This window comes from Crotalus tigris, unplaced genomic scaffold, assembly GCF_016545835.1.
Source record: "Crotalus tigris isolate CLP2741 ecotype Arizona unplaced genomic scaffold, ASM1654583v1 scf7180000017771.5222438, whole genome shotgun sequence".
Taxonomy (NCBI): domain Eukaryota; kingdom Metazoa; phylum Chordata; class Lepidosauria; order Squamata; family Viperidae; genus Crotalus; species Crotalus tigris.
The window spans coordinates 2,086,152-2,158,240 of record NW_024096622.1 but is presented as its reverse complement, the minus strand read 5'-3'; the positions used below and the strand labels follow the sequence as shown (position 1 = coordinate 2,158,240).

Here is a 72,089-nt window from a genome sequence, read left to right as displayed (position 1 = left end):
CAAGAGAAAACAAGGGAAAGGGACAAAGAAAGAGTGGTTAAGATAAAGAAATATTAAAAGCAGCCAGCTGGTTTTCATGGCAAAGGTGAGTCTTGAACTCATGGCCTCTTGTTTTAACAGTTTTAATAGTTGACATCCTCTGCCTAACAGTAAGACAAGCTGGGAGATCATAAGAACATCTCCTCCTATACACAACATAACAAGCTGGAGAACTCCAGAGCCTATCTCTCCACTGTCATAACTGTTTGCATCTCACAATCTCAAGATGTTGAGGGTTTCTCTCACTTCCACAGATTGTTACTCCACCATGAAACATTTCAACAGTCTGACAGTTGGTGCTTTTGATTTGACAATTGCAGACAGCAATGGAATAGCAACATTTGAAAAAGTACAATCTATCTTTTCAATTATTTTTGTGAAATCAAGTGACAGAGACTAGTTATGGCAAAAACACTTAAATGAATATGATACCTAACTTTCCTACAAATAATGTTGTATGGGATAAACATGGTCATCTGAGGTGACTTCTAGACTGGTGACTCCATGAGGAGAAATAAACAAAGGCAAGACGGGAGGTTTTTTTAATCACCAGCAAAATGAGGAAACATGCTGAAGGGTGCACAATGGCATCTACTCACTAATATTATGCCTGAGTTCGGTTAGTAAAAGTTTCCTGTTGCAAGCAAGGGGTTGTTTTACCTCAGCACAATGACCAAGATGGTACATCAGCACCTTTTAAAAGTATTACTTTGCTCTGATGGAAAGGCAGCATCCACACAGGTGAATCTGATCCACCTAGGCACAAACAGGCAAAACCAGGTGCTCCTTCATGTTTCTGGATATTATGGCATTAATAAAACATGATCATAAGGCCCAGATTAGCCTTCCATCCCAAGGCCTGCTCCCTTTCAAGTTTCTGTTTTGTTAGTCATGCACGTGGTTGTCTTCAAGATGGAAGCTTTTAGAATTCAGAAATTTTCTCGTTTCTTCTGTACTCCAGTGATGGAGGAAACCTCTGAAATGAGACTATAATGAATAGGAGGAAAAACTTTGGATTCTCAGTATCTCAATGCTCTAAAATTAATTCACACCACCATTAATTGGGGCAGGGGTATATATGTTACAGTATTGTGTCAGCATTGTAATGCAAGACCACAGTTTTAGCCTGAATCTTCCCAATGGACATGTAGAGACTTAACTGCTCTGGTCAGTGTTTCATGCCAAAAAGATGGAAAAGTTTAACTGAGTGTTATCCTTCTATCCTATTCTGTTTTTAAACAGAAATGAATTGCTAGAGAAGCCTAGTAACAACTGGGTTGCTTTAAGCATTCCATCTCTCTTGTCCTATTTTTCACAAAGAGGGTTAGTATGTCCCTTGGCTCCATCTGAAGTGAAGTCAGTCTCAAATGGGCCATAAGGGTTTTCTGTTTACTTTTATGAAAGAAACAGCAGCAGCAGCAAACCAATAGATTCAGGCATGTCAAACTCGCGACGTCCCGTGACGTCATGGGACGTATCGGAGCTTTTTCTCCATTGCCAGCAATGGGGTGGGCGCAGTTTTAGGATGACGCATCCGGCCCACAAGCCAACAGTTTGACATGCCTGCAATAGAATGCCGGGATGTTAAAGCAGCAGTTAGGAGAATGTCAAACATGACTGCTCTCCATTTGACTGACTCATTCTTTAGAGTACACTGTAGCTTGGGGATGACTTATTTGCCCTGGGCAGTAGCTGCCTTAGTCATGTTGTCTGAAAAAGGCACTGGGTGACTTTTGACAAAATGGTATCTTGTAGATTTCCATATTTTAGAGTAGTGATTCTCAGCTTTAGCAACATTAAGACATGTGGACATCAACTCCAAGAATGCTCCAGCCAGCATGCTTTAGAGCAGGGTGTCAAACTGGTGGCAGTCAAACTGCAGAGCCCACCCCGGCTCTGCAAAGGCAAAAAATGTTGCAATACATCATGATATGTCACATGACGCGATTGAGTTTGACACCTGTGCTTTAGAGGATTGTTGAAAGGGTGGGAGGGACTCTATATATGAGTTAGGGCACTATCCAGAAGTGTAGAGATCATATGTTTAAAGATCGCTTAGTCTATGATGATGTGTATCTTCTGCTACTAGTTAGGCTGGATATTTGAGCACTGTAAATCTTACACATCTGGAAGGAACCAGGTTGGAGAAGCCATCTATGTATGATGATCTAAGAATGAATCCCTTGACTTAGTGAGAATTACTGATGAACAGGATTCAACTAGAAAGGTGATTGGGTACGTTTGTTCAAAACTGAGTCCCCCTGAGTTCAGTCTGACTCAGTCCCAAGGAATTGCATATCCTAAGGAAGCAGAAATCTGTAAAATCTGATTAATATCAATTTACCACTAGTGGTAAAATATGAAAGCATTATTCTATCTATAAATGTACTGAACAGATTACAAAATAACACAGATAAGAAATTTCAAATAAGGATTACTAGTGAACTGTCCCATGCACACAAATTATTTTATAGGCAGCAAGGCAATCATCAAAATGTAAACAGTATGAATTAATATACAATAGAAGATATATCTCTCTCTTATAGCTCAATATGGATCCTGCAGTTGAGAATGGCATGAGAAACATTCTGCTCTAATTTCTTCTTAACTGTTCAATAGATGGTAAGTAGTTGCTTTACGTGAGATTAATATCAAGTTTATTAGAATTTGGATTTGTGCAAATCCAAACCATCTGGATTTTTGCACTTTAGGTATGATAACCCTAGGTTTATATCAGACAAGGATTTTATATTAAGGCCATAATGTGAAGTTTTCTGTTTAACAAAATATAATGCAGAATATATTTCAATATTTTCAAGCAATACGAGCAATTCAACTAAATACAGCAGTAAATAATTTCACGGATTCTCTCAGCCCACATATTTAAACAGAAAATTAGAGGGGAGAGAAATAAGCAGGCAAAACTTTTTTTCTAGCATTATTGAATAGTTAATATCCAATTAAATTTTATGACTTTGATCTAGAGATCCCAGAAGTGGAAGCTCATCTTTAAAAAAAAAAAAAAAAGAGTTACTATCATTATAGAACCCTCTCCAATCTACCCCAAAGGGTAAACTAGACCTTCTTCTCATATAAATATTTACCCCTATAAATATGGAACAAAAGGAAACTGCAAAAATATTATTCCACCAGATGTGTTTTTGCTATATTGTCTAGCCTTTCTCTAAAGGTAATACTATTTTAATATAATAAAAGAGGAAATTTCTTTTAAAAAATCAGTAGTGTTCCAAGTGCTATGATTTGTAGAAGATTGTCTTGTTTCAGTATAAGCACAAATAGGATTCAGCTGCAAATAAACAGCAGTGGTCAGATTGCACAGTCGTGTAACTATGCCTCAGAGAGGAGAGAGATCCATTTTAAAGTTTATGTACTGTATATCTAAGTGTCTAGCAGGAAGTCATCAGATCGGGGTACTGCCACATGGGGTCCTCGCTTCACTCAAGTATCAGTAACACTTGTGTGATCTCATACTGTCCATGGTTGTTGAGCTGACTTGATTCTGACTCAGCTATAGTATATTTAAGACACCTCTGATCTTTTGGGGATGCTATTTTTGTTTGTTTGTTTGAATGCTGTGACTTTATAGAGTTTAGTTCTTCATTTGGAAAACTGTTTCTTTCTATGTCTTGGCTCCTATATTTTGTCTAGACTTCTGTGATCTTAGCAGGTCTTTCAAAGAAAGAGGTGGCTTAACTAGTTTATAGTTCTGAATTATAGCTACAGCACACATTTTATTCTTTAATGCACTTAATCATACAAATGCATAGAATCCAAAGTAAGAAACTGAATATAGAAACAGGGTAGCTGCAAACAATTTATTACATTTGAAGTTGGATTGAGAGGATTTCTGACAGTTTGGGCAAGGTCTGTGAATCAATGATGTTCTTTACTTTTTCTCTCTCCCCCCCTCCAGCATTCTGAGAGTAGTAGCATGTGGGTCATCTTATTTTTTTTTCCTACATAGAACACGTTACAAGGAAAACTTACAGATCTCTATGATTTTGCAAACAAGATACTTACGCTAAGCCTGCAATGTAAAGAAAAGAACTGTGTAGCATCTCTTATTTAAAGCAAACTGCTCCTTCTGCCAATGGAGCATCTGCCTGCAACACCTTAAAGTAGCCACCACTCTTCCCACAACTGTGCAGCTGTCTGATGCTGGGAAAAGAATGGTTTGCTTAGAGTAATCACAGCCAGATGCCATCCTAGCAGTTCTGAAGTACTGCAGAGCCTTAATGGAAGTATAGAGCATTGTGCAGAGAATCAGAAAGTCAACACGGTAGTTTTAAGTAACCAATCAAACCAGTGGTGGGATTCAAATATCTGAACAACCGATTCTCTGTGTGGACGCACTTCTGGTGGGCTGTTCTGGGCCTGGGAGGTCTCTCCGGCTCAGAATGGACTTCCAGAAGTGGCATCCATACACTTCCAATGGTCTGTTCTGGGCCTTGCAAAAAAAAAGGCTAGAGGATCAGCTAGTTCGCTGAAGTCAACAAAAAATTAGCTACCGGTTTTACTGAACCGGTGTGAACCAGCTGAATCCCACCACTGAATCAAACCCTTGTTCCCTTTTATTGCCCTGCACATGGCATGCATGTGAAAAAAGGAGAAGGGCTTTGGTCACAGGGCCATGGTTACCATCTTGATTTTTTTGATCCCTGGTGGAGAGAGGAATGCCATCTTGTTTGAACTATCTAATCTTGCCTATGTATGATCTTCATGGAAGCAAATCCATATCTTTTTTAAATCAACTTTTCCAGTGGATACATTTCTAGGAACTGTTTTTTTGAAATTGCTCATACAAAGAATATTTACCCTTTTAGGTAAATGAACTGATTGTGCTAACCAAAGGTCACCTAAATTAATCATTTAAGCATCTGGCAACATTGTTTAGTAAAGTAATCTTTGGGCTAAGGTTTAAGTACTCCTAATCTATCTTCTTACTCTGAATTTCGAACCCTTCTCACGTATTTCCCTTTGCTTCCATTTCCCCATTGCCTCCTATATGTTTACTGAAGGAATTCCTTGCTAAGCCTGCAAGGATTAGATAATTACTGTGGATTAAAAACATGAGCTTCAGCAAGCAAAATCACGTGCAAATTTAATCCTCAGTAGATCAAAAACTTCAAAAATAATTTAAGAAGAAATGAAAGAACGAATGTTGTCATGTCAGGAAAGAAGTCAAAATAACAGTCTTAGAATAAACCTTTTTGGTGAGTCTCATAAACAGTTTCTACTTAATTTCATCTTCTATTACTTTCTCCTTTTTTGCATATATGAATCACAGTAGCATACATATGCAATTCTAAGAAGGGAGATGGCCGAAGAGGAGGTGATGTTAGGGATACTGACATTCTTTTTTCTAAGCAAAACAGAGTATCTTGAAATGGAACTGCTGTTATTAACAGCAGACTGATGCAACCTGATTTGGAGGGGGGGAGGAGAGGGGAAAAATCTTGTTAAGACTTTGTTGCTTTATGTGACATGAAGGACTGATGCCGTGAACATCAGACAATTGTGGGCAATCTTTATGGTCTGTACAATTCATAGCAGGTGGCTTTGTCTAACTTCCTGTGGGAAAAATCTTAGCACACATTTAAGTTCTGTGGCAGTATTTTAAGGCCAAGGTTCTGGTGAAAAACAGAGTTATTAATGGCTAGTCAGAATAGATGGTTCATACCACTATGATGATTAGTATCAGAAGGTATATGCTAAGGGAAGATAAGTAGCAAAAAGTGCTTGTATTTGTGAAGCTGTGTAAGATTGTAGGCTTTTGGGGAAACAGACTAGTTACCTGGAAATAGAAACAATTTTTAAATCTCTTTATGGCCAGATTAAAGAAGAGAAAGGGCTCATACAAGGTAAAGCCTTATGCTTATAATACAAAATCAGAATTTGGTGTTGTGATTGAGCCAGGCCAATGTGTAAATAAGGCTATTTTGTACTGGAAATATTTATCCCTTAGTTTTCCACTAATGTAATGTGGTAATTTTCATATAAAACACTGGCTATTTCATATTAACTTCCTTATAGATGATATAAGTTAACTAAACTGATTTTGAACAACACACTGAAGTTAAAGGGTAACTAAGCACAGCACAGTAGAATAAAATGGACTTAGGCAGTAAAGGGTGTAGTACAATCACAACTCTTGAGTTCTGGATGTCTAATTTTGCAACCACTGGAGAGAGAAATACACTATGCCTTTAGCCCTCTTTTCCTAAAACTGACTCTTCCAGAGGGTAATGGACTTCTCATTACTTAGGGTGAAAACTAAAGGTGAAAATGAAGTGGAAGGGTAGACATTCTGGTGCCCTTCATATATTTGGATTATAGTTCTCACACACTCCAGCTTGCCAAGTTGCCACATTCAGATGTAGCATCTGTCTGTCTGTCTGTCTAGGAAATCCTATGCAGGCTTCTCTAGACTGCAATGATCACACAGTAGTAAAGACAATAAAACTCATCCTGGAACTGCAACAATTGGCTATTTTTATCAGCCTTCTGCAAATATTGCAGTCCCAAAAAAGTCTCCAATGGATTTATAAACAATCCATTTATATGAACTTGGCCTTGGATTCCATTTCTAGATTCACAAAATACTAGTTGGTAGAATGAGATGTAGCATTGCAGCATACTTTAAAAAAAATAAAACAAAAACAACTGTCCCATCCCTTTCTTTCATTCCTCTATCATTATTTAGGGTAACTGAATGAGATATAGGCATAACTACTTCTTTCAGATAGTGTGGTTTAAAAAAATAGCAGCAAAATAACTATGGAAAGAAATGTCCCATCCCATTCTCTGTTTCTTCCATTATTATTTTAGCTAATATTTATTTAAATTTATTATAGCTACCCACTGCCATAAAATGTGTTCATTATCTCCCTATCCCAACAATCCTTCACCATAGAAATACTGAGAATATTTTAACTACGGTAATAAAGATTCTGGTATATTTATATGACAGGAAGAAACAGAATTGGAGAGGGTGGATTAATTCTGAAAACTAAAGTAAATGCTATGAATTTTATAAAGGGAAATCTATGCAGAACACACATTTGTTAGCATTTTCACTTAAGATAACCAGATGTAATTTTTGCCAAGCTTTTCAGTCATGGTTTTCTGACATACATACAAGTCTAAAATATCATGCACATACACAAACATCTTTTCCTCTGGGTTTTGGTGCCAATTTTGAATTGCTCTCCAAATATTCCAGCTTTCTCAGAAGTTTTTTTTTAAGTTTTTTGTTATATTTGTTTTTTATAAACTGAACTGAAATGTTGAGCTGTACAACAACATTTATTTATTTAAAATAACTAAGCATGTAAACTATTTACTATATATTCTTTCTGTAATGGAATCCTCAATCTTATAACAAAGTCCTACACCCTTCTGGCTTTTTTCCTTGCAAATATAAACTCCTCCTTCTATTTAGTTATTACTAGCATGTTTTGTTACGATTAATGTTTGTATATCAACACTGTAGGGCCCAGTCAAAGTGATTGCTATTGGATTAGCTGAAGCCAAAATTTAGGCCCTATTCTACTAACATGTGTGCCCAACTACAGCTGGAGAAAGCTACATGTCTGGGTATCTGTGAGCTGATGGTTTCTCTTGGGCTCAGACAACCATTTGACCAACCTTTCATCTTCCCCGTGGTAAGCAATCACACAACTGGATGCCTGCGCGACTGATTCTAGCATGGAGTCCTCTGCTTCTTTTCATATCTCTTTGCTTTCAGACTCAGAATGCCCAATAAGAATCTGCTGCATGACTCGTGGTGAGCACCGCTCATGGGCAATATGGGTTAAGACTGAACTTTAGATTAAGAGATGCTTTGAAAGGCTTGACAATTTAAGTGTATCATCTTGTGTGTGACTCATTAAAGCACCCCCCTGTGCTTCCAAGGACTGATGGATTCAACATAAGCCTCTCTGCAGCAGCCACACAATTTTAGAAAATGATGAGATTGTTTTAGTGAGTCAAACGGATGCTGTGTTTCCAATCCCATATCTTCTGCACAGTCCTAGCATGATTAGAGAATCTGCTTTTGAGCTTGAGGAGCAATGAGAGATATGTCACTGAGAATATATGACTGCTATAGAAAGAATGGACTATTCATCCCATTCAAGCCCTACCTGGCTGTTGTAAGCATTCACTCCTTCCTGTATCAAATATCTTCTTTCCAGATATTTATTTATTTGCAAATTTTATGTTTTCATTATTTTGCTGGAACTATTCATGAAATGTGCTAGGCAGGATTGTTATTGAATGCTCCCCAGCATCATCAAGGAAAATGACAGATTGGTGCATGGCATGGGGAATGTGTTGTGTGAATCAGACTGTCAGGACATATTAGGATGTTGTTCTGCCTCTAGCAGGGACTTGTGGGTCTTGTCCCTGTCTACAATTGGCTGAAGTAAATCCATAGATTTACTGTAGATTAACATGGCTGTCCTTCTACAGTGTCTACAATGAGAGGCACCAGGTTCATCTGGAAGCAGTAGAAAACTATAAAAACTACCAAGGAACTGACACCGTTACAAATAGGCATTATTTTTATAACCAAACGAAAAAAACCCCGAGTCAATTTGTTCTGGTGGTTAAGTCACTAGGTTAAAAACCAGAAGAGTATGAGTTCTAGTCTTGCCTTATGCAGAAAGCCAGCTGGATGACCTTGGGCAAGTCACTCTCTTGCAACTGTACTCGTCTTACAGGGTTGTGAGGAAAATGAGAGGAAGAAGGAATGCTGGATATGTTCGGCACTTTGAGTTATAAAAAATAATAATAAAAGCAGGATAAAAACAGCTTGAAGGTGAAGAACCCTCTGTAGTGTACATCTCTGTCCTTTCTTTTTTCTTTTTCACATTGTACCACTTTGCAGTTCATCATTTCATGTACTGAATTATTGCAATCAAATGGTCAGAGAGTCAAAGCTTATTTGCTGCAAAGAAAGGCTAATGTGCTGAGGAATTTGTGATTAGGAAAAAAAATAAAGACAAAGATGGAAAGTATAGAGATTCATAAAAGGATTCATGCTGTAGAGAAAAGAGACTGGTGATAAAAATGTCTTCTTTCATTGTACTTCAGTTCAGGGTCATCCAATTAAATTGGGAGAATATTAAAGATCAACTAAAGAAAAGATTCCTCTGAACAGCACAGAATTAATTCATTAATTCAGACATGTAAAATGTAATGAAGTCAAATTTAGTTTTTACCTGTTTGGCTCCACCTATTTCTTTCTCTTTATCCCACTGTATTATTTGAAATGTAGTTCCTTTGTATATTCATCTGTAGCCCTCAGCCTGAAAAAGTTATTCATCCCTGACCTACCGTATATGCAAATATCAGGTTAGACACTTTGAGTAAATGATTAAAAATTGCTAGGAAGAAACAGTAGAAACAGGAATATTGTATCAAGATCTACTTTTGGACTTCCCACAAACACATAAGTGGTCAGAATAGGAATAATGATGCTACAGTAGCCTTGGATCAATTCAGAAGGTTTCTAATACAGGTAGTCCTTGACTTACAACAGTTCATTTAGTGACTGTTCAAAGTTACAACAGCATTGAAAAATATGACTTAAGACCATTTTTCATACATATGACCATTGCAGCATCCCCATAGTCAAATTCGGACGCTTAGCAACTGACTTATGCTTATGATGGTTGCAATGTCCTGGGATCATGTGATCCCCTTTTGCAACTTTCTGACAAGCAAAGTCAATGGGGAAGAGAGATTCACTTAACAACTGTGTTACTCACTTAACAACTGCAGCGATTCATTTAACAACAGTGTCAAGATAGGTGGAAAATTCACTTAACAAATGTTTCACTTAGGAACAGAAATTTTTGGCTCAGTTGTGGTTGTAAGTCAAAAACTATTTGTAATCCTATAAATTAACTTGGAAAATGTTACTTGAATATAAAACCAATAAACGTGTCATTCTTCAGATATTGTCAATTTAAAATTCTATCCCCACTGACTGTTTGCCTTATTAAAAAATGAAGATCGACATTAAAGTACAAAAAAAAATGGAAGGTCATAAGTCTCCCAGTTCTATTATAACATTTGTTTCTAAATCATATCATTTGGGAGAAATAATCTCAGATAATTAAGACGGAATTGTTTTTTTCCTCAAAATTGTTTGGCAGATGCATGTAGTTCTTTTCAGAAGATCCAGCCTCTTCCAAAAATTATTTTTATTTTTGGTTGTACAGAGCTGAATCAAAGCAACTGAGAGAGAAATTAATCAATATAGTTCTTCCTAAGGATATCCAAAAATACAGACATAATTACAAGACACAAAGGAAGAAAAAATTTCCAGAACTGGATTGTTATTCCACTGAGTATTAAAAGATGTGTATTATGCCTTTTTCTTCAGTATTATTGGAAGTCCTTTTTGTATAAAATTTCCCATCCTCTATCAGTGAAGCTTATATAAGGTGATTGGTTTTTGAAGATCCTACAACTGCTGACCAATATTTTTGTAAAGTATTGATACAAAGATATTGACAGTAATTCTGGCACAAAGATTAGAGATATTTAATTATCCATCCTACACAATCTTTAGAAAGGGTAAACAAATGACTGATTTTTTTTAAAAAAGTGTACCTTTTTGAGCATAGCATACAAAATGAGAACCATTGAAAAATTTAAATCCTAACATATCCAATTTTATGTCATACAGAATAATAGTCTGATTCTTTTAGTGGTTATTTGAAATTCCACATTACTATTGGTCTTATAGAGAAGATTTCCAGTATTAACCTATCTGGTTATTTTCCCCATATCTGACAACTGAATATCTAATTATATGCATTCTTTTCTTTTTTTAATGTACATCAAATCCAGTCCTGTTATGTAACATATTCTGCTAGTCTAGCTGGAATGTTATTGAATGTTTGAAATCATAATACATAGTATATAATATTTGATTTTATTGTTTTATTTATATTTATAATAAACTTATTATATTTTATTTGTATTTATTAATTTATAATGTATTTTATATAAAATATGTAAATTTATATTCACCAACACAGCTACAGACTATAATATTTGAAAGTGGTAATTCTCCTTTTATATTGCTTAAATAAGTCACAAGACAATGTACCAAAATAAGAAAATGAAATATATAGCAATCATAAAAAGCCCTCCTCCCACTATAAAATCCATAAGCTAACAAAAACTATAACCAAAATAAAATTTAACCATAATAACAGTTTAAACAACAGTCTAACACATTCACTAATACCTACAAACCTATAAAAACAGGATTATTCTAAGAGTCTATAAAATACCTGCAGGATAGTAGCCAAATGAACCTCAGAGAATAAATTTTGCTCCAGTGTTGGGGCCTCTACCAAGAAGGTTTGCCTCTGAGGCCTATTTAAATATCTTATCTTGAAATGATAACACATAATTGACTAGTAGACCCCAGACAGGAGAGATGAACCTGCAAGTAAAATGGGAGTCAAGGCCACTTAGGGCTTTATGCAACAATACTCAGACAATGTTATGGGTTTCATCAGTCAGGAATATACCTGACAGACCATAAGGGGTGGACCTTCTCTGCTGTGGTACCCTCCTTGTGGAACATTTGCTCCCTCAAATTGAGGTTGTCTCCATCCCTATCTATTTTCCAGAAGTTCCTCAAGACCCTGGTTATGTCATCTGGTGGGGTGTGGGGGTGGGGTGTCTTAGAGGAATGGTGAAATCTTGAGGTGGCTCCCTTGTTTATCTAATCTCTTGTGTGTTTTATGCTTTATTAATTTTTTAATTTGACTGTTTTTGACATTTTTATTATTTTTATATTTTTGCTGTATGCCATTCAGGATCACTTCTTGTGAGATGGAAGATCATAAATTAGATAGATACCGTAGATAGATAGATAGATAGATAGATAGATAGATAGATAGATGGGAGAAATATATCACCAGATTTGAAATATAACCTTCCAAGATGGGGTGCAAATATGGCTGGTGGTGCTGTATCTGACTTGACTCATTATACTGAAGTAATGTTTCATAATGACTAAGGTACCCTATCTGGTAGTCCGGTGACCATGCTTTTGGGGAATAACACTAGTTGTCCAACACAGCTACAAGAAGTGAGGCTAGATGTGGCTACCTTATGCTTTTTATTAGGTTGTCATCTTCAGAGGGCTAGTTTTGAATGGTTCCCCAGTTAATAGAACCCAGATATAATGGGATTATTGAATTCTACCAGCCTCATCTCTTTGCTGTCTAAAAATTAAAGAAATCATAGCCAGGACTGAAAAACTAAGAGCACCAGTTTAATTCTAATAGTAATCATAGACCTGGTGAAATCTGAGATCAGGAAGTGTTATTTGGCCATTTCTCAAAACTACAAGGTGCATTATTATTTTCAGTTCTTTATTTACATCTTATTAACTATGGTGTAGTTGTTTGCTCTTTGATTGACTCTCTTTCTTCGGTTGCACTGCTGTAAAACCTCACTGCATCCTCCTCTGTGGAGATCACAACACATAATCTAATTAAAAAACTCAAGAGGGGACCTGGTCTTCCTAGTCCTGTTGTCCTCCAAGCGGTGGTGGATAAAGATAACAGCTGGACAAAATGATTGTTGTTTCTCCAGGGCTGCTCCGAATGAAAAGCTAATTGTCAGTCAGCGATGGGCTCCGGTGCGGTAACGCGTTGGATAAGAAGAACTGAGTGGCTGAGAGATTCATTCACCGATTCATTCATTCACTGAAAGAGTGGGAGGGAGGGAGATCTTAAAGGGAGAGTAGTAGAAAGTAGTGCTGAACCTCCTGTAAGTGTAAAAGAAATGTAAAAGAAAAGAAAGAGTGGGGAAAATCAGTTAGCCAAGCCACTTTGAGGAAAAGTAGTTAAAGGGCGCGATTGACAATTCTGCGCAGGAAAGGGTTAACCACATCCTCCTGGTAAAGTTTAAATGTAAATAGGGAGCAGCTGCTACTGCTCCTCTCCGGCTGAGGCTGGCCCACTGGAGCTTTTGATTGGCCTTCAATGACATCACTCGCTCCGCAGGTTATAACACAGAAAGCCCGAAGCGACTGCGACCAAACCAACCCTTAAGAGATGAGAGGGCAGCCAACGGCTCCGCCCACTTACTCATTCGCTCCCAATCATTGGCATCTCCGCGAGAGGCGGAAAACTAGCCACCAGGAGAGAACGCCTATTGGGTGAAGGCCCCGTTTATCTCTTCTATTGCCTCGGCCCCTTTCGAACCTTACATTTACTGGGTAGCAAAAGAGAAAGTAAGTATGTTGCAGCTGGAGATCAATGAAGCTAAGTGAATGGTGTACATAAATCGATCACCGCAGCCGCGCGCCAGGTGCTGAAGGATATCCATTCATTTATGAAGTAAGTAGATGACTTTCTTTCATACGGGAGAGGAGCTGTGTCTGTGTGTTTATGTAGACAACAGAGGAGCTTCGAAAAGAGTTTTTTTTTCTTTAAAGAGAGAGAGTTTGGGTCGATAAAAATGAGACCGCTGCCTCTCTTCCTAACCCCCATCTACCCCTTGTCGTCGTTTGTGCGTTTTTCTCTAGCGGATGTTCACCAAATGAGTTGGATGAAAGCGAGCTGTTCTCGTTTGGGATTACTGCAGTATATTGGGGGGTGGGGATCGGGGTGCATAAGAGGCACCCAGCTTCAGCATCCTTCGTATATACACTTGGGGGGGGGGCGTCTTCTCTTTCCTGGGACCTGTGGAACTATTAGATGAGCCTGAGGACAAGGAGTAGTTATTGTTGGCTGCGATTTGCTTCAGTCGCAACACTGACATCGCGGTTTGGCTGGGAATAAAAACTGCCTCTGCTGCAGAGACGCAGATCTTTCCGAATTGCTTTGCCTAGGGGGGAAAGGATTATCTTTGGCTCCCCAATATGTTCTTAAGATGTTTTAAACCCTCTCGCATTCCATACCCGACTCGGTTATAAAAGTCACAGTATGCTCCTGGTTTGTTTTTGTTTTAGAAAGTGCCGTTTGTCTTTGTGTGTCCCTTGTGTCCCTCCGCCCCTCCCCGCGCCTTTGCTTCCTTATTTCTTAAAGCGCCCGAGGGGCACATTTGCGCGCACCAAGATTTGTGCTTCACAAAGGAGGGGGAAGAGGGGTTAAAAAGCTCCTTCTGTATATTTCAGATTTTTTTTTCTTTTTTGCCTCTGAGTAGCGTTCTTGGGCTGCTGCTTTTCACCCAGATGACAGATTATTTTGTCCTTTTTTGCAGCAGCGATTTAAATTCATCCTGCAAATACTCTCCCCCCCCCTCCGTGGAGAGAAGAACATTACTTATTCTGACTTTGTCTTAAAATGAAGACCGTACTAACGGAAGGACAATCGGTGGAGAGGATGCTGTGATTTTAGAAGATCAGTATAGAAGAATTACTTTTCCTTTTTTTAAAAAAAAAAAAAAACCATGCCTCCTTAAATAGGTTTAAAATAATTTTTGAGGTACAGTCCTTTGGAGGAGATGAGGACAATTCCCCTTACTTTTGTCTGATCCTGGGCAAGCTTCCTCTGCATTTATGACTTAAATAGGAATTTAAGTATGATTAAGTTTTCAAGTTTCAGAGACTCAGAAGGTAATGCAGTAACCTTTTTTTTTTAAAAAAAATCATTGACATCTTTGACCTTTTAATTAGACTGAGCCAGATACCAATGTAATTGGTCACTCAGCAGTGCTCTAAAGTTAATATAAGATACAAACCTCCAAGGTAATAGGAAGGTTTACTTTTTTTTCTATTAAGATAAATAATTTCAAGCTCTGTAATCATGTGTTCAGCAGTAACCAGAAGAGTTTGTGTACCTTGAGGCTTAGATGTTCCAGAGCTGTCATTAAATGATTGCATTAGCATCTGACTAAAGAACAATTCCGAAATAGCAATTCCATTCATAAGAGATACATGACACCCTCCCATTTTTTTTTAAAAAAAAATCCTCTTTCATTTCAATATTTGTTTTCATTGCTAGACAGTATATTGGTGCATCCTCTCTGCTTCCTTGGCAGTTTTGAAAATGTCTTCTTAAAAAAAAAAGTTGCAACATTTCTTCCATGCTCAGATTTATTTTTCCTATTTTCTTGAGATGTTATAATAACTTTTGACTATTTCATTTATGGATTACATAGAAGAAAGCCTGGGATCTTTTGTGTAACCTTTCTTTCCTTTTAGAGCAACTTTGTAGGAGTTGTCTGCTACCTGCTCCACAGACACTGTGGTAGGTTGTCTACCACAGTAAGACGTGTTAGATTAATTAGTTTGCCAAACCTCTATTTTTTGCTCTTTAATATGGCTGTGTAGATTATCCAATCAAAATAACAGATGATAAATTTGAAGCAAAAAAGATTGATTTTTCATCTTTTTCTAATGAATGAGAGAGCAAGAAGCGATCATGGCTGGATTACTTTCAAGCAAAAAGTAACCTATTTAGTAACTTCATTGGTATCTGAAACTTACTATTTATTCTCAGACACATGCATTCATAATATTACCCTTAAAGTTTAAATGTGAGATAAAGGGGATATTCTGTAGCAAATGCCATCATTGTGCCCACATGAAAGTAGTACACATACAATCTTAGTTGGCAAAGAATTATATTCTGTCACTTCTGCAGTTCCATAAAGGATTGGGCTGGAGGATTTTCTGATTCATTTACACTCTTGCTTCTAACTTAGCTAAACAGTAATTCATCTTTAGTTTTCCATTATTTCTTTGCTAATTGATTGCAGTTGCTAATGGTTTTCTTTACTTTTACCAATTCCAAACAGCTCTTGGAATGATCATTGTTAAAGGAGGTTCCCACACAAGTCTAAGAATGAAAGCTTGTCCATCACAGTATAACTTACCTTTTCTCCTTTTCTTTTGTTTTTAACAGAGGACGCTTGAGTTCCTTTGGCTTCCCATTCTCAGCCTCCTCATGCCTCCTTCTCCACTAGACGACAGGGTTGTAGTGGCACTCTCCAGGCCCGTAAGACCTCAGGATCTCAATCTTTGCTTAGATTCCAGCTACCTTGACTCTGTTTCCTCCGCCAGTGAAAACCCTGTGAGTCTCCTCAGCACGGCTGTTGTGTCCATCAAGGCTGCTAATCTGACGTATATGCCCTCATCCAACGGCTCTGCCCGCTCCTTGAGTTGTGGATGCAGCAGTGCCAGTTGCTGCACTGTGGCAACATACGACAAGGACAATCAGGCCCAAACCCAAGCCAGCACCAGCAGCATCTCTGCCAGCATAGGAACCTTGACTACTTGCTCAGCAAACCAAATGGTCAACAACAATGAGAACATTAGCCCTCTGAGTCCATCAGGTGGTGTGGGGAATCCAGTCTCAGGTCCAACAAAGCAACTGGCAAGCATCAAAATCATCCATCCCAATGACCTGGCAAAAAAGATGACCAAATGCAACAAAAGCCACCAAGGCCCAGTCATCATTGATTGCCGGCCTTTCATGGAGTACAACAAAAGCCACATCCAAGGGGCTGTTCATATCAATTGCTCTGATAAGATCAGTAGGAGAAGGCTTCAGCAGGGCAAGATCACTGTCTTGGACTTGATCTCTTGCAGAGAAGGCAAGGACTCCTTTAAAAGAATCTTTTCCAAAGAAATAGTTGTTTATGATGAAAATACTAATGAGCCAAGCAGAATAATGCCTTCACAGCCATTGCACATAGTGCTAGAGTCTCTCAAGAGGGAAGGCAAGGAACCGCTGGTTCTGAAAGGTATTTATAACTGCTATTCTGCTTTTTTTTCCCTCCTCTGGATCCAATTTAACTTAGGCAAGATCTGAGCCAAGTTAAATTTGACTGGGTTACCCATTCCTACAGACATGTACTGTTGCTTACTTTCTTTTGAATAGAGTGGTATTTAGAGGAGCTCACACCAATTCAGAAATCTTCTAGAGCAGGGGTTCTCAACCTTGGCAACTTTCAGACTTGTGGACTTCAACTCCTAGAATTTCTCAGCCAGCTTTGTTGGCTGAGGAATTCTGGGAGTTGAAGTCCACAAGTCTTAAAGTTGCCAAGGTTGAGAACCCCTGTTATAGAGTTTCTGTGTTTCATGGGAGAGGGGAAAGTACAAACCATATAAAACTACTATTTAATAATAGTTTTCTGTGGTACTGTTAATAGAAAGGATCCCCAGCAGGATTCCATCTAAAGATCTCAAAGCACAGCTGTTTCATCATTTCTGGAGCTCCCAGTTGCTGGGAAGAGGAACTGGTGCACATGGCAGGGACAAAAGAGGAAGTTCAGGCCACTCATACTTCCTTTGGGGGTAATTTTTCCTCCTGGCTTCTGAAAGACTCATAGCATGTTAGTGATCTAAAAGGGTTTATTTTTTTAAATCTCTAAAGTACTTAATTAAACCAGGGATGAAATGGCTTGGCATTCAGAATACATATAAAGAGACATACGCTAAGCTCCCTTACAGTTTAGTGATGTATACATGCCTCAAAATGATTTGAAATAAATACTTCAGACCTAAAATAACTGCACATCATCTCCTGCTATTCATTAAAGTAGCCCAATTTTTTTTAGGCTTCTGTGAAACATGAACAACAACAACAAAATACTGCTGTTTTAAGAGTTGCATTAATCAGTTGGTTTCTTAAAAGTATTGGCACTTTTTCTCAGATTTGGGCAGAAGCCTGAAAGATTTTTAATAAATAGAGAGATGTTGCACTTATTTGATATCTGCACACACTGTATGTGTGTGTTTGTGCACATAACATATGCACATACATATAGTCAGGCTTGGTTATTGACTCGATCATATAATAGAAAATATCCGGTAATTAGTTGCTTCCATGCTTATTAACTAAAATCATAATTTTAAAAAATGTTATATTGCTTGTTTTTATAACATATGGTAGCACAACACAAATGCTAGGACCTCCAATGTATTGGAGTATTGTACTTTATAATCCTCATGTCCTTTTTGTCATAAGCAATCAGAGTAGCTTCTAGGCAAAAATAAAACTACAAAATATAAATCCATCCCAAACAATATTAAAATTGTGTGGTTTCATGTCTGGTTCCTTCAGTAATTTATTCACAATATTTATAACATGATAGAGGAGGAGGAAATGTTCTTAAGGAAACCTTTGCAAAATATACACATCATTCATGTTTTGAAATCTGATTTGAAGAAACTGGACTTGGGAGTAATAAGTACTTCAAAAGCCTGTCTCTTGGGCTTCCATTCTATATGATTTTATTGGCAGGAGTGCACAATAGAATCTTCAAAGCATATAGGAATCAATGGTAGGAAATGGTGAATGACCTCTTATAGGCTGATTTGGACTAGATAGGTCTAAGCCCGTGGTGGCGAACCTATGGCGCGCGTTCCACAGGTGGCACGCAGAGCCCTCTCTGTGAGCACGCGCGCCATCGCCCCAGTCCTAGGCCTTCAGCTAGCTTTTATAAAACCTTTTCGCTTTAGGCCTCCACCGCCGTGTACAAAAAAAAAAAAGGTTTAATCATACAATCAATTTCAACTTCTCGTAGGAAAAAAAGATCTCGCAAAGTTGGAATTGATTGATTGAACTTTTTAGTCCCACCCAGTCTGCCGTTATCACTGAAACCATGCCCATCCAATGGGCCATGCTCACCTGGCACCCGATGATACATAAGTGGGTTTTGGGTTGCAGTTTAGGCACTCATTCTCTAAAAGGTTCGCCATCACTGGTCTAAGCTGAGTAGTTTTGAAATCAAACTGCAGTTTATTAGAATATTGTCATGGTTATTGTAAATGTATTCATTAGAAAAATACTGCTTTTAATGAGGCAGGCTCTTTCATAGGTTGCATTCAGACCACACCAGTTATAATGAAGTCACTTCAAAATTAATGGGATTTACAGTCCCCAAACAAATCAGAATTGTGAAATTGTGAAATTCAGCATTTCTAATGAAACGAATAGCAGTAAACTTTCAAATAACTTAAGCAACTTTGAAGCAGGAGATTAAAGTAGAAGTTGCGTTTTGCATTATAATGCATCTTCCAAAGGCCAAAAGAAAGGAAGCAAACAAACTATATTGTTTATTAATATAAAAAAAGAAGTAATTGTTAACTGAAGTTTCATAATTCACTGATGAGGAATGGAATGCTCTAAGTATGCAAGGTTTAGTCAAAAGTTCTACTCATTTTAGAATATTTTCAAGAGAACAAAACAAGAAACTTAGAAAAAGTGGAGAAAAGCTATCTAGCTAAAGAAAATATTAGATGTACAATTGTGAGAATTTTGCAATTAAACTTCAGAGTAAACTGTCCTTTTGACTGAAAGACATTTTTTTAAAATATAAGAAAGTATGTTTTTAATATGTATGATATAACTCTGGGGAATTGAGATTGCAAATTCTATGGGAATTTGATTTCCTTGAGAATCTATGTAGATAAGGGAGTAATTTGAATTATCATCCTGGAAGGTTACAGAAAGGTTTGATGGCGACGAATGACTTTTTTCAGAATTTACGTAAGACTTCTTCAGTAGCAATTGCATATATCATCTACCAATAAGTCCCACTGAATGGATGGGCAATGATTTGTAAATAGACATTTTGGGTTTTATTGCTGTTTTGTTTTCTAATGATAGCAACTGAACTTACCAAACCTAGGTTCAGTTCCTCTGCTTCTGACCTCAAGATTTTCAGTGCTGTCTGCCAGGGTTCTGATGAGGCAGACATCTTCTAAAAAATATTGTTTTGGAATTTTGTTTAGTAAAACCAGAGGGTTTTTTTGTCATAGAATGCCCAGAACGGAGTTCCGGAACTTTTTTTTGGATGAAACCTTGTAGGATAGGCAAGGCAAGTTGTATGACCTGTGTGAGTTCTGGCACCTTTTTTTTTTTTACAAAAAAAGCACTGAGTAAAACAGTTGTATTCCAATGGTAAAAAACTTTTTCAGTTACTACAAGTAAAACTCAAGAATGGGATATTCTGTTAATAGATCTTGCACATTTTTCATGAGGTTACTTACTATATGGAAAACTATACAATAGGAATATTGGTTCTTTCACCATTTTTAATTGTGTGACTCTTAACTATACCTTTGCCAATAAGGGCAGCATATTGGTCATATGGATTTAAATCTCCTATGATTTCCCTTTCATTTTTTGCATCTTCCGAATTGGTTCCAGGATGAGACCTTCAGGAAAACACCCTATTGGCTAAGCCCTGTGCACCTTGACCAGTGGAAGGTTATGCTTGTCCCTTTGTAAATAGAGCACCCCTTTGTAAAAATTCATTCAGTTGTGATATCTTTGGGAACTATGGCTGCTATTTTACAAACAATTGTATTCTAAGATTTCCACTGGTGTCAATGGAACATCATTTTGTAGATGAAGTCGAAAGAAAACACCTTAATATACCTGTAGTACTGTGTTTTGATGCCAAAGATTACTCTATTTCTAAGCGTGCTTGGGACCTTCAGAATAATACATGTGCCTAGGATTTTTTTTTCAGTTTAGGAAATGAGTTGAAATTATTTTTAGGCAAAAAACAAACAATGCCTCCCCCCCAAAAAAATCATTCCTGGTAAACTTCAGGAATTGTTAATGAGGAAAATTGGATTTGATGTTAAAAAACATCAAATTCAATTTTCTGTTACAAACCTGCAGAGATGTACAAGCAGAGCTCACTCTGTCTTTCCATGTGTACAGGAATTATTTGCTAGTCTGACTTCTGAAATGGGAGGTATCTACTAATTATAAAAGGCTTAATAGAAAATACAATTTTAAAAAGTGGCATTTACTGTACTGTGACTTGTAGATTCAAATTGGGATGGACTTTCTTGTCTATTGGAAGGAAGCTAGCTACTCTTTGACACATCTTCAAACATTAATTCATCTTAAAATGGCCAAGGCAAGGACTGTATATTCTCTTAAATAGGTAATTTTTTAATACAAGCTTTAGAGCATTAATTGGGAAAAGGCTATGGTGGTGCAGAATAATCAAGATGGGTACAATCACTAGATGTACCCATCTAGTACAATCACTTTGAAGTCCTTCTGCTACCTCCAGATGCTCCTGGAATGGTGAGAAAGGAAGAGGACTAATATTTTGATGCTGTGTATCTGAGGGCAGCATGTTCACAGTCACTTCCCCTCAACCTGATGTCTTCTAGACATCCCATAGTTTTCAACTATACTGACTAGGGATTTGGGGGACTGGAATCTAAAGCAGTCAGAAAACATTCGAATGGGGAAGCCTGATCTGTATAGAGAGATTGTAATCAAGAGAATGGCATTTGGTCTTGTTCAAGATTTAATTTTGGGGATCTGCTGAAGGGACCAAAGATTAAGGACTGTTAACATTGGTTCTTAAATTTACATACTTTTTAAATCATTTCTACTTTGAAAAAAGGAATGTAGTAAATAAAATATGGAAACAGAATATAGAAAAAAAGGAACATGGAAAACAGTAATTACTCCCTAATCAGCAAATGGAGCTTATGGGTTCATAATTATGTTAGTCATAATAATAAAAAATCTCATTAAACATAGTAAACTTTAAATTAATTTTATATGGAGCATAAAAACACTGCTAATCTGCTCTTTTAATTGACAAATGATTATAACAGTCTCAATTTTGATAATTTTTAAAAATCTATGACTGAAGCTCAACTTTTGGTGCTTTCATGGGTCTGTATTTGCAGTTTTATTGTCAAGTGGTTTATCATCACCTTCTGGGAAGTTATTCCACTTTTCAGTCTATCCCACAGTTCTGGTATTCCCTGGTGGTGTCCTATCCAGATTACAACTAACCCCAATCTTGCATAGTTTCTGGTTATTTCCATTTCAAGGCATGGTTTCTTATTCTTGAATAATTTTGAAAACCATGAATATTAAACAGAAATATATAATACTTTTAAACACATAATGTTCCATATATTCAGTCCTGAATTTTAGAAGACTGAAGTTGAGTTCACTGTGATTTCTTGGTTAGTGTATGTTTGTGTATGACGTCTGCGAGATAACCAGGAGTCCAAATTCTTAGAAGTATGGATTCATAGAGAAGCAAAAACTCTGAAGCTTCTCAAGCCCTGATATGTGGTAAAAGCATTGTCACATAATCACCCCGCAAAACACTGCTACGTCTGTATTCTGAGGCTGGAATTTAAAATTAGCAGAAACATAAATCTAAAAATGCTTTAGAAAGGAGATTATTTTCACTCTCCCCTTTCCCAATTGCTGGTTGAATCCTTTTTGAAATTTAAAGCAGGAAAAAAAATGTTCCTAATTTCTCTGTATTATGTTCTTTTTTTTAAGAATCACAATTTGAAAAAATAGCAAGAGAAGGCCTTTTTTGGAAGTAGGATTTGGACCATGGATGCATATTATCACAAGGCTCTGCTTCAGCCTCTGTGCTTGCAGTGTGGTTGGAGAGGTGTTTGTTATTCAATTTCACTTGTCAGATGGAATTTTTTCCATCATGCTTCAGTAGCTCTTAATGCCCTGCATGTGATGCCATTTTTGTTTTTAGATATTGAACTAAAACTGAAGTTGGGCTATGGAGCTGCTCTGCGTTTTATGTTGAGTGAGGCTCTTTCTTGACTGCAATCCAGTCATAATTTATGGCTGGCCCATCTGATCTTCCTGGTTTATGTTTGTAAACATTGGTTGCTAACTGCCCCATCCAAGTTTGTCTCCGCTCCCCCCCCCTTGTCTAGGACCATGTTCTCCATGTTTGGTGCTGCCTGTCACGCAGGCTGTGCTGTTGCCATTTCAGTGGCTCAGTGTCACACAGAGGAGAAACTGATCAGAGAGACTCTACTGGCCTCACCCCCCATCTCCCCCACCTTTCCTGCTTAAGTTACAGGCTTAATTTACAGCTCTGCCTGATGACCTCGATCAAGTATATTTTCACTCTTCTAGGCATCTGGTGCATTTTGTAAATTTTTTTTTTTGTTTAAGTATAATGAAATGCTGGAGCCAGATAGAATGCCAGAATTTTGTAAATATTAAATGTTTATATTATTGGAATGTACAGATAAAAACTCTTTTTTAGTTATCTGAGCAGAAGTCTACCCTATCTTTACTATAAGAATTTTAGATGTCCATATTTTGTCTCTCCTATTTCTCTTAGTACAGTGCTTCTGTATTATATAAACCTCTGATTGATCACTTTATGGACAGAATACTGGATGATATAAACTGACTTGAGGAGCTCCAGATGTGTTGGATCTTCCGAAATTGTAGCTTTTGCAACCATTCTTTTCACCATTTGTAGCTTGGTAATTAATTGCCCTATTGCTATGCAACTCTGCTGAATAGCTCATAGTCCCTTCATAAAGCAGAAGTAATCTCTTGAATATTAACCTACCTGTAGCATTGACAAATGATCTAGGCAAATTATTAGAATACAGACTTACTCTAATGTTTTCCATGTGCTAACCTGGCTATGAATTATGGATTGGGGGTTCAACACATTGGATTGATAGTGGCTAATTAATAATTACATATATTCTTATATTGTACTAAGTTGATCCCTTTAAGGTGATATGTGCAAATAAACCAATGGTATGATGTAGTGGTTGGAACCTTTGACTAGGAACTTAACTCAGCCATGAAAGCTCACTGGGTTAGTCAGTGGCTCTGCTTCCACATGCTTGTTTGGATCAATGAGGGACAGCGTGTTCAGGAAATATCAAAGGGAAGACTTAATCCAGGGTGATAACCCTTTAAAAACTTAGTCATGAACAAGTTAATGTTATGTTGAAGAATACCTACACATCAAGCTATGTGACCCATTTTGTGCTCTAGCTGCTTTGTAGAAGAATTGGTTTCAAGCCCTGGTAAAGAAGAATGCATGTCCCAAACAAAGACTTTAACACACAAGCCAAGGGCTCAGTATTGAAACATTTGAATGGGACATGACGCTTAGACCTTCCTATAAAGCACCAGAAGGTGCTTTGGACTTTAAGCATGCCACTGACAATGTATGTGTCCTTATTAGTGGAAATATGGATTAGATAGTGTTGTGGCCACTATCAGTCTAGTCTATTTTATGGAATGGTATTCTAATAAAATTGGAGAAAATAATATTTAAGGGTTATGGCCCCGGAAGGCAGATGTAATCCAAACCCAGTGAATAAATATAACAGTGGTTGCAACCATTGGTACTTATAATTCAGGCGTGTTGTCAACACATTACATCACATCCATTAACAGTTAACTAAGAACATTAACTTCCGTACATATGTCTCTGTTTGAAATTTGACTGACTGATAAGTAACACAAGCCTATATAGAAACAGAAGAAATGTGGTTGAGAATACTCCAACTAACTGGCTAAAATTTTATTTTGATTTCATGCAGTTGTTATTCTGTTTGGTATTTGTTTTTAGGAACCAATGGTGAATCATGGGACATTTTGAAACAAAAGAAAAAAGTTTGTTTAGTGTTTTTTTTTAGTTAGAATATCATGTTTTCTTTCTACGGTTATGTATAGAGAACTGTTTATGATGTGCTTTTTGTAAAATGACAGCATATTTATTCTAGCACAGTAGTTCACAATCTTTCTAATGCCGTGACCCCATAATACAGTTCCCCATGTTGTGGTGACCCCCAAGTGGGTGTGGCCACCAATAAGAGGGAGTAGGACAGCTAGGGAAAAGGGAAAAAATGGCGGACAGCGTGGTTTGGCAACCCCCGTGAAATGGTCGTTCGACCCCAAATGGGGTCCCGACCCACAGGTTGAGAACCACTGTTCTAGCAGAACTTGCTTTATCAACAATTTTTTGAGATTTGTCAATTCTGAAATGACTACTTCTGAAGTTACCAAACATTAGGTAATTGACTGAGATGGAGAACACACAGACTTTCAAGACCATACTAGCTTAAAAACCAAGGGCTATTTCACTGGAACTTGGTCATAAGGGAATAATACTATGTTGAAACCTGTTTTGCAATTTCTTCATAATTTTCTCGCTATGGGCAGGGGGTTGGACTAGATGACCTCCAAGGTCCCTTCCAACTTTACTATTATTATTATGTGAAAGATACTTCTATTTTTCTACTATATTCTAGACTACTTAAAATTTTCTTTCAGTTTTCTCTGGTTGATACTTTTGAGTTGAATGCTGGTATTATGCAGTTCCCCATCACCCCACAATCTTCCTGGTTACCCAATCATTGTAACTTGAAGAAACCTCTTGAAAATTTTCCCTTTGATTCAGTTGAAATGTGGGAAATCAGGCATCTGCAGATTAATAGAGAGATCATTGATTAACAATTGAATCAGAAGCTACCTTGTAATTAAGAATGTGCAAGAAGAATATTATACTCTACCACTAAGTTTTTCTCTTCTTGGAAAGAAACATCCCAGAATGAACTCTCTTTCATCCTATTGAATGAGAACTGGTAGGAAAAAATATGGAACTGTGTTTCTGAATGTAACATGAACGTATTTGCTAGTTTTTTAGGTATGGGAAGTGATTGGCATGTGCTATGTACTTCCACCTCTTTCCAGTGCAAGTATTGCCAAAATTTTTGTTAGTGATGATTAAATGCTAGATCTTCATCATGGGTGATGCTGACCAGGTCTCCCCTCTTAATTGGAATTTGAGAGTCTGATCAGTATTGTTGAGAGTTAGTAATTCTCCCAATGTAATATAATATTGAAACAATATAGAATATTTGAGCTGTAGAGCACAGGAAGAGGGAAGACTAAAATTAAAAGCAATTATGTGATTAAAGCCACAAGAGACAAATGATTCTTGCAGGAGCATTAGGCAGCCTGAATACTTTTGGTATGGCAAGGGACAGTAACATTTTTAAAAAAAACAAGGTTTTTTTTAGCCCATTTCTTAAAAACACAAGGGTTCTGGCAAGAAAATTGATGAGTAATTAGATGAAGTGTTGGTTTAAGGCAAAGAAATTAACTACCATGGGAATGATTGGAAAGCCGGAAGGAGTACAGCAGTGGTTCTCAACCTTTTTAATGCCATAACCCCCAACCGGTCGTAAGTCGAGGACTACTCAACCGGTCGTAAGTCGAGGACTACTCAACTGGTGCAGCACTGTTTGCAGAATGGGACTTTTGGCGGGCTCAGCAGGGCAGAGACAGCCTGGACAATTCCTATTGGCTTTTGAAAGCCAATAGAATTAGACTCTATTCAAGAGAGTCTATTCCTTTGGCTTTCAAAAGCCAATAGAATAAAAGAGAGTAGCATAGCTAAGGAAAAGGGGGAAAAAATGGCGGACTGCGTTGTTTGGCGACCCCCGTGAAATGGTCGTTCGACCCCAAATGGGGTCTCAATCCACAGGTTGAGAACAACTGGAGTACAGGAACTACTCACTTTTGTTTTCTACACACTGTAACCATCTATTTGGTAAATCTTGTTGGTAATTGCCATGTTCAGTTACTGAATCTTAAAACATATCCCAGATAAATTTTCTCTTATTTTATGGCCTTACGGGAGTGGAGTGGTCACAATTCTCAGGTAGTCACAAGGATTTTTTTAAAATTAAACTCCCAGCATTCTAGAAGATATACTGTTTTGGTAAGAGCATGCTCTGAATTGTATTGTAACACTCAGGAAAGATCTACTAATGTGAGACATACCCTACCCCTTATTGAATAGGATAGTACAGGTTGAACATTTACTCTCATATGAAACATTATCAGTTACCTGTTGGTAATTGCTTTTTACTTAAAGGATCAGGGTACCTTTATTTTCATGCTGGCATTTAAGGAATGTTTATTGCCAGAACTCAGATGGCAATTTATTGTGTATTAGTGACGCATCCTACCAGGACTTTCTATCCTGCATTCATTTTATTGCAATTAATATTTAATTATTTTTCATTTTATATGGGCTACAGTTTGGAAAGTGTTATTAAAACATGCAATCGTGCTATTTGCTTTCTAAGCTCTTACTATAGCTTTATAGCTTAACATGTATTCTGACTATTGATACAAAAGGCTGTAGCTTGTTGAGAGGGAAATACTGTGAGTTTTTCTTGGGTAAACATAATTTGTTTTGTCTGAAGTAGCAGAGTTATGATTTAGCATTATCATGTGCCTCATTAGTTCATTATCTAAACTGATTTCTTGCTTTTATTTTGTGCTTATTATGGAAAAATACAGAATTTAGGGCAGGTTTGATCAGCTAGCTTTGTGTGCCTATTGTGATACAGGTGATAGAGTTTCAGCTTAAGAATGCTAATTTGAAAGTTCTTGTTTTTTTATCTATGCAAATAGAAGTTGAATATGTTTGCACAGCTGGCTGTTGGATGGAATTAAAAGATAATGTATTGATTCTTACATTGTATCATTGTGTTCCTTAAATTGATTTCGTTTGATTTCAGAACAGCTGTAGCTTTTTTCAGGTATTTCTACTTGTATTTTCCATTGCACTGGGGGTGGGGACATCATCCATCCATCATGGAAAATTAACCTGAGAAATAGCATCTTGGTTCTAGCATCAGTGTACATTTTAATTTTTTGAACAGGCATAAACATTGCTAAAGGCCCAAAGGGAGTGAAGTTGTCATCTTTAGCAAAGGAGCCATATTTACATTTCATTAAAAATGAGCATTCACTGTGTTAAAAGTTCCAGATTGCTAAATTCATCCAAGGGGCTTCTTGTTCTGCCCCTTTCCAAATTTCTGAATGTTGCCCTTTGTGTTGTCTTAATGCTTGCATAATCCCCCACATGACAAGCACCAGCTGCTGATTTTGTTCCTGAACCAAGGCTGCAATGAAGGGCAAACAGTGTTGAATTAGATACCAGTACAGTGCTGGTTGGAAGAAAGAACGAATCAGCGATAAAAGCTCCAAATGGCTGTATTAATATTTCACACAAGTCACTTTCTGTGTATGTTTATGCTGACTAAATCTGGGCAAAATGATAGAGTGCCTTTAGCAGGAGCTAAAATAAAATGTGTGCATAAATTAATGAATTCTCCTCACTCTCTGTATGAACAGTAGTAACTTTCCTGTATTATAAACTATGTGATATTTGTTGGAGAAATCTGACATAATTGATTTTATTGCAATCATTTTCCCCCTTTTTCTAAGAATTGGAAAAGAAGATTTGTATTGAATGTTAAAAACAGAGAAGTAAAACAGTATGAAATTTGGATCAAAGCTCAGTTAAACTCTTTGGATGTTATAGAAAGAATATCATCCATGGTGTTGAAAGTCTCTGAAAGAAGGATTCAAATAATGCAAATGTTCCAATGTTTTCTGCTATGTCTTTCCTAGCCCAAATGGAGGAACACCATCTTGGGAAAGTAGTGTTAGAAGTAAGGTCTTCCTCCTGGTTCATCCAAGCCGGGAATAAATAAGCAAACATGGCGACTGCTTTGGGAAGAAGGTTACAGTTTATTGCAGAAAGATGGTTCTTCAGGAAAGTGCAGAGAAGGGGTGAGCACATGGTGTAGTAGGTTTTTATATCCCCTCTAGCCTTTTGTTTGGAATAGTTTCCTGTTCCTGTGGCATGAACCTTGACGCTGTTTCTGAGTGTTTGTCTAGGCCTTGATATCTGTGGTTTAATTCTATTATCATATCCTGCTTCCCAGGTGATGGGGCTAATGACTCCTAGAGTTTGGGTGGGGTATGCAGATCTTCTCTTTTGTCTTCTTGATTGCTCTGGCTCCAACTTTCTGATGGTTTTACATTTGCATTTGTATGAGGCTAACTCTTGCTTGGGACAAAGAAATTTGGGGCCAGGTTTGGTTTCTGCTTTTCAAAAAAAAAATCCTTTTGGTGAAAAATATATTTTCCTTTTTAATATTTCCTTCTGGGGGGGGCTAACTTCCATCAGTAGGTGAGGAATGGGCTTTGGAAATTAGTGGGTGGAGAAGAGTAAAGACAAAGGGCTGCTGATTCTAGGTAACATTTACTTGCTTCATCGCGGTAACTAACGAAGTGAGCTTACATAGTTTGATACTTGTATGTTCAATTTTTACCTACTCTGAATGTTCAGCTCAGTAGTGGCTTCTAGCTTTAGGGTTTTAGGGTACTTTTGTTACAATTGGTTCAAGTACATCTATGCTATGCAACACTTTCTGGAAAAAAAATGGGTTTGAGAAGGACTTTTAAGACTGTAAGTCAGGGGTCTCCAACCCCTGGTCCATGGACCGGCACTGGGCCATGGCATGCCAAAAACCAGGCTGTGCAAACAAGCAAAGCTCTATCTGTGGGATGCTGGCAGCACACAAAACCATGCCCCCTCCAGTCCATGGAAAAAACTCTCTCCATGGAACTGGTCCCTGGTGCCCAATAGGTTGGGGGCTGCTGCTGTAAGTAGTTTCATATGTAAAGGAACCTGGAGGCATTGATAGGCTATAGTATAACTGTTGGTTGTGTGGATTGTAAGTTCTGGAGGCTGCCAAATTGGATAAGGGTTAAGGTAGTTTAAAGAGTTAAGCAAAGTTCAACACAATTGAATATTATATAACTTGAAGAAACAGGAGGAAGTCCCAGGTTGCTCTTTGGACATTTTTAAAAAATGTATATGCTTTTTTTCACCTTGTCATGATTAAATTCCATTTGGCTGGATTTTGGTCATGAGTGACTGAGTGAATTGAGGCCACTGATATTTGAATTAGAATATTATTTTTTTCTTTCAAAAAATAAATAGTACAAAAGATGCCTCTAGCCTCCAGCTTTACAATTTAATATTATTTCTGTTTGCAGTATTTTCACAGGTATGATCTACTAAAATATTTTGTTTTTTTTCCCCTTGGACAGCTATTCTCTCCCTCTCGCCATATTCCCACTGCTAATACTTTGAAAATTCAAGGGCATGCCCTGTTACAGATTAATTGCTTAAGTATTAGCATAACTTTTGTAAGTGCTGACTTCAAATACACTGTCCTTTGTATGTGGTCAGGAGGCAACCCAATCCTAAAATTGTTGTGGCTAATATGAACTATCCAATATAACTGCCAGTTCATATATAGCCAATTGATGTACAAAAGTTGAAAACAGAAAGCAGGTGAATAATGGACTTGTCTGGAATGGAGATCTGTAAAATCTTTTACACAAGAAGATTGGAAACTTCCTTTGCAAAATTCTTCATCTGAACTACTTCTAAGGAGTTGGTTTTGTAGTTTCCTCAGTTTGAAAAACACTGCTTTAGATAAAAGTTTCTCAAATTATGCTAGGTGGTTGGCTGAAAGTAGTAGATGAGGCCATGTTTAGCAGGGTTGGATTATTAAACAGGCCAAGAAGGTTCTGATTTAAGGTCTATGATTATATGATGATGCTGTCACCCTTCAAGGTCACATTTAAAATTCTGGGTAATTTCAAGACTGCAATCATAAAATTACTTTGTAGTGTCATAAAGATTAACAACTCAGACTTTTCTTCGATTTGACTAGTATTTTGTTTAATTTGGTGCTAGTATTTTTAGCTAATACAGTTGATTGTCTTCATTACAGTTGCATATTTCTACTTCTTTTTCCCATCACCTAGAATGATGCATTTTAATATTGATATTTAAAAGAGATGGTTTTAGTTGCTGCTTCTTGTCCAATGTTACGAATTTCCATCCTTAGCTACTTCAGGAATGAAAAAGAGACTGCAATGCAGTTTAGATTGTTCATGAACTAATTTGGATGTAGCTTGTTTATAAATTGGCTTCTAAAGGTAACAAGTATATGGGGAATGAAAGGGTGGTGACAGGAGAATGATCTTTCATATTTATGGAATGTTCAGAATTTAGTTATTGTAAAGTAGTACAAATGAGTCATCCTGGAAGCTTCTTTTGGGAGTAGGTAAATGAGAGGAGTTGGTTTGTGAAAGTTCCTACACAGTCAGTGAAAACAATTTGATTACAAATCTGATAATTACAAAAACAAAGGACAGATGGAAACAGATCAGCCCACTCAAAAGAGAAGAGTTTAAATAGTATATTAGATGGAGCAGGAAGAAAAAAAACAAAAAAATAATATAAGAGGGCATGATTACTGTTTCTATATACAGGGCTTGTTCTTGAGTGACAGAACTAACATTTTTTGTTTGGTTCTGGCTTCCTATTTTCTCCATGCTGTAATTCTTTATTCTAAAGTCTGATCCACAATTCCAGCAACTGTTTACTTCTATCGTAAGGGTGCTTGCTTTAAATTCCTAGACCTGGACCATGGTGACCAGTTCTCTTGCCACATCTTGTTTTGTATAAGGACCAAATAGATCTGCTAGACTTATGTAGATTTGTAAATTAACCAGTTGATCCAAACAATTAGATCACACAGCAGACAGGGAAACGTCCAACAACTATCAGTTGCTGCATAGCTTTGTGCTACCTTATTACATTGCTCTGCATCGAGTACCAGAATGATTTAAGACTTTCATCACTTAGTATAAATTATACATTTGCTTAAGACAGGTAGAATTCCTCTCTAAGTATTCTCACATAGAATTTGTTCTTAGATTCTAAACAAGGGGAGGGGGTAAATGAGCAGTTTTACTTCTGGAAAATAACAATCCTGCCCAGGAGAGTATGCTAATTTTATGATCATATTGAGAGCTGCTTTGGACAACATTGCTGGAAGAGTGATAGCTAGCCATGAAATTTACAGTTTACTACAAGGTAATTGCTGAATATAGGTATATAATCATGGCCTGCTATATAAATATGATTAATAAATAAATATTATTGATTTGGGATAGGGACTGAAATGGCTTAGGCTGATCAATTAAAGGAGGTCCTATCTGGTGAACTGTGGGAAACGCTGTTTCATAGGTTGCTCAAACTCTTAAGGAGGATTATTTCAGTGTATAACCATAGTTGGAAGAACTGAAGGACAATGGCATACTATGTATTGAAAAAGGCAAAGTTGCCACTATTATCTCTCTTTCTGTGTACTCCCTCTTCTGATCAGATTTTTCAAATGTCAAGCCCATGCAATTTATAGCCAATGGACCTCACTGATGGCTGTAGAAAAATAATGCAAATATACGCAAGGTCTTTGCTTATATTGTGGAGTGTGGGGGCATTTTGTACTAGCTTTCCAGAATAAATTTTCCTATCTTGAATTGACTATGAAGTATCGTAGCTGTGGCTTGAAGGATTATTGTCCAACTAAGTATTCTATTCACATGAAGCCTACTTTGCTAGAAAATGGCACAGTTCTTTTTGGAGTGTCAGGAGCAAGCGTCATCCAGCAATTTAAGGGACCGCAAACATACAGTGCTTTATATTGCCTATCATTCTCAAAGCAGATCCATAATAAATCTGAAGCCCTGATTGATTCAGGAGTCACAACCAATTTCATAGGTTCTTCTATTGCATGCAGATATATCTTGCCTAGCCAGTGTAAAACACCAGTGAGGGTGGGAATGACTGATGGCTGATTTCTATATTTGAGACTGGTTTCTGGATATAGAGCCATCTTCAACTCACCATTTTTACCACCAAAATACACATGTCTGATTTCTTTACATTTCCTCATAGTTTTGGGATAGGTTGGCTTCAGATCCACAGCTGAGGACCTTAGATAAGTTCTGACACCTTGTGCCATTTTATTCTGAGCAACAGCAACAGTGGAGAAATAAAGACAGAGACCAATAACACAAGCTCCTATTTTCCTCAGGGAGAATATGTATGCATCTCCATTCAGTTTGCTTTTGGAATGTGGACCCTAACAGATTTAAATTAAGATAGCATAGGCTAAAGCTAGGCATAAACATCCTTTAAGTATTGCTACATCTGCTGTGGTCCCCATCACTTCTAAGCTTATGCAGTTTCCTCAAGACATGGTTAGGCCAGCAAGCCTGGGGACCGCAGGGGGTGGTTCGACAAGTGAGGAGACTCCGTTACTATTAACATCCTCTCATCTATTATTCTTGTTTAATTCTTTTTGTAGTTTTAAAATGTTTTTAATATTTGTTAATGATGATTTTAGATATTTTAGCTTTTTGTATGCCACATATTGTACACCACCCAGAGTCACTTGCTTATGAGATGGACAGCTCTATAAGATAGGCAGGCATTCTTTAGCACATTGTAGTTAGGAAATGTGGGTGGTCAATTGCTATGCATTCTTCTAATAAGGAAAGGAGAAATTTCCTAACAATCTCTGGGGTGAGACTTCCTCTTAGTTGTGACAAGAGGATTGCTACAAAGTAAGCACAGTGGGGAAGAGTTTTCTCCCTGATGACTTAATTAAACGATGACTCAATTAAATCCCTGATGAGATTTAATTGAAACAGGGGAAGTATTGAGGTGTTAGAAATGTACAATAAAAGACATACCAATTTATGTACCTATGTATATTTTGGCTGTCATGTTATACCCATAATAGTTCTCCAAAAATGCCTTCTTCTGTGGAAGAATATCTAATAAAAATTCTCTAAGAATGGTGATTTTAAATCAGTATTTTAGTAACTGGGCAGTTAAACCCAATTCTTACCAGTCTTCTGTCTCAGGATACTGTCTTCTATGCTGCACTGACTGAGAGCTTCTTCTGAAGATAATTTAAGTGAAAGCTTTTGTGAATAAACTATCATGTTCAATGGCAATTGCTGGAGGGAATCTGACTTGATAAGGCTACCAACACCAGTTATGTAAGTTTTTTTGTTTGTTTCAATTGCAGGAAGGTAGTTGAGAACTCTTCTGTCTAAAAGTCCTCCTTCAGGCACTTCCAACACATCAGAATTTTAAATCTCAATTATCTTTTAAAAATAGCTTTTTTTTTTAATTGAAATTTTTTTAAAAGTTTTACAAAAAACAACAAAAAATAAAACAACCCTCCCCCAAACCCTCCCAAACCACCCCCCTCCATCCCCCCCCCCGAGCTTCCCAGAGCTGGATATAGGCTTAATTAAAATTTTAAAAATTCTAAAAAAAATTAATCAACTTATAAGGTAATTAACAATAAAATATATATACTTAAAAATAGCTTTTTGTTATCTTCCACGTTAGCTTCAGAGGATAGTATCTGAAATCTATGCGATTCTAAAGATGACCTATAGATAGTGGAGAATACACCAAGCTGAGAATACCTTATCTAAATCCTGAAATTGTTTACTAATGTGGACCATCTGTTTGCTTTTGTTCTGTGACTGTATAGCTGAAGTGTTAGAAAGCCCAAATGTATTCCTGAGTGGTTGATTAAATGAATCAGTGCAACTGTAAAATAGAGCAGATCCCATGATTTTCAGCAATGGTCTGGCCTAAAAAGACAAAGTTCATCTATAGAAGCTTTCTGGAATGTTCAGACAGACCAGTTCTTGTTTTTTAGTCTGGAAGCCAATGACAAATGCCAGAAATAATTTAATTGCTTATACAGTGGGTACTATATTGTTATGTAACATCATTGACAACCGGAAAGAAAATGGGGAATTCTGTTGATTTTTTTACATTGATATATTTCAAGCATCTGTGCCTGTGAACTGGCTTGCTTGTTATTAAAAACAGGTATCTGATGTTGAAATAATTCTGATTCACTAAGTAGCTAATAACACGTTGCCAAAGATTGCGTAAAAATTGTGTTTTCATTATATCTATTGGACCTTCCAATTTTCTTCTATCAACTTCAAGCCCAAGTCTTCTAAATTAAACAAATTTCATTATTTAAAAGGCTTCCCTTCCTGGGTAGGGGTCTATCTGCTTTTGCAAGATGATTTATAAAACATTGGCCAGCTTATAGGACTTCATGATTGTTGCTGACATCCTTGAGTAAATGTTTGAAATGGGGGTGTAATTCTGAAAGTTATAATAAAGAGCAGGCACTGAAATCTGTACAGTTTCCCACTCTTGTCTTTCAATTAAAATAAAAGCAATAATTTTAGAATCTGACAATTGCTAATCACATGGGTTTACCCCAGCTCAAATGGATCTATTCTTTGACCTTGTGTATATTTGTGTATGGGTTATTTATAGACTAACTAGAACAGCAGTCCCCAACCTTTTGGGCACCAGGGACCAGTTCTGTGGAGAGAGTTTTTTCCGTGGACCAGAGGGTGCGTGGTTTTGTGCGGTGACCCACATCCCATGGATGGGGCTTCACTTGTTTGCACAGCCCAGTTTCTGGCATGCTGCGGATTGGTGTCTGTCCATGGACCAGAGGTTGGGGACCCCAAACTAGAAGGTCTAAAAATTTCTATGCCAGTGTTACCCTCATACTGCTGTCCAAATGATTTAGACTGTAACAAGTATTATCCCTGGTTAGTGACCATGTTAATGATCTTGTTAGCACATGATTCAATGCATTTGAAGAGTACCACACTAGGAAACCATGAGGTACTCTATTAATCTCTGTGCTGGCATTTTGCTTACACAACTTTTTCACACGATGATCTTATTGACATGTTGCTTGACACTGATTGGTCAAATAAAGTGAAAATAATTTCACACACACACCCCAGGACTGTGTGACTTGTGTATAATATACAAATTTACATAACTGGATTATACAACTCTATGCTTAAAGAAAATGAAATCCTATCTAAATGTCAGCAAAAAAATGCATATAGTTTTTAACCATAGATTCAACTCTCTGTTGTACTTCCGGAATTTCTGAGATGCTAATGCAGGATTTTGTTCTGGGGATTATGACCATCTGTTCTCCCACAGAATAATGGGCTGAGATTTTCCTGCTTTTATCACTTTCTTCCTTTAGAATTAGGATTATTTACAGCAGGGCACTTGTTTATGCATACATAGATGGTTTGGCCTTTAATGTTTCCTATACTTGAAATTCCTGTTATCACTTCAGGAGATAGTTATTTATTGCTGATTAAATCTGAATATTCCTTGTGAAAAATCGTTGAGGAACACTCCAGCAGAAATGCCGGTTTTCTCCTCCTTCCATCTTTCTCTGTTCCTCTCTGAGATTTATTTTGTTTGATTGATAGTCACCAAAACTGGAGACTGGAGACAGTGTGCAAAGTTAAAAGAATGTAAAAATACAATATAAAAGCACACAGACAAACAGAACACATTGGGGAGAAAAATGCCCCCATCAACTGTCTACTGGTATCAGGATCACAAATCACACTAGTTTCAAAAGGCAGTTTTTCAGAGTTTTTCAATTGGCATTAAGGTCAGGGCCAGGTGAACCTCCAGTCAACAATATTCTAGAGCAGAGGTCCCCAACCTTTAGGGCACCAGGGACTGATTCTGTGGAGAAAGGTTTTTCCACGGACTGGAGAGTGTGTGGTTTGTGTGCTGTCTGCATCTCACAGCTGGGGTTTTGCTTGTTTGTGCAGACCAGTTGCTGGCATGCCACAGACCGGTACTGTCCATGGACTGGGGTTGGGGACCCCTGTTCTAGAGGTCTACCCTCTAGGGTGGCTCCAGGATCTTACAAGATGAGATGCTTCATCTTATAGGAACAGTAGAGATCATTGGGAAAAAAGTCCTATGGTTATTTATGAACTGCCTTTCTTCAATTAGGAGAAAGTCCAGGTAGGGCTTTACAGGTGACAACCAACATCTGCATACGGAATGGCTATCCAGTGGAATTTATTAAGAAGTACAGCAGACCATATGAGCCTTGCAGGAGCCAACACATAGGCACGCCTATGACATGGACAACATTGCGGTATATCAACGGCGTGTCGGAGGCAACAGCGCGGATGTTAGCCCCATATAATATTAGCATTGCCCATAAACCAGACCAAACCCTGCATGCTAAGATAATGCACCCCAAAGAGCCTCTCCCCAACGAAGAAAGATTCTCAGTGATATATAGAATAAAATGTGAGAATTGCCACTGCAATTGCATTGGGGAGACGACTAAACGGCTCAAGACCAGGATTCACGAGCATGAGCTGCCCATCAGAAGGCAGGAACAATGTTCACAAGTATGGGCACATATGGCCAGCTGCAACCATACGTTCGACCTTGCGGGGGCGGAGACCATTGCCACCAAAGGCAGCCGACTACTTAAGGAGGTCTGGCCAATCGACGGACACTTGATCAATCGCCACATAGACCTACTGCCTGCTTATCAGGCATTAAGGGAGTGGGAGGAACAATGTAACAATTTGCAGCGAAGGCAACGAGTGCCAGCCATGCAGGATCGGAATGGCTGGCCTGTGCAACAAAGAACTACAACTGCTGAAAGGAAGGAATCCCCAGTGCATCCTGTGCAAGAACTAAAGAGGGGGGCCAGGGTACAGCCAAAAGAAGGGGTGGCCATAAGACAGGAGGTGTTAGGGAACCAACCCACAGCAACAGGCACTTGGACACGAACCAGGCAGACAAGGAGAGCAACCATAAGGGAGGAAATGATTCCTGAGTTCAAGAACACACAGACTAATGTGGGACAGCTAGAAACAATACAGCCAATTTGGGTGGGCAGACCGGTAACTTGCTCCATGAGCAGAGTGCAAAAACGGCCGGCTTTATAAGCAAGCTCCCCAAACACTCTGACGACATTGGCAGTTAGCCAACGAAAGCTAAGTTAAAACAGTTTTGTTTGTATTTTATCCTGGTGTTCGATTATCTTCTTGAATATGAATATACCCGGAATCCACTATTGAGTATAGGTATTAGACAGCAATACTAAGCAGAGCAAAGCAGAAGTAAAGTAAGAATGGCATGGCTATTGCAATTTGCCAAATAAGTTTTGTGTATTTATTTGATGCCTGAAATGGCCTTTTATTTAAAATAGCCAGAGAACCAAGTACTGTGCTCTGTTTTTGATGTATCCCAAAATGGACCTCTTGGTTAAAGTCTTCCTCCAATATTTGATATTTTTCTTATCAGCAGTTATTGTGTGAATGAAACCAGTAACGAATAAGTAGGCTGGTCCATAACAAAAGTCTGACATCCATAATTACACAAAAGAACATGTGTTTTATAGTTCTCATGAACTCCTCAACTGAGAAGGGGTTTTTTTGTACAACGCTTTTCTAAAGTTATTTTCCTGCTGTGATTATTCTGCTGTCAAAATACATGCATATATACAGACATACACAGTTTTATTGATAATTATTTTTACGATAGTTATTTTTTAATCCGGTTGTATTTTGTATATTGAGAAGGAATGTTTCAGTTTAGAAGTATAGGAATATTTTTAAACCATAAAGTATATTGGCAGGAAATGTTTGTAAGCAGGGGGATGCAAAATGTGTCATAGATGCTTCAGTGGATACTGCAGTGAACCAGGGGGTTGGATTAGATCGCAAAGATACTTTGCAATATTCTATGAAAGGCTGCAGGCTGAAGTCTTCTCCCAGAGCCCCAGCCTTTCTCTGGGCATCTGCATGGTGCAGTAGATATTGATGTGTGTTTGAGAAGAGTGATGCTTCTCAACCCAACTCTTACATATATAATATGATATGGAAATATACTTGTTTACCTATTTTTAAGACCAAACCACACTGGTTTTGAGAGTTTTATTATATTCTCTTTCCATTCATCTCCTGTACTCCACAACCATTATAAGTTCAAGTATGATGGATGTGAAAGTTAAATATTGTTAATTGTTTCCATTCCCTTAAGAAAAAAAAAGAGGCTGTGATCAAGTGGCAAAGCACAAAATAACTAGGACCTGGAGATCAAACTGGTAATTTTAAAAAATCTCATTTTAAAGTATTTAAAGTGGAAGGAAGGGTATTCATGATATGGAAAAGAAAAAAACATTTCCTCTGGCTAAAGCCAAAGCTGCAATTTGTTGCTGCTGACCTTTCTTTTGAAATGTTTTGAGATTTCTCCCATTGTTTTCTCCAGACTGAAAGGAAGAAACCTTTAAGGGCTTAAATAAAATTCAGAGCAAAAGAATCTGATTTTTCTGAGATGCCTTTGTCGAATTACTGTATATTTTGATCATAATGTTTCTCTGTTGGCTAACAAAATAGCAGTACCTCACGAGGGGGGGGGGATGCAGGGAGAAGGTCTTGAACTGAGCAAACCAATAAATTATTAGGATAACCAAACTCTTGACTTCTCACTACACCCTCACCCGTGTTCTAGTACTTAATGCTCATCTTTTTAATACAAGCTACTTATTTTTTGTAATGACTAGCATATTTAGTATTTTTCTTTGAGAACTTAATTTAGGAATGTCTAAACTTTTTAAAAATTATTTTGGCACAGAAGAGCAACAACAGATGAAATAGTGGGACTATCCTGAATGGTTTGGGAACACAACTGCTTTTAAGTTACCACTTATTTATTTTTAATATGCCTATAAGGAATAAGATTTTCTGTTAAACTGACTTGGCTTTGTGCAAAATATCTTGCAATTTTCAAAAGTCCGCTTGCTCAGTTTTGGCAAAGGCAGCATTTCTCTTTAATTAAAGACAAAGTCCCTCTGTTGTTGGTAGCTTTCTCACCTATAATCTCCTATACATTCAGAAGGGCTATAGCTGTATTTTCCTACTCCTCCTTAGGCAAAAGCTGGTCCAACCACCTGTTAGCATTACATCATGGGCTGTGAAACACACAGTTGTACCAAAAGCCCTTAAACAAAGTGGTGCTTCTTACATTGTTTGCACTCAAAGAGCTGATGTCATGCCAAGCTGATGTCATTCTATGTCTTTGTGTCAATGCCATGGCAACCAGGCAGGTGGGGAGTCTCAGCTAAAGTTATTTGGATTGAAGGGAAGAAAGTTTTCACATTTTTACTTTTCAGAATTGGTCTCTCAACTGCAAGAGAACCAATCCTGGATGCCTGCTCAGGCATTAGGGAGGGGAAAAAAAGTTTTGTGTGTATCCCGTCCCTTTAACAATTCGCTTTTTGAGTAATCTCTTTGTGAAGCAGAATTTTATTAGAAGAAAATTGGATTGTGAAATCCAAATGGTTTGATTCAGTAGTTTATCAAATTTATATAGCCACCCATCTCACCAAAAGTGACTTTGGATGGCATACAACAATGAAAATAAAACAACTCTGTAAAAACCTCAGATGTAAAATGTAAAAAAACCCATATTAATAAACACCATAAAAATCAAAGATACAAACACTCTTCTTCTGAATGAAAAAGAAAGCAAAAAAAATATGAAATGGGTATTTGTTTCCATTTCTTGAAACACACGAACCAAAGTTATGCATCCTTTCAATTTTGATTCCAACTTTGGTACTGGATTCAACGTCTGTGGGCTAAGGAATTGTGAGAAAGTTGGTAAGCTGTAGAAAGGTGTACCTTAAAATATGTAAAGTGAGGGTATCTTAAAATATGTAAAGTGAGTATGTATCTACTGCAACTTAAAGGCATCTTGTCTGTTTTTTGAGATCACTAATGAACCAGTGAAATAACTAGTAAGCAAATATATTCCTGGACTTTGTGATCCAAGATAATTTGCTTTGTCAAGTAGCTTTGATTTGAGTTTCCAGCACATGATAGAAAATGAAAATTACAGCTTCAGAAACAGGGTGGAGCTATGTCTTTGCTTGGTGGATTCAGAATGTTAGCATTCACCTCCCCTTCCATTTTCTCCCACTAAAAACCCAACCCTTCTCTCTTGTTGCAGGTGGGCTCAGCAGTTTTAAGCAGAACCATGAAAACCTCTGTGATAATTCCCTCCAGCTTCAGGAGTGTCCTGAAAGCGGAGGTGGAGGTGCCGCAGTAACCTGTACACTACCTCAGTCCATTGCTACCACTCCAGACATTGAGAATGCCGAGCTCACCCCCATCTTGCCCTTCCTCTTTCTCGGCAATGAACATGATGCTCAGGACTTGGAGAAGATCCAGAGGTTGAACATCGGCTATGTAATCAACGTCACCACTCACCTCCCTCTCTACCATTATGAGAAAGGTTTGTTCAGCTACAAACGTCTCCCTGCCACGGATAGCAACAAGCAGAACCTCAGACAGTATTTCGAAGAGGCTTTTGAATTCATTGGTAACTATTCTTGTTTCCAGTTTGACTAGATTGCTCTAAATAAGTGCTGCTCTTGTGACTTTAGGTCTGGGTTGGAAAATATAAAGCAGATTATCTTGGCCCAGAGGATTGGTTGGATGACTGAAGCTGCTTTGGGTGGACATTTTAACAACGGAAGCTCTTTATTTATCCCTGGCTCCATTTCTAAAATAATTGATCACTTGTAGTATTCACCTTTTTCCTGCAGGTTTCTATTCATTGGGGTAGAGATACTTCTTTTTTGTAAAACAGAGGTTGATAGGAAGGGTGGCCTATCTTTATTAATGCCCTATTAACACCATCCTACAGATGTTTGCTAATATCCCTTCTCTGTATTCTCACACTCTTAAGGGATAACATATCTGCCTACGAGAGACACATAGGGATGTTGGCAGGTTATCTCAGAAACAGCAACCCAGTGCAGCTGATTAGAGATCTGGGAAAAAGCACCTTAAATGACTCTGCCTTCATAAACTCAGTATTATAGAAGCTGGGAAATTGTAGCCACAATGTTAAAAGAATAGTGCTTGGTTAAACTGTTGAATCTGGTTCACTGTTGTGCCACAGATTCCCAGGGGTGTTGATACACATTCATGGAGAATAGGGGTCTCAGTGGCTAAATGCAATAGTGTTTTATTGCTTCCAGGATGAAAAGCAGCATGTCACAAGAATACCAGCTGCTAAAAAGCAACTGTGAACAAACACTTCCGGGCTAGATGGGTGTTTCTTTGGTCTTCCTTTGATCCCTCAGGACTGCTTTTTGAGGTTAGCCAGTTTACCCATGAACGCTATGAGAACTGCTTGTCCTTTACTGGTGTCTTCTGGTGACATTCCCCCAGAGTACAGTTCAAGAAAGAAGGATAATTTTGCAGAACACAAAGCTTTATGCTATTTGATCTGCACAAAATATATGATCCTGCATAGTAGGCTTGTGGGAAGAGGCTGATGAAAAAGTGAATAAATAGGACAGAGTTACACATGACTGGGAATGATTATGAAGGAGGAGTTGCAGCAAAGCTTGCAAACATGCCAAGAATTATATATGTGTATGTTGTTCAAGGTTACACTTTTCTTTTTATTGTACCTGGCATAATGCATTTTGGTTTGGGGTATGGACAGAATGTTAAAAGGTACAATGATCTACTTTCAGAATTTTTAATAATATTGAGTTAAAATGCTTGCACCTTTTTATCCCTGGAAATAGAAGCATACATTTTTTTCCCCTAGATAGTTGAGACAGTGTTTCCCAACTGGTGCCAGATGTGTTAGTCATCAACTTCCTCATCATTGGCCGTGCTAGCTGAAGACTATGACAGTTGAAGCCCTATACAGCCACAGGCACAAGATTGGGAAAAGTTGATTAAATCCTTCACTTGCCTCCCTGCTTCTTTGTGAAGTTCAGTTTGGGGCATAAAGGTGGAATTGATGGGAATACTAAATAAACATAGATTTGAACTTTCTGTAAATATGCCTCTTTTGTAGTTTTCCCTCAGAAGACTCTTTGTGGATCTAGGTTGCACATTCTTATTTAGCAGCTTAATAGTCCTATTGCTAAATAAAACTAGTCTATTCCCTTTGTGCTGGTAACAGGATATGTCTTGCATCAGCTGAAGATTTATTGCACTTCCAGGCCAAATCCACTTTTCTAGAGCCCATATAGCAAAATAAGAACTTTGGTGTTGTCTAACCATCCAAACCTTGCCCCATTGCACTGGACCATTACAACATAGCAACTTAAACGTACTGTAACTGTAGCAGAGGAAAAGGAAACAGGAAGCAAAATTCTAGCTCTAGGAAACTGAACATGCCAACAGACCATTTATTGTTTAACTTGCAGATAAAGACTTTGACAGCCAGAAAATAAAATTGCCCCTTTCCCCCTCCCCAACTAGCAAACTCAGTTTTGTGATGGTTCATTAAAGATTCTGTATTTTTTATTGCACTGTCCAATTTGCAAGGGGTTATCAGGTTTTAGCTTTGTAACCCCATAAGTTGCCTGGCATTTATTTATTTATATATCAAATTTATATGGCTGCCCATCTTACAAAACAAAATGACTCTGGGTGGCATACAATACGGATATAAAAGAATAAATATAAAAATCATGCAGGTGATAAATAACAGATCCCATCTCCCTCTTGCTCATCCTATCGACCTCCCTCTCCATCTTTTATTTATAGTTGTTAATTTGTTTTTATAATGTTTTATTTTTCTTAAATACATGTCTTTGTCTATAACATTGTAAAAAGAATCACTTCAAGGTGAGATGAGCAACAAATTTAATAATAAATAAATGAATAAAAAACAATCATTATTTTTAAAAAAAGTTTTAAAAAATCATAAGGCCTACAAGAGATTAGAATATGTTAACAGCCATAATGGAGCTATCTCAAGATGTTACCAGTCTCCTGGGATCACCGAGCCTGATTGCATAGCCAAATCTTAAGGAATTTCTAGAAAATAAGTAAGGATGGAGATGACCTCACTTGCTGATGATAGTAGGAATTGTTCCAGAAGGCAGGTGCCATGGCAGAGAAGGTCTGCCTTCCGGGGCCAAGTGTAGTTCCCTAAGACAGGACTTGCAGCATGCCTCTTCTACCAGATCTGATGAGATGGGCAGATGTAATTTATTAATTACATTAATTACTACTTGCAGAACAATGATATTTCCTAAAGCCTATCAGTGCTATATTCTGAATTAGCCAAAGCTGGAGATAATCCTGGTCTGGGTTTTTTTTTCTTGTTTTGTTGATAAATTTCTTTAGGATAGCTTTGAAATAGTGCAAAAAATTGCCATATTGAATTTGTGTGTCTTTTACAAGATATGTGGCGAGAAAAATCTTGCCAAGAAAAGATAACAGTTGTAAATATTACTATTGCTTCTCTCTTAGAAATGCACTCTATGAGGTAGAATAAAAAGTTTTGTAGAATTTTTCCCATTTGAAATTAAGAGGCTTTGAACACTGCCAAAAGAGGGTGCAGCTATTTCTTTACAGATGATGACTTCCTGGGAAGATATGAGGGTATATTCAGTCTCAAAACACTTTTTTTTAAATGGTGTACAATACCATTTATTTTTTATGTTAACCTACATGAAACCACTGAGATAGCAGCAGGCAAAGATTCTTATTTCAGTAGTCAAAATATGCATATGCTGCATGAGGGTAGTGACCTTCACTGTTTATTTTTTTTACATATTTTTTACATAAACTCTTCTAGACATACTTTTTAATTTCAAGTTTGCTTCTGACGCCAAAATTAGAATTAGAAATAATTACAGTGACAAATTGGAAAGAAACATGTCATGGTTTCAGATTTTGCCCTTGTCCTTTTAATGGTTAAATAAATTTTCCACACTACTTTGAATGTAACCGTGGCAATTGCATCATTGAGTATTTCAGACAGTGACCATTTTACCAATGCTTTACATTGCTGGCCTGTGCATATTCTACAGGCTAGTTTTATGCATGTTATTCATATGAAGAGCATGAAATACAGGACAAAATCATAAAAGAAAGGTGGAGAGCTTTTAGCTTTTAGCTTCTTTGCTGCACTAGTGTTTCTGGCATCATGAAACAACATAGCTAGTGATATAATATACTGAGAAGTGTGTTTTTGCAACAAATGTCCAAAGGTTCCCAATTCCTTTCTTAAACGTTGGCTGAATTATGTCAAGATACAATGCACAGGGCTATTTGGCCCTGTGAAAAATAGCTCAAACAATCCATGAGTTTTCAGTATATATAATATCTAAAATATGCCCGCCATCGACAAGACTCTAATGAATTTTAATGGGAGGTTGTAATAACAGAAATGTTCTGAAACAAGGAGTGCTGGAGAGAAGAGAGGCAAGTGGTTTCTTCTAGGCTAATTTTCCAACAAAGCTTTAGAGAGTAGCAATGTGCACATTTCTCAAAGGTTTATGAACTTTGTACTGTTTGGATAGTTCACAAGCAGCAGTGCTGATTCATATAAATGCAATTTCTGTGTTGATTAGGCTCACTGAACATGAGCAAAGCCTTGGACTTGGGGCTTTCATTTCTGCTCTCCAGTTCTTCTCTCTGTACAGTGAAGAAAAAGAGTTCTGTCAAATTCTTTATGGGGTTCTTTAACTTCTCATTTGTTGCTGAAATATTAAGTGTTCTTCCTAGCTACACTTTGAATTTATTTGGCCCTGTATTGATTTGTACATTAGCACAAACAAATCAGGTATGGGATGGGCAGAGTGAAATTGAACAATGCCTAATTCTTCTTCCTCTTCCTTCTCCTCCTTCTTCCCAATGTGAAATTCTCATGTTCGCTGGGAATTCTTAGAGTTGCAATCATAACACAACTAGAAGACCCCAGGCTGGGAAAGGTGTACCGTATTAAATCATATGCTCATATGTCCCCCCACGTATTAAACTAGGCCAGTGAAATGTTAAGCTGTGAATTGCATTATGAAATTATGTCTTGATCTCTTTCAATGACCTTTTCTCTATTAAAGTCAATGTCTCCCTTTGTTTCTGATCTTTTCAGAGGAAGCTCACCAATGCGGTAAGGGTCTTCTTATCCACTGCCAGGCTGGGGTGTCTCGTTCCGCCACCATTGTCATTGCATACCTTATGAAGCACACAAGGATGACTATGACAGATGCCTATAAGTTTGTCAAAGGCAAGAGACCAATCATTTCTCCCAATCTTAATTTCATGGGGCAGTTATTGGAGTTTGAAGAAGATCTGAACAATGGAGTCACACCACGAATTCTTACACCAAAGCTGATTGGGGTTGAGACTGTTGTGTGACATAAAAGAACCAAAGGAGAGGGTTTTTCTTTTTTTAAAAAAAACTTTCCACAGACTGGGAAGCATGGGTGATTCTTTTCTTTTCAGCTTTACTAGGGAAAGCTTATTTTTTTTTAAAAAAAACTTCTTTTTTGAAAGTCATCACAGAATTTGCGCAGAATGCCATTGCAAATCCATTCTCAAAGGAATGGATGAAGAAGAAAGGCTTAAAAAGAAACCAGCTTTTTAAAATTGATGTTATGAGAAAAAAAAACTCCCTGGATATTATTTAGATTTTTTGTTTTTTTGAGGGAGTGGGTGGTTCAGCTACTTGTAGAGATTATAACTAAGTAGTCTGTGCAGGTTCATAGACTGAGAACAGCTATATTATTTTTTTAAAAAAAATAATGACACAACCAGCCAAAATAATAGCAAAAAGACTAGATCCACAGGCCTTGTGTTTGCAAAAACTTTACTAAACAAAACCTAATGAAAATGCTTGCTGGTGCAAAGGTGATCAGAGCAGCTTAAATTGTTTGCAAATCATGTCTCACCCTTCTGGCTAGAGAACACCTTTTTATTTTCTTTTATGTTTCATCTTCTGGTACTATTTTTCTATTTGGGTTGTGGGTAGGAGGGGTAGGACATTAAACACCAAGGGACATGACCATTTAATGCCATATGCCTTTATTGGCTTCTTGTGCAATAATAGTTTTTGGGAATGAAATGCATTTTTATTTTGAGTGTTCAAACCAATTATTGCGGGCTACCCAGTAATAATACTATTTTTTTTAAGAAATAGTGCAAAGATTACTGACTTGATATAGAAGCAGGAACACAACAAAAGCAATTATTCCCCCTCCCCCTTTTCTGGTTCTAGCAATGGTGCCATAAACCTTGTTACATATGTATATCAGAATGTACAAAGATTAAGAATAAGCAAAGTTTATTTAAAATATTTTTTCGCACAAAATACTGGCGTGTTTCTGTTTATGTAAAAAAATATATTGATTATAAAATGAAGTGTTTTAGAATTGTGAGTGTGTGTGTGTCCTTTTTATTATTTCTTTAATAAAATAACTTAGCTAGTTTAGCTTTCAATTTGTAACAAGTATGAAAGAGCATGTGGACCTGGAATTGACTGCATGTATTTTGCCCAGATAACTTATCCATGATGTATCAGATGGCTCCTTTCTCACTTATAGCAGCCTTGTTCAGGCACAGCAGTCTTTTCTAATTTAAATGTGGTGTATTGAACTAAAATAGAGACTTCTGCCTCTGTACTGTCTTCTCTTTTCAACACTTGAATGCCATATTTCTGGTTTGATCTGAGATATTCACAAAAGAGAAGGAATGAATCCAGGAGGGAAGGCTTGTACATTCTTGGTTTGATCAAGATGACATCTGACAACTGGTCAGTGTGCCTGCAGCATCAACACCCAGAAGGGGTGTTGAGCCAGCTTGCCATTGACACACAATAATTCACAATAATGCACATGTGTGGCCCGATACATACAGAACAAATATCAAAAGCCAATGGCAGCTATAGGACCTTTAGATGGGGTTTTCATCAAGGGTTCTCATCAGTCTGAAGATGGGATCAGGCTCCTGAAGTGCACTTTGTTTTCTCATTTCTTCTCTTTTCATTTTTCCATTGAAAAGGTATTTTGCACGTTTTCAACTTAAGTATTTCTCAGGGAATTGACTTTATTTTTCTGAAGTGAAAGTGCAAAGTGAGGAAAAGAAAAGTAATAATGGAGAAAAAAACAGTTGTTTCAGAGAATGCATAGGTATAGATGTCCTTGTTTCTAGGGGTCTTTTTTTGCCAGTTTTTAATTCACAAAAGTGAATAACTCTCACACTAACAGAATGAGTGCACTGATTCCTAGGGGGCTGCACAAGAGGTGGGAGAATCACAAAGCAGATAAAAAGTTGAAAATTTGCAGAAACTTCATGTCATTTTTCTTAATTAAGTAGTGAAGTGGCAGCATATGAAGTTCTGGGGCAGACTTAACTAACTTTCATTTTGCATCATAAGATCTATTTAAATGTCAAAAAGAGCGCAGATTCAGTTGCGATTCCTAAATGGGGAACTGTAAAGGCAGAAATAAAATGGAGGCATCTCTCATGGACTTATGATTCATTCTCAGGAAATCATCTAAATCTTTGTTTTCCCTTTATTTTATTACCTACAAATTGAATACCCGTGTTTGGAATAGTAACTATTTGAATCTTCTCGGGAGAAATCCTTTCAGCTTTTAGTCCATTTCACTTTGGAATAATATCTATGTTTATTTTTTGTCAAGGTCATGTCAGTTGTGAAATCAGACATTGTAAATTCTGTTTTACTACTGACTTCATTAGCAGTGCTAGTTTTTCGTAAATGAGGGCTCCCATTTTACAGCATAATCCTGCTATTGGTTGATGGAAAGCTTTGGCAGAATAAAAGTGGAATAAAGTACTCTGTAAGTGCCATTCAAATGTGTTTTTTCTTGTGCCCCTTTCATTCATTTCTGTGGAGTGTACAGAATACCTGATGGTAAGTCGTGCCTTTTATTAAGATTAGTTATATAGAGAGACAGATGTATGTATTAACTGTACTTTTGTCAAACAGAATTGTTATTAAACATATATTTTTTTCAATATTTGGTACATTTTATTAAAATATTTTTCTACAAGAATTGATTATATATTTTGCCTTTTTCTGAATAGTGGTAGTTTTTTCTCTCCCAATTTCCTCCTCCTTTCAAAGGGGAATGTCCTCTGTAATAAAATGCAAGAATGACCAAGTCCTGATTTTCATGAAGATAGCTGCTTTATGAAACATAAAGGGTAAGCGAATTTGCATACACTATTTAAATTTTAGGAACTCTCCTTGATTAACCCTCTTCTTGGTTTATGGATAAATTTTAGCCAAAGATGATCCTATAAAGACTGGTAGACATAATTTTTAAATTCATTTACTTTCTCAATGTCAGAAATAGGAAACCTGTGACTTCACACGTTTGTTTTTAATTTCCAACATTGTCAAATGGGATGAAAACTGACTACAACATATTTCTGGATGCCTGATAAACAAAACCCTAGAAGAAACAGCAGTTCCAGTACTTCTTATCAGGCCATGTTCTGAAAGTGGTGTTAGGGAACTGCTGTTCAACCTATGGCATTGCTGGAGCTTCCTCTTATTCTGCATGCTATTCACCATCTATCTGAAACTATTCAGGAAGACCAAAGTTTTGAAGTGAGTTATTACCTACCTTTATTATTCCTTACAATCAACTCCAGGACAGCTGTTGATAGGAATAATTTAAAGAAAAACAGGAGAGTCGGTATACCTGGAAAATAGTCATAAGGAGAATATCTCTAAAGCATCATCCCAAGCATTTGTAACTGGCGCCCTTCATCCAGATGCTATGGCTTCCATTTTATATGTATTAAAATGGCTGAAATCATCTGATAAGATTTTTTTCTAACTCATGAAAGTTTGGCATCATCAACAAGAGATTTTATGAAATCTTTGCAGGGGTGATAAAATGAAAGAGATGGGTGGTTTAGCAATAGGAATTAAAAATAAAACTCTTGGAATATTTGGAGATCTCCTCAATCTTTACTGGTAGAACTTCATCAGTTTCATTATGTTTGTTTTGCCATATTTTCATTCACTTGTCTTAAGCCTCAATGGTAAGCGTTAAACAGTAAAGTGGAATGTATTTGTATCATTGTTTTCTGCAATGAAAACAATGCATTCAAGTTTAGCATTCCCTAACCTGACTGCTGTTTTCTTGAAACATCTGATTGATGGGCATGAATTGGAAAAGGTACTGGACAAGATTGGTTATTTTGATAAGGTTCTTTCTTAACAAAAACATGCAAGCATGACAAATAAGCACCTTCAATCATAACTTTCTTCTAAAAAAACAAGGTATGTCCCCTTCCTTGGCATTCCCTCCCTTCTCCATTTTTTGAAGTTCTTGGTGCAGTACTTCCTAGGTTAGACCTTCTTGTTCCCTGTAGCAGTCAAAATAACAGCTGCAACCCGAGCTCAGTATAATAATAATGCAAGCTCCCCCCAGCCCCTATTCCTGCTGGGCCTGCTCCCTAAATTTCTCCTCCTTGAAAATGCCTGTTATTACATAGCCCATTTGCCTTCCAAAAGAGGAACCATCACTTTAGTGCTTGTCCCTGGTTTTATCATCCTATATTTACATCATCCCTCATTTTACACGAAGCCTTACAAGTAGCTGGGTTCTGATAAGCTGTTGTTGAACTTCTTGCCATCAAAATAGCCCCAGAATAGTTTGAGTGTTGTTTCTAATTGCAACGAATGAGCCGACCAGCTCATTAATCCTTTCCTATCAGCAGGACATAACTTGTCTACCCCAGAATAGCCCTGATCTCAGCAATCCTGCATTCAGCCCTTGGGCTTATGTGTTCATCGTATTTGGAAAAGGTAAGTTTCCATTGCAGACCCAAAGGGCCTGAGCTGGCTTTATATGAGAGAGGCTGCGCTGTATATGCCCTGCTGAGATTTCCTGACATTTTGGCATTGAAGTTTATAGGTTTTAAAGACGTTCTTAGAACACATATTGGTCAACTCTATTCTTTGAACTTATGACAGCCTCTGGCTATTTAAATGCTGAATTGGAAGAAAAAGTTAGAATTTCTGAGTAGCTTCTATTTAAATATATGGGGATATGACCATCCCAGAGTCTGCAATTTTACACAGTCAAATTGTATTTGTATTAATTTTGCCAAAATGTATTGCTACAGTTACTGGGCTAATGTTGCCTAATGGGATACTATTCTTTTTATGCAGTTCAGGATTAAGTGAAATGCAGAACAAGACCCAGAGCCTGTGCTCATTTGTGGCACAGAGCTGGAAATACCCCCAAAACATCACTAGATCCCTAGAAGCTTTGAGTGAGCCTCCTTCAAAAGTCACCACCCAACTATAAAAGCAAAACACTAAATACATGGTGGAATGGGACATCTCGCCACGACCAAATCATCAGGCTCAAATCGCCGCATCCAACTCACCATGGCCAACTCGTTGTGGGACAACTTGCCGTGAGAAAATTCAACAATTCAATTTAATGATTTAAAATAACTTTTAAAATATTTTAATTTTTGTCATTCACATTTTATTTTGTCCCTCTTTTGGCATCCTTTCTTTAATGATTCTATTCCACTAATTTTTTCGTATTAGTGTATCTCTTGACCCACGGTGAGTTGTCTCGTGACTACTCGGCCGTGGTAAGTTGGCTGTGGTGGGTTGTCCTAAACCCATACATGGGAGGTAAACTGATTAAACATATTGAGTTATTTCGACTGCATTTGAAATATAAAATAAATTAATGCTATTATTTTCATATCTCTGTTCTAGGAGTGTACCCCTGGCACACCCATCCAAGGCCAAGAGTGACTTCCTGCTAGGGACATCTGGAGGAATAAGGGAGCAGAAAAAGATAGCAGACACCTCTGCGAGACTTAAGTCCTGACCCTCTTTTTACATGCATTTACATGTGATGAATGTAAAAGGGGGGTTGGGGTTTTAGTTGCACAGCAGGGCCCACCATCTTGACTATTTTTATCCCTTACAAATATTTTTGCCCCTTTTGGATCATTGGATTTGCATATTACACTAAATCATAAACAAATAACTTGCACTGTGGCTTAGGAAAAATTTGGCTATAGCTGTGTATTTATATTGTTTTCTTTTTCTCTGCACTCTAGCTTCACATCTGCTTTTATTCCCTTTTATAAAAATTGCAAGCATTTTCTTAATTTGAAATCCTGTTATCAAATAAACTGAACTGGGGTCAGACTCTACTAGATGCTATCTATCACAACAAGGGAATGGCAGGTGATTTTCTCCCCACAAGCTTAGAATCACTTTCCACCCGATTCTGAGAGTCCTTCTGGCCTTCCAGAATACTGGAATGTTGCAGCAGGAAAGGAGAATGGGGTGAAAATAATTCCATCTCACCTTTTTCTTTTAACTTCAGCTATTAACTTTATTGTTTTCTGGAGATAATCCAATAAACTGAAGCATCAAAATTTAAAATGTATAATCAGATTTCACATTCAACAAGTTCACTTTTCAAACTTCATGCTTATTGGTTTAAAAAATATTCTGCATTTAAATAGACCATTGGTTCTAATTTACCCCCTCATTTTTTTCAAATCAAGTTCAAAAGAGGTTTAACAAAAGCATGCTAATATTTTTCCAAAGTTTGTCCTTCGCCTCCTGGTGCTCACTCCAGCTACTTCAACTTTTATCCAACCTCCTCCAACCTAGTCCTATTCACATACATTGGATCATAGCTCTCCTAATTCCCAGTAAACATGAGATTATTAAAATACTGTCGTGGAGGAGGATAGGTTAGGTCAGTCCTAGAGGGGATAAGTAAAGGGAGGCTGCTCTAACTGGAAAAGTTAGGAACCAAACATAGGATTACCTACAACTTTGAGCACTAATTGTATATATATCACAAAACAGATGTACACTGTATATTCTAAAGATTGCATGGCAATCAGATCCAAAATCTTGCCTCTAATCTGGCTTTTTGACAACATTACTGCTGTTCTTTGAAGTTGAAAGAAGGGTGATCAAAGCAGGGAAAGCTACTGATTCCAACTGAGATGTAGGTCAGCTCACCCTGAGTGCATTTCCAATGCATTCAGTGTTGCAGTGGCACCTTTATTTTAACTGTCTCATCAGCAGGATACTGTGTCCGGCTATGGAGAGGTGAAAGTACAGACTGTTTTTGCCTGCTAGGATGATAAAATACTACATTGTTTAGTCTTGAATACATAAATTTCAAGGGATGAAGAGAAGGCTTGAAAGAAGCAATTAGTCCTGTGGGATATCCCTTATGGCAGTCAGAGATGAGTTGACATTAAAAAAAAAAAATCAACCTAACCTGGATTTAGAGCATATAAGCAGCATGTCTTATATGTTGTCATTTGTTTAAATGACTAAACAATGTCTATGTCAAGCAGAATTTTTTCTCTTGCTCTTTTAAAATGGGAATGTCAAGATTGAACTTGGGACCTTCATCTTACAATCAGAAGCTATAATCATGTCCCAATAAAAATTAATCACAAACATTTCATTGATTCCAATGGAGAGCTCGAGGCAGTATAGATACATAAACTCCTTTGTAGCTAGACTAAGAGAACTGTAATTCACAACTCAGCATGGAGCTTGCAATAATCAAGGACAGTCTGATTAGAGACAGCAGAGATTCTGAAGCCAGTGACATCAAATATTTAAGAACTCTTCCTTTTTAAGGAATAAATAAATAATAGAGTGCAGTTGAATTATGGAAAGAATCAGTTATTGCTAACATTCCAGTATTTGGGAATGGCCATGAAAACACAAAACTGGATGTTTGGAATAGTGTTGCTGTTTTTTTAGAGAGCTAGAATGGTGGAGGGTGGTGATTGGTTTACCTAGGCTCAAGGTCCAAAGCAATCAATCACAGAAAAAGAGTGAACAGCCCAAATTTCAGCAGAAAGAGCAAAGGTTTGTACTTTTTGAACAATTCTGCCCTCTCTGCTACAAGATGGGGCCTTGAAGACAATTATCATATCTCTCAAACATCTTCTTTTCTCTAAACTAACACATACCCAGTTCTTCCAACCTTTTCCCATAAAGTAATTTCCAGACTTTTTATCTTTTTGGCTGCTTTCTTCTGGGCACATTGAAGTTTATCAATCCTGACAAAATGCTCTCATCTTCCTGCTCGAATCCATCACTCCTAGTGCAAAAGAGCCCACCACCTATTTGTATGCATTGTATACATTGATTCTATTGTGAAATTATTCTTATTGTGAGGATTCAGATTTGTTTTCTTATAGCAAAAATCCATGATTCAACAAATATATCACTTTTATTTGTTCTTTCTCTTATTATAAGATTTTTCTCTACAACCCACGTTCATTTACTTAGGTTTCTCTGTAGGTGTGCATACTGTACTTTTAACACAGAGTGAAACTCATCCTTCCTTTTGAATATATTGTATCCTTTAGTAGCTATATTCCAATCGTGGAATCAAGCTTGATTTAATAATTGTAGCGGAAACATGGAATTAATTGCACTATATCATTTTAGCTATGATATCATATTTGCTAGCTTGCATCAAGACATGAAGTTCATCTTGTTCATTTCCTATATTGTGGAGCATTAGTATATGGAAAATAAAGGCCACAAATTTTATGAGACAAAGTTTTGGATTTTTAAATTGGTTTAGTAGGTCTCATTAAAGTAATACTCTTCTTCCTTGCAGAGCACACAGGTCTTTATCTGAACTCCTTACCTCTCCATTCATCATTCATTGAGCCTTCCTGATCAAGATTATCATGGTTTGGGTAAATACATTGTTGCCCATCTTGAGGAGATCTCCTGCTAGCAATACAGTACCCAGATAATTTGAAGCATAGCCCCAGAAAGCATTTCCCCCCTTTCAACACCATTTCACCTGCAGTATTTCCCCCCCCCCCATTTTTCTCCCAAGAATTGAATAGTGCCCAGGCTGTTTCTGTTTACATTTTTCATTATAGATGCCAGGTCTTTTGGACATCACTTTCAGTGCTTTGTTTTTCTACGGATAAATCTGCATAATTTTCTCTTTTAATTCTTCTTGTTGGGAAATCTGTTCATTGGCTATTTCACTGCTGGCCTTTACTTGTTTTGTTGTTATTACTTTTTCTAAGTTATCATTTCTATAGTTCATATCAGTTTGTTTCTTTATTTTTTCAATTGTTATCTGAATTTTTTGTACTATTCTACTATTGTTTTTAGTAGAATAGTAAATAGTTCTCACATTTTCACATTTTTTTCTAATCTCTTCCAATTCTGCATCCCTGAATATTTTATTTCTGGTAACGAATCTCTTTTGGTCTGCTAACCATTGTTCAGTGATATTTGAGTCTGGATAAATTCTTTTTGCAATGTTCAAACATTGGTATTATTATTGTTTTCTGCTCACAATAATATGAAGTTACAAATGCCAGTTCTTTAGCTGGTATTGGCCTTCATACACATCAGGTTCTCCCCAATAAACAATAACGTTGTAATGTATTGGTGTAGTATATTGCGGATCTAAGCAGTATAACTTATTTTTATTATTATTTTAAATTTATTGACCATCCATCTCCAGCAGACTCTGCTTTTTCATGGTTCTGGGCAAAGGACAGACAGATTTCCTGTTATCTAAAAGAAGGGGAACTGCCAGAAAAATGCTTAGCATAAGATGACCAACTCAGGGTTCTGTGTTTAGTTGTTGTCTTGTTGATATAACTGCTTTTCATCCTGAAATCAAGATGCTGCTATGATCAGCTGGGGTGCTTTACGACTCAGTGAAGCAAGGCAGCTAAACAGCTATATGGCTGGAGTCTTCATCCACACTAAAGCCAGATGGAGTGGAAAGGCAAAGTGCACATAGATCTGAGAGGGAAGAGGAAGAAGTGTTGCCTACAGGTCAAAGCAAAGCACTGAGGCAACCAAAAGTCATATATGGTCTCCTGCTTCCTTTTTGCATCCCCTGCAATCCCCAAGGACTGGCAGGCTGAACTGGCATTTTTAGAACTGCATTTTAAAAAAGTCAATTAAGCTTCTGCTAGTTTAACACACACATTTTATTCTTTGGTAAAAAATAATAATAGACTGAAGATTTTGGCTGTCCATCTGCTGCTGAGCTGTTTGTGTCAGTGCTACATTCCTTGCAGCTCCTGAAGGCCAAATAAGTAAACAAAGATCTAGCTTTGTCTCTGGCCAGAGAGAAGTACCCTCCCTACCCTCCTGGGTTTAAAGGAACTGCAACTGCTAAATTGAATTGTGGTTTCTCTTCCTCCTTTGTTCATTCCCAAGAATTTCTTAGAAAACTGCATTCAGTGTATTAAATGTGGTTTTGTAAGCAACATTTCATTAGACCATGGGATATCTTTCCATAAGGCCATTGATATGTTATAAACTTTCCACAAGCACTGGATCACTGGCCAATATTTGTGTTCATCCTTCTGTGATTGATGCAAACAAAGCACAGCTCATCAGAAAGAGACCAATTGTGGATGATTTTAAGCAGACAGTTGGGAAGAATCCTTCTCACAAGCCTTAACACTGCTTTTCATGAAACGCCCCAAAACACCGCACCACACAAAGCAATTATGCAACTGAAGACCTTCTACAGACTCCTCAGCACCACCAAAAGGGAGACGTCTGTCAAAATCCTAACTGCTGTGCTGACTATTGCAATTTTATAGCAATTCTTTTTCAATTTGAGAGAAAAGAAATCAAGCTTTGGGTATTTGTATGCTATGGAGAAAAAGTAAGTGATATGGCTGAGTTGTGAGCTCTTGCATTCTTCTTGAAGAAGTTGTTGAGATGTTTGCATACATATCGTGCTTTTCATTCTACAATTGAGAGTTATATGAGGGAAAATGGTAACATTCTACATTGCAGAAATAAAATACATTCAGAAATTGAAAGATATTGAAAACTACCCTGAAAATAACATAATGAGAAATTAACTTTTAAGAAATTGAAGACAGATTTTACACACTATCAGCTGTTGTACAGGCACAGTGATGGTGGCACCTTGTGCAGGTGACTTGACATAATAAAATATGGCTATGGCTCATAATCAGAAGAAGGTGTTCTTGTGACCAAGAATGATAATTGGATCTGGGACAATTGGAAAATCAGATTGCTCCTGTTATCAAAGTCCCTGGCCTCAGCTCTTATAGATTGCAAATATGTGATGGTTTTTGTAGAATGACTACTTGTTTGATTTACACTGGAAAATTAATAAGATGATAAATGAAGGGGTCGCTTGTAGTTTTGAACATAAAACAACCTCATTTTTATTGCAAATTTTACTGCAAATAGCTTTTTTTTCTCTGCTTCATTACTGTGAACAAAGTATAGATCATCTTTCATAAAATCCTATAATGTTGTGTACTGCTAAAGCAGCCTGGTTTTTTGTCTCTAATAAATCATAACTTTTAGCAAAATGGTAACGGTGCTTTGTTTAAAGTAGACAACCCTATTGTGTTGTAATAGTGCGTGATATTTTTCTAGCCTATTTTGATCACTGCTATAAACATTCAGAGTTTAACTTCTCATCTTACCAGAATGTGTCAATTATTCTCACAATTCAATTGTGTGCCTTTTTTATACATATCATTGGATAAAAATACATCTTTTCTAGACTACTCTGCCAAATTACTCATTGGGATAAACTCTTTTTGCACATTATGATGGGGTTGCAGACTGCTCTCTTCTGCAGAGTAATGTGCTTATTTTGTCCCAGGAAAATCTCATCTGTTATATGAAAAATAGTTGGCAAAATTATCACCTTGTATTTATCCTTTATTAAAACCAGTTTGATCTGGTAGGCTAGAAAGCAGGAGACCATGAGTTCTAGTCCTGCCTTAGCCATGAAAGCTCACTGGGGAACCATGGGCCAGTCACTCACAGGGTTGTTGTTGTGGGGAAAATAGGAGGAAGAAGATGCATTGGATATATTTCCTGCCTTGAGTTATTTGTAAAAATAATAAAGGTGGGATACAAATAAATAAAATAACACCCTCCATTATAAAGCTTAAAGGCTAAGGCTGTCCAAGGAGACATGAGCAGCAAAGAAAACTAAGGCATCACCAATGTAAAAGTAAAAAAATAATAATAATCAGAATTATGATCATTAAAATGAGTATATAATAAGGTAGAGAAGTGGTATACATACAATTTTGAAAGGTTCATTTATAGCTTAAACATTGGGTCAAAGTCTGCCTTAGACATACTTTGCTTACTTGTTTTTTTTTTAATTAAGTAAACATTTATTTCTATTTTGAGAATGCCAATAGCTGGAGTTCTATCAGCGATGTACAAGTGAATTAAAAACATAAAATACAGAAGCAGCAGCAAGGACAAAAATAGCATGTAGTACAACCAAATAAAACTAGCCACTAGTTTAAAAAGAGCATAGGATAACAATAACTTTAAAGTAAAATCCAGAGCAAAATAAAACAGGATAATTTAAAAGCATTCTGCAATCTGTAGCTAAGGGTAGCTCTGCACTTTCTGCTTGGCCCATTACCAGAACAGACATTGAGCAAACATCTAGGAAAGCAAAGACAGAGTCTAGAGAGGAGGGAATAAACCTAAAAGAAAAGGTGGACCAGTAGACCAGTCCACATAGGAACCAGCCAGTATAGCTTTCTTTCTTTATATGGATGGGAAAGGCAAGGAGCAGGGGAAAAACCAATCTGGTTTTCTGGGACCCTAGTCCAGATTAAGCATCACCCTGGCCCCATTACCAATCCACTGCAATTGGAATTGGGATTCCTAAAGTTGATTTAAGAAATGGCTGGGGGTAGCACAGTAGACAATGAGCTTAGGTTTCAACACAGAATTGCTGTTTACAATTACAAGTAGCAATAAATATTCCAAGAAAGTTAAGCCTATTTCAGCTTCTTTGCTGCAATCACTGAGATCATAGTGCTACATCATTCCATTACTAGAAATGCTCACTGAAAAAGACCATGAGGTATAACTGCATCTGAGAGCGCTTACACATAGGGACCCCCTTTTGCCCTCCACATCCCCAAAAGGCATAGCTCCTTCAGCAGTTAATTGAACCCAAGTGAACCATGCCACTTTGGCTTCAGCAAGAAGGATGATGAACTGAGGATCTAGGAAGAACAAGATGAGAAATCTTCTCAACAGGAAACTATGTACTCTGTAGCTCAGGAATAAATGCAGCAGAACTGTTCTCACAATATTTAGCTATAGCACAGTTGATCCAAAAGTTCAGTACAATTGCAGAAGAACTATGGAAGTCCCACAAGGAACGTGGGAATGTAGGGCTGTGACCAATGCTTATGTGGAGGGCCTACATGGGAAGCATTTTTATTCATTGCTAGAATTTTCTATACAAAAGTAGAAAACTTTGGCAGAATGCGTTCTTCAGGTGAACTAATTTATTTTGCATGATGTTCCAAACAACAACCAAAAAAATCAAAGTCATGGTTTTCTATCAGCTTACACAACAGAATTGGGGATCATGGGATCCAGTTTCATTTGACCTAAACATCTATAATAAGCCCTAGTCAACAAAGCAAACATTTATCTTTAGTGTTTCCTCTCGGTATCTTTAGCTAGAAGCACCTATGAGGACATAAAACTTAGTAAAATAATATTTCTGGTTTTAGATCCATACTAATTTGTTTGTTTTTCTTGCTGACTCCTTGAAAGCAAGCTGCAGCTGCGTAAGCAAGGTCAGCCAGACATCCACTATCAGTCACACCTATCACTGCCATGCACTTCATAAATGTCTTCCATTTGCAACTTACAAGTTAGTCAGGTTATGTGGTTTTGAGTCTATTTTTAACTCAACAATCTGTCATTGGGGCTTTATGGAGGTCTTACATATCTCAAGGTTTGTAATACAATAGCTGAGAATATTATAGGATTTCCTCTACGGCTTTTTGGAAACAACAGGTGCGATGTCAGCAATCTGAGTTGATAACAAAATACAGTTATCTTCAGAAATACATTGCATAATCTACCTAACCTTGGAAGTATTTGCTTTGTCAGATGATCAGCAAACACCTCTTGTTTATGTTAACAATTGCCTGCTGATGAAAAGGTAGCCATCATAAGGGCAGATATATATATATATATATATATATATATATATATATATATATATATATATATATATATATACATACATACATACATACATACATACATACATACATACATACATACACACACACACACACACACACACACACATATATATATATATATGAATATATGAATATTAAAAATAAAACGGTGATTCCTGGGTAGACTCATGTTAAACAATAAAATATACGAACACCAGGAAGTTACAAAACTATAAAACGTTTTAATAGAATAAAACCAGCGAAAGCTTGGTTTTATTCTGGATTTATTCTATTAAAACTTTTTATAGTTTTGTAACTTCCTGGTGTTCGTATATTTTATTGTATATATATATATATATATATATATATATATATATATATATATATATATATATATATATATGATATATATATATATATATATGTATATATATATATATATATTATTGATATATATATATATATATGTTTTCTGAGGTTTTCGCGGGTGTTTGTATGTACGTCTTTGGTTATTCGGGTTTTCTCCCATGTAAAATTGGAAGTGTCTTGGCGATGTTTCGACGAAGTCTCATTCGTCATCTTCAGGCTGGTGCTTTCGGCTTCGTGCTCCTAGAACAATGATAGCCTTAACTATGTCTATTCCTATTGTGGAAGCTTGGCTCTATGGCTACATTTCTATACAGATATCACACTGCTGAACTGACACAACACAATGACTCATAACTGGGCTAACAAGACACAATTGCTATGTCCAACTATACCATTAAATAGCTTAATACATTGTCCTGGTTCACCTCACAGGCAATGGCTGAGTTTCCAAAAGATTTTGACCTTTTACATAGACTAATTCATTTTAGAGCAATATGTTATGTGACTTCAGTTACTATCACAAGTCCTCTTCAGGAGATCTCCCCCCCCCCACCCACCCCCAGATATACAACAGACCCCAACTTAGCTCACCTTTAAGAAAGCTATTAAGATCTGACCAGCTTTAGAGGCCAATGGAATAAGAGTCCATTTTTGGCTGTTTTGCATGTGCTTGGTCACTATTTTAGATTTTGTATTTACCATATTATATTGCTTTCTGTGATATGGTGAGGTTTTTTTTCTTTGTTTAATTTATTGGGGGGGTTATGTTGTACATTGCCAAGAGTCACATTATTTGAGGTGGTTGCCTTATAAATCTTAAAAATAAATAAATTACATCTTTATTTATTGCATATACTTGAGTACATGTGTGCCAGAAAAGCTACATTTTTTTACAGCAAAGTAGCTCTTTGGTGCTTTGAGAACTGCAATATCACATAAACAAATGTTGACAAATCAGTCTGGATCTTCCAGAAGAAATAAAGAATAATTGAATTTTGATTGTATCCAGCATTACTATAAGACTCCCTGACTTTCTGAAAGGACTGAGAAACTTAGTCAATCAACTAATATTAAGCTGCAACTAAATAGCCATTGATGATAATAATAAGCACAAAGAATTTTGCTCAAGCTATATTTACCCAACCGGAATAAATATACTAAAATTAAGTTGAAGTCTGGAATATAGGAAACAGTATATTTTAATCCCTATTTTTCCTTGCCTAGCCACCCACAGCAACACTGCCTTAATAAACCCTGAAGCAAATAACTATCATATCTAAACTAGACTGCATAGTTTCCTAAAACCCTACAAAACAATCTTATTTTAACTCAGGGGAAGTTTTGTCCAGGCTATCATGGAATCAGCTGTTCGCCTCTCAATAAAGTAGCTTCTAGTAAAGCACATATCTAGACACACAACAAGCAGAAAAAAGATGATGGGAAGCAAAATTATAGTCAGCCTGTCTTTTCGGTGTCAGATGCTCAGGTATTTGGACAGTTTAATTTATCTTGGGTATTTATTTCACTGACCTCCTACTTATCCTCCAAGAGTTCCAAGTATGCCATAGTCTCTCAGCAATGCCCTTCTGGATTCTGCATGGGACAAATAGGCCAAATTGTGCCTAATATGTATACAAGTTTTACATCAGGATTCAAAACAAAGACAATGAATTAGTTCATTACAATCTCTCAAGACACTCCATTATGGTCGTCAAAGTAGCCATTTGGGGGGGGGGGTAAGCTTATCTAGCATAGTTTTCAAGTTCAAATTGTTGAATTCACATATACTGAACAGTTTCAGAAGCTCCCAACACAAGAGGTTTTTTTAACACATTACACATTGATAATTGATGGGATATTTGCTATCTGTCTCTTAGTTATCCTTATCTTAGTCTAGCTCATCCCACTTTAAATCCCACAACACTTAATTATCTATACAGCTAATGAAGTTAGTTGTAGCTAGCCAATAAGTGCCAAGGCCTCCTAAAATTAACGTTCTATATATATATATATATATACATCTAAAATGCAGAGGTCCATCAGTTCAAGTTGCAGTAGAAGGGTTTGACAAGGGTTTGAACACCATAAAATAATACCTATGTCTGATAAGTCCCAAAAGGATAAAAATAGTCATGTAATGCCTCCTAGGTGACTGTAGCTCACAAAAACTTGTTTATTTTAATAAAATTTGTTAGTCTGAAAAGGAGTCTATTTGTGTTCTGATTTTGGGCTACTATAGATTATCATGGCTCTTCCTCAAAGTGGTGTATAATCTCCCAGTATTTGGTTTTCATAATTTCCGTATGATAGATGTTGGAGTAAACTGAACACTCAAAATGATGTCAATCTTCCTGGGAAGAAAGGGGGAGTTGTTATATATGTTAAACAAAACCTACCAGCCTGTCTGGTAGAATCAGATCCCCAGGGGAGATATGTGATGATTGAACTTGGTATTTATGGTAAGAAAATACTTATAGTTGGACTTTACGCTCCAAATCAACAACAGGAACAATTTTATAAGCAGTTACATCAAAAAATAACATTGTTTGATTATAGATCAGTGGTATTAATGGGTGATTGGAATGGTGTCCTAGATACACAAAGGGACAAGAAAGGTTCCTCTCCTTTTCTCAAACAAGCAAGGCTACCTAAAGCCTTTTTTGATATGAAAGAAGACTGGGAATTAAGGGATTATTGGCGGGAACGTAACCAAGAGGAGAGAGACTTTACTTTTTTTTCTGATAGACACCAATCTTTTTCAAGAATTGACTTTTTCTTGATTACCACGGACTTGTATAATAAAGTAAAGAATGTAAAGATTTTTCCTAGATCACTGACGGATCATAGTCCAGTTTGGATGGAGCTGATTCAAGAGAAAGAGGAAAGAAGATCCTGGAGAGTTAATGAAAATTTGTTTAGACAAGAGAAGAATGTTCAAAAATTAAAGGAGTCTTTAAAGGACTATTTTGCTTTGAATATGTACAAGGGGACTTCAATGTCAATGGTATGGGATGCAGGTAAAGCATTTATGCGCGGTGTTTTGATAAAAATGAATAATTTTTATAAGCGAAATCAGATTCAGAAACGTAGAGAACTTGAGGATGAAATTAAATTAAAAGAAAGGGCTTTGATTCTAAATCCTTCTGATGAAAGTACTAAAGAATCTGTAAAGTTATTAAGGTCACAATTTAATATGTTGATAGCAGATCAAGCTGCAACCAACTTATTATTTATGAAACAAAATACATTTTGTAATGCTAATAAGCCGGGGAGATGGTTGGCTTATCAATTAAGAAAGAAACAGAGACAGAGAATAATAGAGAAAATAAATTACAAGGGTAAACTAGTTTCTCAGAAGGAATTAATTAAAAAATCTTTTTTGGATTATTATCAAAACTTATATAAATCTACTAATGTACAATTGTTAGATATAAATAAATATTTAGCTGAGGCAAATTTTCCTAAATTGACTGAGGATCAGAAAGATGAAATTAATGGCTTAATTACTAAGGAGGAAATTGCCTCAGCAATTCAACAATTGAAATTAGGGAAAGCACCGGGTACGGATGGGTTAACAGCTGTTTATTATAAAGCTTTAATGGAGGAGATGATCCAACCATTAAATGATCTTTTTAATGGTATCTTACAGGGCTTAGAGATTCCTCCTTCATGGCGTAGTGCTTTTATATCATTGATTCCAAAGGAGGATCAAGATCTTACTTTACCAAAAAATTATAGGCCTATATCTCTTTTAAACGTGGATTATAAGATATTTGTAAAAATTTTGGTAAATAGGCTTATGAGGGTGGTGCATCATCTTGTGCATAAAGATCAATCAGGGTTTATAACAGGAAGGTATATGAAAAACAATGTTAGACAAATTATTAATTTATTAGAATACTTAGATAAGAACAACCAAGTTTCTGCAGGGCTCATATTTTTAGATGCTGAAAAAGCATTTGACCAACTGAATTGGCATTTTATGCTAAGAGTAATGGAAGAAATGAATTTTGGTGAAAACATATTACAAGCCCTTAAGGTAATATATCAAAAACAAACAGCACAACTTATTGTTAATGGAGGTCTTTCGGAGGTTTTCACAATAGAGAAAGGTACTAGACAGGGGTGTCCTTTATCGCCATTGTTGTTTGTTTTAACATTGGAAATATTATTGATCAAAATTCGAGAGTCTCAGGAAATTAAAGGAATATATGTTAATAAAAAAGAATATAAGTTAAGAGCTTTTGCGGATGACTTGGTTGTTACTTTGTCGCAACCTGATTATTCTGTAGTAAACTTATTACAGTTGATTCATCATTATGGCTTGGTCTCGGGTTTCAAGATTAATGTAAATAAGACCAAAATTTTACCTAAAAATATGTCTAGTCAGGAGAAGCAGATTTTGACTAACCTGACGGGTTTTGAGATTGTTAATAAGGTAAAATATTTGGGGGTGATGTTGTCTGTTTCTAATGTAAAATTATTTAAAAATAATTATGAAAGGTTGTGGGTCAGGGTACAGAAGGACTTGAAGAACTGGGAAAAGTTGCAATTATCCCTCATGGGAAGAATTGCAGTGATAAAAATGAATATTTTACCCAAGTTTCTTTTTCTGTTTCAAATGTTACCAATTTTGAAAAATGAGATTAATTTAAATGAGTGGCAGAAGGGTCTTAATAAATTTATCTGGGCAGGGAAAAAGCCAAGGGTTAAGTTTAAAATTATGCAAGACTTCCGTGAGAGGGGTGGACTTAAGGTACCAAATTTGAAATTATATTATGATGCGGTGGTTTTAACACTAATCAGTGATTGGGTAAATTTGACAAACTCTGAGATACTTTATCTAGAGGGATGGGACTTACTTTATGGGTGGCATGCCTATTTAATATTCAATAAAAAAATGGATTGGACTTTTAAATCTCATATCTTAAGAATCTCTTTACTTAGGATTTGGAGAAAATATTATAAAAGTGATTTCAAAGTACCATTATGGGCTATACCTTGGCATGCGATAGAAGCAATAAAAAGAGGGGTTAAAATGGATATGGTGTCCTACAGACAGTTACTTAAATGGGATGGACAAAACTGGCAATTAAAATCACGGGAAGAGTTAGCACAAGAAAACTTTATTTATTCTTGGTTCCAATATAGGCAATTATTAGACAGATGGAAGATGGATTGTAAGGTGGGTTTTCTTAGAGAAGATGAAAATCTTATTAAGCAAGTGAAGGATTCAAGACAAACCCACATTAAGAGAATTTATGCGGTTTTAGTTGAATTGGATTCAGAAACGGAACTAATTAAAGATTGTATGATAAGATGGGCGCAGAATTTTGGTGAGCCAGTTCATTGGACACCTGGGAAAAAATTTGGGTGAGAAATGTCAAATTTACACAAGCACAGAACTTAAGGGAGAATTTTTATAAAATGTTTTATAGATGGCACCTTGATCCACAAAAAATGTCTTATATGTACCCTGACGTGCAACCCAAATGTTGGAGATGTGGTTATAAGGAGGCTTCCTATTATCATATTTGGTGGTCATGCAGAGAGATAAAAGCATTTTGGATCAAAGTATGGTGGAATATCCAGAGAATTTTTAGAAGGAGGGTAAAATTTACTCCGCAATTATTTTTGTTAGGTATTGTTACAGATTGTGATACAAAGGAGGTTGTATTGATGTTAAATTTGATTACAGCCGCTAGGCTGTTAGTAGGACAATATTGGAAGAAGGAATCCTTGCCTACATTGCAGGAATGGTTTCTTAAAGTAGCTTATCTGGCGGAAATGGCAAAGATTTCGGCTTTCTTAAAGCAACAAACGCAAGAGAAGTTTCTTGCTGTTTGGGATAAATGGATAAAATTTATACAATTTAGATTGGGTATACAAAAATATTATATAGTTTTTTCATAAGTTTTATTTTTATATATATTATAGATAATCTTTTTATATATATAAATATAAAGTTCTTAATTTAATTTTTATTTTTACTTTTTAAGCCTATATTCTGCTCTGGGAAGCTCGGGGGGGGGAAGGGAGGGGTGGGGGGGGGGTTTTTTATATATGTATTGTTTAGTTTTATTTTTTTGTATATGTTGTCTCTTGTTTTGTATTCTTTTTTCTTTTTTGTAAAATTTATAAAACTTTTAATAAAAAAAAAAAAAATGATGTCAATCTGAATAGTCAGTATGGCTCTAAGGTTAGCCTTTGTTCCAATCTCAAAAGAAAACTCACAACAGAGAGACATTTTGCTTCACATTTAGAACACAGGTAGTCCTTGACTTACAACAGTTCATTTAGTGACTGTTCAAAGTTACAACAGCCCTGAAAATGATTATGGCTGTTTTTCACATGACGGTTGCAGCATCTCCATGGTCACGTGATCAAAATTTGGACTCTTGGCAACTGATTCATATTTATGATGGTTGCAGTGTCCCAGGGTCATATGATCACCTTTTGGGACCTTCTGACAAGCAAAGTCAATGGAGAAGCCAGATTCACTTAACAACCGTGTTACTAACTTAATCACTGCAGTGATTCACTTAAAATGGGGCAAAATTCACTTAATAAATGTTTCACTTAGTGACAGAAATTTTGGGTTCAGTTGTGGTCGTAAGTTGAGGACTACCTGTATTAGGATATTTCTGAGTCAGAACATTTAGAGCTTGAAAATATTTCATTGATTAAAACCATGGACCCTATCACTCAGATTTTCAAAATTGTCAGAAGCAAGGCTTCCTTCCAGACCAAAGCAGTCATCTATATTCTAAATTCACCAATAACTGACAGATTGTAGAGTTGGAAAAGGGGTTGTTATTTTTTTGGTCTATTTATCTGTTGCAAGAGGGTCAAATTGGTAATGGAGATTTAACCTTTAAGGTTAAACCCTGCTGTTGAATAAAAAAAGCCAGCATAAAAATCTATTGTCTTTTTATCCTTTAGTATTTCTGGAAGAGATTCTGAAAAACACAAATATGTTAATCAGGAAAAAATAAATTAATATGCATCATATTTCTAATGGGGGATACACTTTGAAAAAATAGAAACTGCCCAGTGCCAGTGCCAGGCTTGAAGTACTCATCAATTCCTTAGCCACTTTATGTGAGGGTTATGTTGGGTCCTTAGCCACTTTATGTCAGGGTTCTGGGAAAAAGAAAAAAGAAAAGGCTGGCCATCATTTTAAAAGCTCCTCGACCATGCTGAATTCTCCACAGCATTGCAGGGAGTCTAAACATCTAAATCTAAAAGAGGTGCATGGACCCAGAGCAATTATCATATCTTCTGTGCAAGGCCAAGAAAATTCCTGTGCCAGAAACTCAGGTTTTGGGAGTTCTATAACCATGTACAAGTGAATCAAAAACATAAGATACAGAAGCAGCATCAAGGCAAAAATGTGTCACCCTTAGTCACTAGGCTGTCTGACACTTTTTAAAATGCCAGTGGCAAACTCAAAACATTAATTAAACTTTTAGAATATTTCTGAGTGTCCAAAATCTGACCACCACCCCAAATTACTGACATTTTAGTGATCTTGCACAAGTGCACAGATATCTCACTTCAGATCTCACAGGATTATTATCATTCTCTCAAGAAATCTTGCAAGAACTTGGAGTAGATTCACATGAAAAAGCTGCCAAATTCTGTTTGAGAGACTGGCAGTTCACTTTTAATTTAAAAATGCAAAACATCTGCCCAGTCACACATGATAAACCTTTGTACCCCTGGTGTGAAATAAATGTGTATCCAGAGGCATATCTTTACCCTTTCTTTTTTAACAAATAAAATTGCTTCCACATGCAGGCTCTGGACAATAATTTCCAGCTCACATGATTTCATAGAAAAGCAATGTCCCTCATTTCTAACAATCTGCATTTTATACAATATGTATCCTCCTGCCTATGGAATACATTACTTTTCTTTAGATTTAGGAATAGGCATTGACCATGTCAAAATTTAGGAGAGTATAAATTATAATCTTCCAGATATAACTGCCTGTATACATATTACTTTTGTCTATATACATTTCTTAATTACATACAACATAACTTTCTCCTTAAATGGAACTCTTAACTTTAAACATACTTTATATAGAGCCAATTTGGCTTAGTGGTTAAGGCACCAGGCTCAAAACTAAAAGTCTAGGAGTTCTAGTCCCCCTTTAGCCATGAAAGCCAGCTGGGTGACTTTGGGACAACCGTTCTCTTTCAGCCCACATCAGGGTTGGATGACTAAGCCAGTTAATCAATTCTTGTCCCAACCTCTGGTTGATCTGAAAAAATATTGGGCCCTGCACTTGCAGAACTAGGAGGACAAAAATAGTAACATTTATGTCTTTTCTGTTAGGTGCAAACAACCACACCCACAAAGAGATCAAGCTAATTGCTTTATTATGTTCTGCCTATAATACAAAAATCTCCCTAACGGGCAGCCTACTTCCGGGAACAATTAGATAAAGATCCAAGGAACTTTGTTGTGTGTGTGTGGGGGGGGGAATCTATTCTAGCTCTTTTGCGGTTGTGCAGTAGTCCAAGTTAACCCATGCTTGAACCCTCCTTCTGCCTGGCTGGGTGCTTCCTAAAGTCCCTGAAAAGATAATTTATTATTTCCTTTTTTAAAAAAAATTCTGAAGAACTATAACCTTAATCTCTCCTTTGTGTCACATACGGACTGTATGTAAAGGAGATTGTGCTTGTGGCAAAATAAATAAGAAATGAAGGTAATAAGTAATAAATAAGAAAGGAAACCCTCCTAGAAAGACCTCCATCGCATCATATTTGAATATAATTGCTTTTATTTTTCTGCACTAACACAGACTTACTCCCCTTGATTTCTGCTCTTCTCTTCCTTCAAGCTGACAGAATCAAAAAGAGCCTGTGCACATACCCATGAAGTTAGGAACCCATCAACAGAACAGGACTTATCAATCACTTGAAGCCTTAACAGATGTTTTTCTCTGGGAGCTGCCAGCTAGCAGCAGACATTTTTCCATGTCTTTATCCCAGGAGCCAGGCATCAATTTGCTCTGCAATAGCTCGCTGCCCACTTCAAAAGATGTCTTTTGCAATTACAAACATGAGGCGTGTTCCTTTTTTTTTTTTGAGAGAGAGAGAGAGAGAGAGAGAGAGAGAGAGAGAGAGAGAGAGAGAGAGAGCTGACTTGAAAGTATCAGTTCCATGTCATTTCCAAAGAAATGAAAAGCCTGAGAAATAGCAACAAGCCTATAAGAAAGAGCATTATTTTTCACTGTCAAAGACATTGCCCCACAGCAAACAAACAAGCGCAGTTCCCAGAGAACAGTGTATTTGCCTCCTTTAGAAACAGGCACTACCTCCAAGATTTACAATATTGTGTGCCTGTCTCTTCTATTCTGGATAGAATGCTTCACCTTTTTTTTTCTTGCTAGTAAGGAAAAAAAAATAGAAAGAGCAGGAGGCAGAACAGGAACTGTTATGAGAACATAAGTTTTTTTTTAAAAAAAAAAAAAATAGTCTACACCATCACTTTTGATCACTATTTCAACTTTTCTGCTACTTGGAAACAAAAGTGTTTTGAGAAGACAACAAAATGTGCCTCTGTAATTCCATCATTGACTGCTGCATTTCATATGTTTATATGCCATCCTTTAACAGGAATATAATAGCAATAACAACCACAACTCACCCACAATAAAAAAATTAGTGGAATCACAATGTTAAAAATCCCCCAGGTGCTTTTTCAAAAGGGAACAGGGCTTTCTTGGTTTTTTTCTTTGAAAATGTTTCACTTCTTATCCAAGAAGCTTCTTCACGTTTTCAAAGAAAAAAACCAAGAAAGTCTCATTGCCTTTTGGAAAAGCACCTTTGGGACAACCATGACCTGGATGATTGAGAATCTCCATCAACACAATATTAAAAGTGGTTCAGAACATAGAAGTTAAGTTTTTTTAGCACTTCCAAATACAAGCTGATAAATGTTTACTCCATAGTAAGCCAGACATCATTCTACTATAGTTACAAAGAATAGGTACCAGGTACCAGGTGTATAATTGACATTGAAGGAGCTGGAGATAAAAGAATCATTCAAAAAAAAAAACCTAAAAAAACTTCTTGAAGTCTTTGAAATAGTGATCAAGTGACTCTGGAAAAAGAAAGTTGTAGAGATGACAATAGTGATTGGTGCACTTTATGTCATACTAGAAGATCTGGAAAAGCATTGGGTACAATAAGAATGGACAAAATCTCAATTACCAAAAATTACAGTACTTGGAATAGTGCACTGATTGTGATAACATCTATAACTATTTTAGATCCTTGGGAAAGATACAATGGTCAAATGTAACAAACACAGTAAAATATCTTGTGTTGTTGTTGTTAATTGCGAAGTCGTGTCCGACCCATCGCGACCCCATGGACAACATTCCTCCAGGTCTTCCTGTCCTCTACCATCTTCTGGAGTCCATTTAAATTCACACCTACTGCTTCAGTGACTCCATCCAGCCATCTCATTCTCTGTCGTCCCCTTCTTCTATTGCCCTCAATCTTTCCCAGCATTAGGCTCTTCTCCAGTGAATCCTTCCTTCTCATTAGGTGGCCAAAGTACTTGAGTTTCAACTTCAGGATCTGGCCTTCTAAAGAGCAGTCGGGGTTGATCTCTTCTAGGACCGACCGGTTTGAACGCCTTGCAGTCCAAGGGACTCGCAGGAGTCTTCTCCAGCACCACAGTTCAAAGGCCTCAATTCTTTTGCGCTCAGCCTTTCTTATGGTCCAACTTTCACAGCCATACATTGCAACTGGGAAAACCATGGCCTGGACTATGCGTACTTTTGTTGGCAGGGTGATGTCTCTGCTTTTTAGAATGCTGTCTAGATTTGCCATAGCTTTCCTCCCCAGGAGCAAGCGTCTTTTAATTTCTTGGCTGCAGTCCCCATCTGAGGTGATCTTGGAGCCCAGAAAAATAAAATCTCTCACTACCTCCATTTCTTCCCCATCTATTTGCCAGGAATTGAGAGGGCCGGATGCCATGATTTTGGTTTTCTTAATGTTGAGTTTCAAGCCAACTTTTGCACTCTCCTTCTTCACCCGCATCAAGAGGCTCTTTAGTTCCTCTTCACTTTCTGCCATTAGAGTGGTATCATCTGCATATCTTAGGTTGTTGATATTTCTCCCGGCAATCTTAATTCCAACGTTTGATTCATCTAGCCCTGCCTTTCTCATGATGTGCTCTGCATATAAGTTAAATAGGCAGGGCGACAGTATACAGCCTTGCCGGACTCCTTTTCCAATTTTGAACCAATCAGTGGTTCCGTGTTCGGTTCTCACTGTTGCTTCTTGACCCGCATATAGGTTTCTCAGGAGACAAATGAGATGGTCTGGTACTCCCATCTCTTTAAGAACTTGCCACAATTTGTTGTGATCCACACAATCAAAGGCTTTTGCATAGTCAATGAAGCAGAAGTAGATGTTTTTCTGGAACTCCCTAGCTTTCTCCATGATCCAGCGTATGTTGGCAATTTGATCTCTAGTTCCTCTGCCTCTTCGAAATCCTGCCTGTACTTCTGGTAGTTCTCGATCCACATACTGCTGGAGTCTAGCTTGTAGGATTTTAAGCATAACTTTACTAGCATGTGAAATGAGTGCAATGGTGCGATAGTTTGAACATTCTTTGGCATTGCCTTTCTTTGGAATTGGAATGTAAACTGACCTTTTCCAATCCTGTGGCCACTGTTGAGTTTTCCAAATTTGCTGGCAAATTGAGTGTAGCACTTTTACTGCATCGTCTTTTAAGATTTTGAATAGCTCAGCTGGAATACTGTCACCTCCACTAGCTTTGTTGTTGCTCAGATTTTCTAAGGCCCATTTCACTTCACATTCTAGGATGTCTGGTTCGAGGTCAATGACCATCTCATTGTGGTTATCTGGGATGTTAAGCTCATTCTTGTATAGTTCTTCTGTGTAGTTTTGCCATCTCTTCTTAATCTCTTCTGCCTCTGTTAGGTCTCTGCCATTTTGGTCCTTTATCATGCCCATCTTTGCATGAAACGTTCCCTTCATATCTCCAATTTTCTTGAAGAGATCTCTGGTCCTCCCTGTTCTGTTGTTTTCTTCTATTTCTTTGCACTGTTCATTTAAGAAGGCATTCTTATCTCTTCTAGCTACTCTCTGGAATTCTGCATTCAATTGGGTGTATCTTTCTCTTTCTCCTTTGCCTTTCGCTTCCCTTCTTTCCTCAGCTATTTGCAAAGCTTCCTGAGACAGCCATTTTGCTTTCTTGCATTTCTTTTTCTTTGGGATGGTTTTAGTTGCTACCTCTTGTACAATGTTGCGAACTTCCATCCATAGTTCTTCAGGCATTCTGTCTATCAGATCCAGTTCCTTAAATCTATTTGTCACCTCTACTGTATATTCATCAGGAATATGATTTAGTTCATACCTGAGTGGCCTAGTGCTTTTCCCTACTTTTTTCAATTTA

At 37.1% G+C, this 72,089-nt stretch overlaps 1 protein-coding gene across 1 annotated transcript; it reads left to right on the top strand.

The window, feature by feature from the left end:
- Positions 1-13,085: 13,085 nt before the first annotated feature.
- On the top strand, positions 13,086-48,274 carry DUSP10 (dual specificity phosphatase 10). The gene is made up of 4 exons (XM_039341642.1): positions 13,086-13,439; positions 15,951-16,791; positions 40,444-40,815; positions 45,352-48,274. The coding sequence occupies exons 2-4, from the start codon at positions 15,993-15,995 to the stop codon at positions 45,615-45,617; spliced, it is 1,437 nt and encodes a 478-aa protein (XP_039197576.1). The 5' UTR covers positions 13,086-13,439; positions 15,951-15,992; the 3' UTR covers positions 45,618-48,274.
- Positions 48,275-72,089: the final 23,815 nt, after the last annotated feature.

Coding starts and splice junctions, on each gene's coding strand:
- DUSP10 (XM_039341642.1), top strand. CDS start 15,993: ATGCCTCCTTCTCCACTAGACGACAGGGTTGTAGTGGCACTCTCCAGG. Junction 16,792..40,443: donor GGAACCGCTGGTTCTGAAAG/GTATTTATAACT, acceptor CTCTTGTTGCAG/GTGGGCTCAGCAGTTTTAAG. Junction 40,816..45,351: donor AGAGGCTTTTGAATTCATTG/GTAACTATTCTT, acceptor TGATCTTTTCAG/AGGAAGCTCACCAATGCGGT.